Source organism: Felis catus, chromosome B2 (assembly GCF_018350175.1).
Source record: "Felis catus isolate Fca126 chromosome B2, F.catus_Fca126_mat1.0, whole genome shotgun sequence".
NCBI classification, from domain to species: Eukaryota; Metazoa; Chordata; class Mammalia; order Carnivora; family Felidae; genus Felis; species Felis catus.
In genome coordinates, this window is record NC_058372.1 from 149,496,964 (window position 1) to 149,557,443 (window position 60,480).

Genomic DNA, 60,480 nt, shown 5'->3' on the forward strand with positions numbered 1-60,480 from the left:
CCTCCTCCCGCACGCTCCTGGAGGCACGGCCCGTCCCGTGGGGGCGGTCTGCACAGCTCCCCTGCTTGGCCATCCCGCAGGACACGGCCCCTGTCCCTCATCCTGCAGGAGCGCCCCTCAGGGGTCTCCCCGCAGAGAAACACTCTGTCAGCCCCGTGCGGTCCACTCATTGTCCCTTTGTAGCTGAGACTCTCATGGCCCAGCTGTGCCCAAGGGTCCCAGGGACCAGGGACCGCGTCTCGGTCTGCCCTCGGCCCTCAGTGACCTGCTCAGCACCGGGCCCGTGACATTGCCGATCCGTTCATATGCAAGGAGTTAGAACATAAAGGACATAAGAGAAACATACTGTGTTTTTCTTTCATTGATCACTCAGAGTAACCATGGTTTTCAGTATCTTAAGACCAACGCTAGGTCTTTTTTTGTGTTTTTTTTGCAACTAGTTAGAAAGTTCTGGTTAACAGAGCTCAGATTAGGTAATCACCAGGTGATGGAATGTTTACTGTGACTTCACACAATGCAACAAACCTCTGTGTCTTACATGAAGATTTTTAGCTAAAGCAACGATTAGATTTTGCTGGAAAGTGTCGTAAAATGCACTTTTAGCTACTTGTCCTTAATGGGATATTTCGTATTGGATTCTACCTGGGGATCCCCTGGTGCTGGTCAGCGGATGAGTCCTGGGACCACGGCCGGCTGATGTGTCGAACTATAACGGGTGTTGGACTATGTCTCGCCACGGACCCCACCATTGTGTCACAGATTGGTGCCATGTCTGAGGATTTAGTCCTTAAAAGAGGTGATAAAAACTGAGTTCAAATCCTACATCATGTGACTCGCTCCAGGTCAAATAATTCTTTGGTGGAGGAGGGCATCTCTGCTAGGGATTTCTTTGTCTGGGCCACACTGTCTCCACTGTGGCTGAATCCAGGCCTCGTATCAAGGAGACAGGAACCAGAGAACACGAATGCAGACACAAGGTCACCATCGATGACGCGCCCCTGTTTTGCTATCGGGACAAGTATGACCCTTCTGTTCGTTGTAGGAATATTTTTGAACGCATGTATCGCTTTTGCATGCACATGGTAGGTGAAGTAATTACATTTTATTTAAAAATGTTATGGTTCAAAACCTCATAGGAAAAAACTGACATTGTAGGCTATTTCGTAATAGGCTCCGTGCGGTCCAAGTGAACGTACGGATACCCTTCGTGCTGACATTTTTCTAGTTCTTTCTTTCGGACCATAATAAAGGAATCTGAAGTCTGATCTACTGTAGTTTTTTTAAAGTTTTCTTTTTATCAAATTATAACTGCACGCAACTGTGGGATTCGTAATACAAATCAGCAGTGCTCTCCCCTTTTTTAAAAGATCTTAGTTGTTGCTCTTTGGGTGTTTACAAAGCTGGTGTCGATGCTTTTTTCCCCTTCAACCTTTTATTTTGAAAAATTTCAAACCCACAGAGTAGATCAGGGATAAGAAAGCAGCCAGTACCCACGGACCCTCGCCCGGATTCCACCCCCGTTCACGCCTGGGCTGCTTGCTGTCTGCACGCGTGTGTGCGCACAGGTCCGTGTGGCACGTGTGAGTCGCCGTATGGAGGATTCCAGACGCCGTGGCGCCTCAGCCCCGGTGCCCGCTAAGGACGAGAACCTTCTCTACGTGACCCACACGAGTCTTGCGGGCGGGAAGCTGAACAGACACACTTCAGTGGTTGAAGACGCAGAAGGTGTTCCTCGCCCAGGGCCCGGCAACGTCTTCTTTGCTGGTTTTCTTTCTCTCCCTCTTCCTCCACGTGTAATTGGGGACCAGGGTCCATCAACTCCCGGCACTTCTCTGCTGTCTCTCTCCCTTTTACTTTAGGAGTGCTCCTAAAGACGCCAGCTCCTCCCTTGTCCTGTCTCTCCTCCACCCACCTGTCTGCGGGACTCAGGGCGTCGTTTTGCAGAAAGGTCCTCTCTTTCGGTTCGTCTTATCGTTTCCTCACGACAAGCACAAAATTTTGGATCCTGATTTCTATTAAGTTGGGAAATCCTGTCCCTATCCCCTGTTCCCGTCCCCATCCCCATCCCTGTCCCCTGTCCCTGTCCCCATCCCCTGTCCTCGTCCCCATCCCTGTCCCCTGTCCCTGTCCCCATCCCCATCCCTGTCCCCTGTCCCTGTCCCCTGTCCCCATCCCCTGTCCCTGTCCCCATCCTCATCTCTATCCCCTGTCCCCCATCCCCATCCCTGTCCCCTGTCCCCATCCCCATCCCTGTCCCCTGTCCCTGTCCCCTGTCCCCATCCCCTGTCCCTGTCCCCATCCTCATCTCTATCCCCTGTCCCCCATCCCTGTCCCCTGTCCCTGTCCCCATCCCCATCCCTGTCCCCTGTCCCTGTCCCCTGTCCTTGTCCCCTGTCCCCGTCCCCATCTCTGTCCCCTGTCCTTGTCCCCTGTCCCCACCCCCTGTCCCTGTCCCCTGTCCCTGTCCCCTGTCCCCATCCCTTATCCCTGTCCCCATCCCATCTCTGTCCCCTCTCCCCATCCCCTGTCCTTGTCCCCATCCCCATCTCTGTCCCCTGTCCCCCATCCCTGTCCCCTGTCCCCATCCCCATCTCTGTCCCCTGTCCCTGTCCCCTGTCCCTGTCCCCTGTCCCCATCCCATCCCCATCTCTGTCCCCTGTCCATGTCCCCTGTCACCATCCCCTGTCCCCATCCCCATCCCCGTCCCCTGTCCCCGCCCCCTGTCCCCATCCCCTGTCCTTGTCCCCATCCCCATCTCTGTCCCTTGTCCCCATCCCCTGTCCCTGTCCCCTGTTTCTGTCCCCGTCCCCTGCTCCCTGCCCCTTGTCCCTCCCTGTGATGCCTCTGCTCCTCTACAGCATGTCTGTTCCACATCGGACCCCTCACTTCCCCACGGGCTGTGGGACTTGGAACCAGGAGTAACACTCCTGCTGACTATGGGCCACTTTGGACGTGAAAGACTGAGTTGTGCATTAAAAGGCTATACGATTTCACAAACCAATAACAGTCCAACAAAAATAGGAATCCGTCACTGTGGCTTGGAGGTGGCAGAAACCCACAGGCGGCTGCATCTATAGGATGCGGGACTGAAAAGGAACAAGATTCCGCCTCAGAGTGGGGTGGCCTGCTCCCGAGCCCCCGCTCAGTCCTGGCCTCACGTTGTCCCCGGGAGCTTGTGTTTCTCTCCATTCAGGAAGCTTCAGGTCTGAGGAGCCCCCTCTGGGCCCCTGTGGGAAGTCGCGGGGCTGCCGCTCACCTAAGCGGGGCATCTGGCCAAGTGCGGCCAGCCCCCACCCCCGCTCGGCCGCGCGCTCGGGACACGGAAGCACGCAGGCTTCCTCCGAATCCCACGAATCTTCTGCAAAAGCAGAGCCTCACAAACTAGGATAGAGCATTGCGGTGGCTAACGGTCATTGGACGCTTCTCTCTGGAAAAAAGCAAAGCTGCCGAGAAAGATGCATTTGTTCCCCCGGCTCCTCTCCGGCAACCGAATCTCTGCGGCACGGCGGACGCGCTCCCCACCCTGGGTCTGACCCGTGTTTCCGCGTCATTGCTTCACCGCTGAGCCCGGAGGCCGTGCCTTCCGAGCTCACCTTTCACAAAGCCCCGCGCAGAGGGCCTCTCAGGGCCTTGGTCTCTGCTCCTAAAACCAAAGGGCGCCTGTGGTGTCGAGCGCACAAAAATGAGCCGTGTCAGTTCGACGCCACCGGCCCGGCTGAGCGAACACCGGGAAAACTGGCGGAAGTGAGTGTTGGCCTTTGTGTGTTGTCGTGTCACGGCACAGGGATGGGAACCCTATTAAGAAATGGTTTAAAATCTGTCTGGGGCTCAATCCTGGGACTCGTATTCCCTACTCCGCACAAATCGCAACGTTTACACGACGGTTCTGGGGTGGTTCCGGAACTCAGGTGGTCGTAAGTATCTCACTGGAACCTCCCGGCATCTGTGGAAACGGAGGAGGAAAGCGGCCGACAGCCCCGCACAGGGGCCCGTGCCCTTCCTGGTGACGCTCTGACGGTCAAACGGTCGGCCCCTCGCTCTGGCTTAGCTACCTCGGGCAAGGTGTGGATGTAAACTGCGGTGGACGGGATCACGGTCTGGATTTCCCTTTGGCAATTCACACACCACGTTTCCCATCTGCGAGAGAAGGACCGGGGTCCTGACGCCCAGGAGGGCCGGCCTCGATCAGTGGCCTCAGCGGCGTTTGCCCCAGGACGCGAATCCAGGGCAGTTTCAGGGAAGACAGCGGCCTGGCCGGCCCGGAGAGAGCAGCTGAGACCCGCCCCCCCCCGCCCCCCGCCCCCCCAGGAAGACACCTCTGCAGCTGAGCAGAGAATCAGAGGAGCTGGGGTACCACCATGAGGAGGGGTCCCAGGTCACCTTCCTGGGCGGATGGGCGGGTCCGAGCGCACGCTGCCTCAGGATGTGAATAGAACCCGGGGCACAGGAGACTGTGACGCGGGGTCCTCTCCCACCCCAGCAGGTGCAGACAATGGGGGAAGAACCCCAAAGACCCTTAAAGTACAGGAAAACCTCAAGGTGGCTCACACGGCACCGGCTGAGGTCAGGTCCTCGTGGACACGCCAGGGGATGGTCCTGTCTCCGGTGGTGTCAGGTGGACAGAAACAGCTCTCCTCGTGCAGGGAGTGGAGAGCTCAGCCCAGGCTCATCTCCCAAACCAATCATCATGCCCCACCAAGAACCCTTCGGGGGGTACTCATCATCTCACTCAGCACCTCAGTGTATCTTGGGGAGACCCAGGGTATGGGGTCCAGTAGGAGAAACTTCACGAAACACTGACAACTGCCCGTTGTCTGACCCGTGCACCGAGGGGGGTCAGTGCTTACTGAGGCGGGTCAGTTGCAACACTTACAACAACCTGAGTTCCGGAACCACCACTGAGGGGTAAGTACATCCTGACCATCAGAAAAAGCCACAGAAGAGGAACAAGGCAGCCGCTGGGTGGGGCACGTGGTCTCCTGGCCCCAGGTCTGGGGGTTCCTGGCCAAGGAGGCTGGAGTTAACTTAACTCTGTAGTTAAGAGTCTGATTCCCCGGAAGTGAGCCAGGCTGACCCCGGCAGTGCGGACGAGAGGTCGGGAGGAGGCCCAGGTGCCCACCGGGGTGGTGGAGGCCGGCAGAGCCGCTGGCCAGCAGAGTCACCCCACAGAGGCAGCAGTGGGGCAAGGGTGACAGAGTGCCCCGCCCCGTCAGCCGGGAACCCCGATCCCCATAAACGACACTGAGCAGGCCTGGAAGGGACAGGGACCCTCACGGAAATCCCCTTAGTATCAGCCTGCCACCAACACGGGGCTTCACGACTGGGTCGGGCCCTGATTGGGGCCCCAGAAAACCCTTCTGAGCAGGAAAAGGAAGCCTCTAGAATGTTCCATGAAGTCTCAGGTGGTGAAGTTTGACCTAAGAGATGCCCTTTGGATGGGGTCAGAGCGGGAGGTCAGAGGGTACTTACAATGGAACAGTTTTATAAATGTCCCTTTAAGAAAAAGAGCATTGTCCTTTTTTTTAAAAAAAAAATCCATACTTTAAAAAATTATTTTATTTTAGTTTAATTTATTTCATCACAACTAGTCCCCTCCTTAATCCCCACCCCCTATTTCCCTCTAGTAACCAGTACTGTGTTCTCTGTAGTTAAGAGTCTGATTCTTGGTTTCTCTCTCTCTCTCTCTCCCTTTTTCCCCCTTTGCTCATCTGTTTTGTCTCTTAAATTCCACACATGAGTAAAATCATACGATATCTGTCTTTCTCTGACTTATCTCACTCCGCATAATACCCTCTGGCTCCATCCACGTTGCTGCAAATGGTGAGATCTCATCTTTTTTTTTTTTTAATGTTCATGTATTATTTTTGAGACAGAGGGAAACAGAGCGCGAGCGGGGAAGGGGCAGAGAGAGAGGGAGACACAGAATCCAAAGCAGGCTCCAGGCTCTGAGCCGTCAGCACAGACCCTGACGCGGGGCTCGAACCCATGAACTGTGAGATCGTGACCTGAGCCGAAGTCAGATGCTTAACTGACTGAGCCACCCACATGCCCCAAGATCGCATTCTTTTTTATGGCCGAGTAATATTCTGCGGTATATGCCCCACATCTTCTTTGCCCATTTACCAGTTGATGGCCACTTGGGCTACTTCCGTATCTTGGCTGTTGTCAACAATGCTGCTATAAACATCGGGGTTCCTGTATCCTTTTGAACTAGTGTTCTTGTATTCTTTGGGTAAATTCCTCACCGTGCTATTGCTGGGTCGTAGGGTAGATCTATTTTTGAGGACCCTCCACGCTGTTCTCCGGAGCGGCCGCACCAGTTTGCTTTCCCACTGACAGTGCAAGAGGGTCCCCCTTTCTCCCCGTCCTCGCCAACACCTGTTGTTTGTGTTGTTGATGTTGGCCAGTTGTTTGTGTTGTTGATGTTGGCCAGTCTGACAGGTGTGAGGTGGTATCTCGTTGTGGTTTTGATTTGCGTTTCCCTGGTGATGAGTGATGGTAATAAATACATTTTATCAGTAATTACCTTGAAAGTAAATGGAGTCAAGGCTCCAATCAAAAGACACAGGGTGACAGAGTGGATAGAAAAACAAGACCCGTCTATCAGCTACCTCAAGAGACTCGCTTCAGACTGAAAGACACCCGCGGATTGAAAGTGGGGGAGGGGACATCGATCACACAGATGGATGCCAAAACGGAGCCAGACGACAAAACAGGCTTTAAAACGAGCAAAAATCCACCTGTTATGTTTCGTACTCTTTGGGCTTTTTCAGGCTAACGCGCCTAAGAGCGCGTCCAATGCAGTCTTGGTGGTTTGACTCTGTAAGAATGGGCTCTGTCTTGTTTTACAATTTAATTATGGGAAAGCAAAAATACACAGAAGTAGAGAAACCGCTTCCCCAGCTTCAGCAAGTGTCAGCGAGAGCCAGTCTTAACCCAGCGCTAAGTGTCTGAAACTTTGGTCTCTCATCGGTCAAGGTGACATTTACAGAAACAGATCCGACGAAGTGCAAAATCATAAGGCAGCATAGGAAGTAACAGTTTATTTGCAGCATTGGTCTGCGGTGTTTTCCCATCGCATTTCAGTGTTTGAAACTGGTGACGCACCCGTGTGCATGTGTGTGCGTGCCTGTGCGTGTGTGCGTGACATCATGCGGAGATGATCGCGAACGTTCGGTCCGCACGCTGCGCCCCGTGCTTTCCGGGGATGGTTGGGAAAGGCAGCTTGCGTCGTGAAGCAGAGCCTGGCTGCCCCCTCAGCTTGTCCATGCCAGAGGCACCGGGGCAGAGCCCACAGCACGGCCCCGAGCGTGGCAGGACACGCTCCTGGGCGGGGGTCACACGGCAGGTGGCTGTTTGGCTCCAGGCGGAGACAGGGCAGCCTGGTCTGGAGCGAGTCACCCTGGGCCCCGGACGGAGGCCCCAACCTCCCAACACGACCCGATAATGTTGGCACAAGTCCCTTCTCTGTTAGTTTGTGCTCTCACTTCGGAAGTGTGCTTGGAAAAACAAGAAGCACTTAGACAATTCTTGTACATTCGGGGTTGGGGCTGTTGGGGTGAATACCGACATGCTGACCCTCTCACTTCACCCCAGGGTGCAGAGCTCACCCTACTGAGCCCAGGGATTTGGGGCAAGCACCCCAGGTCTGAGGGTGAAGGGCAAGCAATACATTGATCTCTATTTAATTTAGATTCTGTAGCACTTTTTTTGTTGTTACCATAAACCATCATACTGGTTTTTATTAATTGTGTTTTTTGATAGAAGAAACTGATAAAGTAGAGATTGTCGGCTTTAAGGATTATGGGCCCTGCCTACTTTAACATTCAGCCAGGTCAGAGTGACTGGACCGCACTTCGAAGTTTGGGCTGTGTTTCTGCCCCGGGCGCACGCTGTTTAGTTGACCAATGACCTTACAAAAACCATTCCACACACAAAGATAAGCGTAAAACCTAGTTACGTCCCCATGAGACCAGAGCCACGCAGCCTGGCACGTACGAAGAGTGTAAGACAGGGTTTGTAACGTTCTGGAACGTCCTTCATCAGGACGATTTGTAGCTCCTCACGCGGACAGAGCGTTGACGGGCCTGCACGGCGTGTCCCCTCTGCGGACCATGCTCTTCTTTGTGAAGGTGGCCTGCCGGGCTGCTGCCCCCACGTGGGCTCGAATAAAACTCCCTCCCTTCTTTGGGAAATTCGAACAGGCTCCTTCAATTTGCGTCGACAAAACTAAAACGATGCTTCACTGAGAAACTTCAGGGACTGGAAGGAGACTACGCTGTGGCCCAAGAAGGCTTTTGACTCTCCCAGGGGAAAAGGGAGGGAGCTGCGACAGCACACGCGTGAGCCTCGTTATGTTGGGCCTAGAAAATGAAAAGTCACATAGTGACTTTTCCCACGGATGGGTCTCTGCGTCCAGCAGCTCCCACCTGTATAACCCCCGGGCCCTACCGGAATCTCGCACGCACACTTGGGCTTGCTGAGGATGTGTCACGGGTGTGGGCACAGGACAGGATCATTTTGTGTCTTCAGTTCACTATTTTATTGGAGAACAAGCACATATAGGATCTCCTGCTGTTAACGTTGGTGGGGAGCTAAATACAGTCATTGTTCAGGGACCAACAATTCTTCTGTCTTTTTTTTAATGTTTATTTATTATTTTTGAGAGAAAGGGAGAGACAGAGTGCAAGTGGGGGAGGGGCAGAGAGAAAGGGGGACACAGAATCCGCAGCAGGCTCCAGGCTCCGAGCTGTCGGCACAGAGCCGGACGTGGGGCTCCAACCCACGAACCGTGAGATCATGACCTGAGCCAAAGTCAGACACTTAACCGACTGAGCCCCCCGGGCGCCCCAACGATTCTAATTTCAAAGCCACATATCCTTAAGCTGAGATCAGAAAATAAAGAAAGGCTGTCAGGGACTCTGCCTCTGACCTGGGGGAAATGTGAGGCGACCGCAGCCTCGAGGGCATCACGAAGTCAGGTTTCCAGTGGGAAGGGGCCTCCCACCGCCTCGTGTTCGCATAACGCGGAACCACCTGCAAGGTTCGCTCCATTCATTCAAGGTATCGATGTTTCCCACCTCTCACGTGCACGTCGTGGGCTGAGCTAGTGACCTGACCGGTGTCGCAGCAGATTCAGGCGCTTCGGCACCAAATCGGACACCTCAAGGTACCGCGAGGGCCTCTGTGCGCGAGAAGGATGTGGACTCAGTTTGGACAGCGCACCGTCGAGTTCTGGGCTCTTCCAGTTTGGACGGAGCGCCCGCACGTACTGGGCTGTGGCATCCAGAACACGGTGAGGGGCTCCTCTGCACGCGCAGCTTCACGTGGCCAGAGCTGTTCCGCAGGGGACGCCTGGCCGGGCCGGGGTCCCAGCGACCACGGGGCTGCTCCACGGGCAGCGTGAATACTGAGCAGAGCCCCGGGCGCCCGGCCACCCCGGCCGACAAGGGCCGGGGCCAGGAGAACAGGGCTGGGCAGCAGCAGCGTCGGGCCCCAGGGGGCCCCGGGGCACGTCTGTGCGGCACCTGCACACTCTGGAAATGTGCGATTGCTCCGGACGCCGGGCCGTCGGTGAGAGAGGATGGTGAACATTTAACACTGAGCGTTGATTCTCCGGCTTCCTGGCCATCTGCACTGTCACTAAGTCATGCGGACAATTTAGATGCAGGGGCATTTTGTGAAGCAATGGCATTTTGAGTCCTTTCTCCTCCAGGTTGCCATCTTTTCTCCTCACGAATCTCTCTTCCAGCAGATGCTCTGTTCTGACATCAGATGGCAGCTGATATGTCTTCCTGCATATGTGCTGGGAGAAGTGAGGTCTTACTGTATATTGTCTATAGAGAACTTGATATTAAATGCGCTTTTCTGGGGGCTCCGGGGGAGCTCAGTCGATTGAGCGTCTGACTCTTGATTTTGGCTCAGGTTGTGATCTCACAGTTCATGGGATCAAGCCCCTCGTTGGGCTCTGTGCTGACAGCGTGGAGACTGCTTGGGATTCTCTCTCTCTCTCTCTCTCTCTCTCTCTCTCAAAATAAGTAAATAAACATCTGAAAAATAAATAAGTACGCTTTTTCTGGTCATTTGGGAGGTCAACCTTTACCATTTCCAATTCCCACCAACCAAGAGCCTACTATATTCAGATCACATATTTGTAACTATGGAATTACAACCTAGGCTTATGACGTGGGTTGGGGGCTGTGTGGGGCCCCTTTAAGATAGCGAGTCCGTTTAGAACCAGTCCTGGCTGCTCTGATGGGGCAGGGGGCCCAGGGGCAGCCGTGGGGGCTGCCCTGGAGGGACAGGATCATACCCTGGAACGCCGTGCACTGGCGAGGTGACAAAGTTCAGTTGGGGGACTGAGGGGGTCTTCCTTAGACTGGGGGGCTGAAGGGCTTGGCGTCAAGGACCGTGCGAGTTTCCTCTTTCAAAGAGATGGGAAACCAGTGCCCCCTTCAGGGTCGCAGGAGACAGAAGGAGTCAGGCCAGCTCCCTGGTGAGACCTCGGTCCAATCCACCTGGGGACAGAATGGCAGAGACATCTGTTGGTCCTTGGTCCGTGTGATTGTGTTTCATCCAGAGACGGGGGCTTTCAACCCACGAGTCTTCTGTCGCCGTGGTTATGCTGCCCATCCTTGAGTTCGTGCCATTTGAAGACCGTGACCCAGTACATTTCTGCGCATGCACAGGTGTGTCCCATTATAATCTGAGGTGTCTTTCTAAGTCCCCCCCCCACCCGAACCCCTGCCCAAGTTGTCTGTGTGCCAGAAAGGCTTTGACCTTCTCAAGTTATTCTGGGGGGGCCTCCTCGTCCGCCACAGCGTGGCTGGCCCATGTTCTAGAATTAAAGTGGTTTCTATCAGCCAAGGAGAGGCCACCTGTGGCCCACTGGGCCCCTCTGTCTGTGGCCCTGACACTGAGCGGGTCCTTCCCGGGGGTCGTTTTGTAACTGTGGGGACAGAGGCCCGTGACCAACAGGTGTCTCCCAGCTCACCTCACAGTGGAGGGCGGGGCCCCGGGCCGGCTCCCGAAGCCTCCTTCTTCCCCAGCGGGATGCTGACGTCCCAGGAGCCCTCGGAGCAGCGGGAGACCGGCCACCCCGAGGATGGCGGGGCCGGGCTCTCTGGGGAGGACGGCGGGGCCGAGGACATGCTGGGCATGAATGGGGCTCTTCCTCGGTCTCACCTGCCTGTGTCCCCAGCCTGCCCCTGACACCGGCACTCGGATTTCCCTGCCTCCTCTTGCAAGACCTTTCTGGTGATGCTTTAACCTGGAGGTTGACACGCGTCTTCCCTCTAGGAGGGGCGTATGGCTCTCCTTCCACAGCCTGGCGTCTCCGTAGACGAGAGGTAGAATGGGGAGTTTAAGGAACTTCGGCTTCTCAGCTAAGTTCCTGAATCCCAGGGAAGGCGTGAGGCTGTAAGAACTTGGTCAAACGAACATGAGGAAGTTCCCGAGACTTAAATCTTCCCCCTGGAGTCGCAAACCTTCCGCTTCTCTATCCCCTGCTTCCTTCGAGCCCCCTCTGGGTCCCCTCCCGTGCTCACCCGTCCAGTGGCTGTGACCACACAGCGCAGGGCCGTGTTGTCCTCGGCAACCTCATTTATCTCCGAAACAGCCATCAAAGCAGGACTCCGAGGAGAAGCTGGTAGGCTGGCTTTAAAACGCCATGGCTTCTGCGAATTTCTGCAGAGGTGACGGAATACCTGTTGAATACGACACGGGGTTTTGCTGTGCTCTCCGGAATTCAGAGGTATTGGCCGCGGGAGCTGGGGTGACTGTATTTTGTGCGTGCCAGGCCGGTCCTGGGTGCGTGAGGCGCCCCACCGCCCTGGATCCTCATGGATTGGCGAGAGGTGTTAGCATGCCAAGTGAACAATAGAGACAAGGGGTGTCTTTCTTACGGCCCCCAAGCAGCACCGGGCGGGCGCAGCCCCAAGTCTCGGGCTATCTGACTCCCCATTTGTCAGATGGTGATGAACTGAGAGTCCCGTGGGGACACAGACACGTGGGGACAGAGACACGGGGAGCTGACACTCAACACAGTCTCAGCCGGGCCCCAGGAGGGGTGCCCCAGGCCACCACGTGGTGGGGGACAGAGGACGTCCTCTATCTAGCTGGAAACACTGGCTAAGAGGGTTAGGTGGTATTTCCAAGCTTCTCTTCAAGAAGGATCCAGACCGGGCCGTGCACCAGGGTAGAGCTCTTTCCAAGTCCCAGCCCCCGGCTGCCCGCAAACGGAGGGGTTGGCAGGGGTCCCGTGACCACGGTGAGCAAAGCCGTCTCAGCCAGAGCCGCATGTGGTTCCCCACGGGCAGTGATTGCAGTCTCCGTCAGACCCCAGTGCCGGGCCCGAGGCGGGAGCGAGATGTGCCGCTTTGGCCCCGAGCCGGCTCACTTCTGTGCCCCTGGTGGGCTTCCAGCACCTTCTGTGAGGTCCCTTCTCTGGTTCCCCCCACCCCTCGCCCAAGGCCAGCCGTCCGTCTTCCCAGGTGCGCTAACACTGGGAGAACTGGCGGATACTCACTGACCCCTGCCGGGTGCCGGACGCTGTTGTAGGTTCCTGGGGGTCCCTCCCTGTTCTCGGGCACTTGTCCTGTCGAGGGAACACAGTAAGCAAGCAATTCACAGACCACATTAGAAAGTGATGCGTGCCTTGAAGGGAACGGGGGAGGAATGCCCTCTCGGGACTCCACCTCTCCCTCTGAGTTCAGTGTCCCCGCTGTCGGTCTGTGACCTTCGTCTGGTGACTGGCCTGCGGGAACTCGTCTGCGATTGCTGGGGTGGAGATGACCGCTTCCCTCCAAGGCTAACTTCGGGATTACACAAGACCACTTTGGGAGGCGGGTGATCATCAGGGAGCAGGTGCTAAGTAGGTGGGCAGTGTTTCCGAGGCAGAGGCGATGTGCCCGAGCAGGAGTTGGCAAGACGAGCCTGCTTCTCCCCCGGACAGCATCCGGGCGGAGCTCCTGGCCCCGAAGCCCCACCCCCAGGATGTCCCATAGCAGGGGGTTGGCTCCCCACGACGCAGGGGGCGGGGGGGGGGTGGCTCGTACACATGGTCTGGTCACCACACTTTCTTTCCTCCTCTTTGTGCTGGAGACCGCTCACCGCCCTCCCCCCGCTGGCCTCTCCCCTGCGCCCCCACCGAAACTCTGAGCGCAGATTCCCTATGGGAAAGCCACTGGGCCTCCGATGACCCACACGAGTCCCAGGTCCCTGGCTCCCTGCCAGCCCCACCCCTCTGCCCGGAGCCCTGCCGCGACAATCTTCACAAACTTGGCATTATTAGGATAATTCCAGGGGGAGGGGGAATAATTTAATTTAAAATGGAAACGCAACTACTTTCCTACTGTTTCTAGAACAAACTGAGAGAATAATGCAATCACTAATTTCTTCCCTAATGGTGTTATTTTCTCTTTTAATCATAAACTTGCAGTGTGATTCTGATTACTTTTCAGGGATAATCTCTAGGAGAGGAAAATGCTTTTTTTTTTTTTTTTAATTACCTCCTTTTCTTTATTCTAAGGTTCTCTGCTCACTTGTGTCTAACTTGGGCAGATTGACACCTTCCTTCCTGAGCGCACTTGGATCCTCACACACAAAGATTCCCTTGTTATGCCCAACAGACAGCATCTTGTAAGTCTGTTTTGTAAGCCACTAAAACCTGGGTGACGTTACAGTGGACAGAATGAACCACGTAGGCACAGAAGTATCAGCTGACATTTGTTCTGTTTCCCATTCTCTGTTCCGGGGGCTCCTGTCCAGCACAGGCCTCACCTCTCAGAATAACCATCTGAGGCCATTCTGTCATCATTTTGGAGAAGAGGAAACTGAGGCCCAGAGAGGTGAGGTGCCTTGTCTGAGGTCACACAGCAAGGAAGCGGTGAAGCCAGGATTATAACCTTTTCTGAATCTTTTCAAAACACATCCTTTTTAAAAAAATTTTTTTTAATTATGTTTATTTTGAGAGAGAGACAGAGTGCGAGCTGGGGAGGGGCAGAGAGAGGGAGACGCAGAATCCGAAGCAGGTTCCAGGCTCCGAGCTGTCAGCACAGAGCCCCACCTGGGGCTCGAGTCCACGAACGTGAGATCGCGACCTGAACCGAGGTCGGATGCTCAACCGACTGAGCCACCCAGGCGCCCCCAGAGCACCAGCTCCTAACTCTTGCCTGCTGCCCCCTCAGGTGAGATTAAGAAAGAAACGAAAGCGTCATCTGCCTCTTTCGGCAAAGAACAGCAATTCGCTAACCACCTTTATCCGGTTATATTTTGCGGAATGAGTCACAACAGACACTGCTTAACCAGAAGGGATAAAGGCGTCAGAGTCGTATTCATCTCCTAGCTGTCGGAGGCCCTGACCTCTTTTCTAGAAGGTCTAGGCTAACGCCCGAAAGGGCTGGAGGGTTTTGTAGGAGAGGCCCCCCCCACCTGCGCAAACACCACAGTGAAGCCTGAGCCCTGTTCCCTCCCCTGTCTCTCCCCCCCACCCCCCCCGATGGCACAGCGGCTCCAGCGGTAGGTGGCCTGGCTTCACGAGGAGTTCAGGAGCCAGGAGTCGCGGTCACCGCCAGCCCAGAGCCAGATGGACACCCTCAGGCGACAGAACCTGGAGCTTCGGGACGGCCTGAGGGTGTCGGGGCTGCGGGGACCGCCAGCCGGGGGGCCGTTCGCAGCCGCCGTCTGCACAAGAAGGAAATTGGCCACTCGTACCAGAAGGTTTTTTTGGTTTACTTAGAAGTGATGTCACGGGAAAGGTGGCCGCATTGTCGTTGGCGCTGGTGGTAACGCTCACCCTCCGGGAGGCGAGGGGCTGGCTGTCTGTTAACTCACGTCCGTAAATGAATGACGGACACGGGGACCCAGCCCCTGTCTGGTCTCCAGAGGCATCTCGTGACACCTGGTAGGGCAGCAGCCCGCACTTCCTGGGGACCGTGACCGGACAGTGAGCCTGTGAGATGCATCCCGGTGCTGATGCCCCCCGCGTCGTGTGGCTGCTGAGCCCCAGGGCCTGGGCGTACTTGCTTGTGAATGTGTAAGTCTACAGTTCACGGAGTCAGGATGTTTCAGCTCTGACACAGTAACACACACTCTCTCTCCCTCTCTTATTTGGAGCTCACGTGCTGGGTGAATTTCCACTGTGCGCAGTGCCACCCCCAGAATGGTGCGGTGACGTGTAAGGACAGGACCCGTTCTGCAAAGCACGCCCGACTGAAAGAAAGCAGGACGGATGTGGGACCCTCACTCTGGGTCCGTGCAGGCACCTGCTCGGGCAGGCACGGTTGTGGGGCCAGCGCATCGAGCCGTCAGTGACACTCGTGAGCCCAGGACCGATCAGCTGCCCTGGAAACGGGACAGAAGGCTGTCCAGCCCCGTCCCGTCGGCGTCCTCCCGCCAGAGGGCCGAGCGGTGAATACATAAAGTCACCACGTCCTGCCGGAAGGGCCCCGCTTTTCCAGAGTTTGCTTCAGAGCAGGGAGGCTTGAGAGTCTACGTTTCAAGTCCTCGATCAATTGTCAGTGGCGACGCTAACAACAGGGCCACGTTTTCTTCTTTGCTGAGTACTTTCCCAGTGGAAGACACATCATCCAAGGAGACAGACGTGGGTGGTGGTTATTTTGTTGCTTTTGGGCACCTGGGATACTTTGAAAGAGTGAACAACCGTGAGAGGCGACCACAGTTTGCGATGCGCTGTGTTCTGCGAGAATCTGCAACACGCTGTGGGGAGAAACCAGCTTGAGGCCCCCGCCTGCAGCCTTACTCTTCCCTAGCACACTGCAATTGCTGTTGAGTGGTCGGTTCCACGTGGAATTTACCTTCGAGTTGCTGTGCCTTCCAAGATGTGAACATTTCTCCTGAATCATCCTTGTGATGAATTGCCTTTTAGGTATCGCAATCTGCTCTGGGGAAAATGTTGCCTCCGTCAGCTGATGAAGAAATAATACTGAAGCACGCAGGCCGCAGAAGTCACAGTGCTACTGTCATAGGACAAGGACAGTCCTCTAAACGTGGCCCTTCTTCCCAGGTGACCCTCAATGTTTATGACCTTTAGAAATAGGCAGAAAAAAAAAAAAAAGAAATAAGCAGAGACCCAGCACCCAAACCCATGTATCCCACCAGCATCTCACTGGGAAAACCTGCCTCCCTGAATGAGCAGTCCTTACTAACGTGGGGATCCTCTCCTTGCGAATGCAGGGATCCAGTCCTTGCAAACTCAGAGATCCAGTCTTTATGAACTCAGGGGTTCAGTCCTTACAAACTCAAGGATCCAGTCCTTGTAAACTCAGGGATTCAGTCCTTACAAACTCAAGGATCCAGTCATTGCAAACTCAGAGATCCAGTCTTTACAAACTCAGGGAAGGAAGGGATCCAGTCCCTACAAACTCAGGGATCCAGTCCTTGCAAACTCAGGATCCAGTCTTTACAAACTCAGGGAAGGGATCCAGTCCCTACAAACTCAAGGATCCAGTCCTTGCAAACTCGGGATCCAGTCCTTGCAAACTCAGGGATCCAGTCCCCACAAACTCAGGGATCCAATCTCTGCAAACCCAAGGATCCAGTCCTTGCAAACTCGGGATTCAGTCCTTACAAACTCAAGGATCCAGTCCTTGCAAACTCAGAGATCCAGTCCCTACAAACTCAGGGATCCAGTCCTTGCAAACTCAGGATATAGTCTTTATGAACTCAGGGATTCAGTCCTTACAAACTCAAGGATCCAGTCCTTGTAAACTCAGGGATCCAGTCTTTACAAACTCAGGGATCCAGTCCTTGCAAACTCAGGATCCAGTCTTTACAAACTCAGGGAAGGGATCCAGTCCCTACAAACTCAAGGATCCAGTCCTTGCAAACTCAGGATCCGGTCCTTGCAAACTCAGGGATCCAGTCCTTGCAAACTCAGAGATCCAGTCCCTACAAACTCAGGGATCCAATATCTGCAAACTTGGGATCCAGTCCTTGCAAACTCAAGGATCCAGTCCTTGCAAACTCAAAGATCCAGTCCCTACAAACTCAGGGATCCAGTCCTTGCAAACTCAGGATCCAGTCTTTACAAACTCAGGGAAGGGATCCAGTCCTTGTAAACTCAAGGATCCAGTCCTTGCAAACTCGGGATCCAGTCCTTGCAAACTCAGGGATCCAATCTCTGCAAACTGAGGGATCCAGTCCAGCAGGTGGTCTCCTCAGCACAGTCACCACAGACAGCCTGGCTGGGAGCTGAGCACAGGCATCCAGGGCCGTGTGCTTTCTTTCCTTTTGTGCAGCCGGAGGCAGGGGTTTTAAGTAGCCGCACTTGTCGTGTCTTTTGGTTTTAAAGCCGTGGTGTTTCCTGGGGTCACTGCTGTGGCTTGTGGTGCTGCTTTCCACATGGGCTTTGTTTTGGGGCCTCAGTACAGGACATTATTGGATCTCCGTTGCATTTTCTTTGTTCAGGTGAGCTCCTCCTTAGAATATTCTGGCGCCCAGAGTCTTGGCGACCACCCCAGCTTTGTGTCTTCCTCATGCTTGGGAAGCCCCTCTGCGTCCTCAGCCGGCATTGGGTAACAGGGCTCATTTGGTCCGAGAAGAGCCCCAACTCAAGACGACCTAACGTCCCAACACTCTTTCCCAATGCGAGTGCTGAGCAGACAGTATCTCACTCCCGGAGGGAAGGTCTGGAGTCCCTGCTAACCCAGGCACTCCCTGTAGGTAGGGAGAACCCCTTTTTGGGTCATGTGAGCAGACAGGATCGGAAGTCCCAGGTGACTCTCTGGTGTCCTTTGAGATGCAGCCTTGTCCTCTGTTCCCATGTTAGTGACATGCGTGTAATGTAATTGCTTCCCAAAGGATTGTGTGAGCGAATGCGTTCTTGGCTGAGCCAATGTTTGAATAATGCAAAGGGTAGAAAAAATTATTATCCATTGTTCAATTCAGTTGTGAGCTATTTATTTTGCTGTGATGGCCAAGCTTTTCTGTAGGCTCAATCATAACTTTCTGGAATCCCACAAGACCGTGGGCTATGGAACGAGAAATGAGGCACACCTATAGTTCTCCTTCGTAGGATGTAAGGACAGAGTCGCAGCGATCCAGCTCCTGTGACAGTCAACGTGATGTATTGGTGGATGCTTCTGGGTGAAACGATTGTGACTAATGAGAAAGTACCCCCGCATTTATTTTCAGCCAGTAGGTATGAAGACGGAAGGAACCGAGTCAAGGAAAACAATGTCGTGTGAGACAAAACTCTTTCCAGAAGGTCTTCAAGACGGAAGTGCCTTGTCTCCCGCGATGGGGGTGCCCTCTGAGGAAAACCCAACCTCATTCGTGGGTGAAAAGGGGACACTTAGCAAACAGTGCGAATTTATACCATTTATATTTAAAATTTAGATTTCAGTAACATTCCACTTAGATCTAACGAGAATACTCCATTTATGTTCAAAATGGTCACATTTATTACTTTTTAAATTTTTTTAACGTTTTATTTATTTATTATTAAAAAAATTTTTTTTACATTTTATTTATTTTTGATACACAGAGAGAGACAGAGCACAAGTGGGGGACGGGCAGAGAGAGATAGAGACACAGAATCCGAAGCAGGCTCTGAGCCATCAGCACAGAGCCCAAGGCGGGGCTTGAACCCATGAACTGTGAGACCACGACCTGAGACAAAGTCGGACACTCACCTGACTGAGCCACCCAGGCGCCCCTAAACAGTTACATTTATTTACAATCATTCTATTGCCATAGACTGGAAAACGGGATCTCTTCAGGTTGGTCTTAGTGCTAGAGAAGTAGCTGGTTGGATGGATGGTCATTGGCTCTGCCGCGCTCGGGATGTTGCTGCATTTTAAAAAATGACTTATCTCGCGGCGCTGAGGGCGGTGCTTATGGTCGAGTCCTGCGACGCTGCTGGGAAACACTGGGGGTTGAAAATGGCTTTCTGCAGCACGCAGCCTTTGATCTGAAGCGACAGGGTCGGGTTTTGTGACTGCCAGGCCACACGGCGGTCCTCCCGAAGTCTGCAGAAACTGAGCGGCCGAGACCCCCCGTGGTAGCTGTGGATGTCATCAGGCTCCAGGACTGCCCGGCCGCTGATGGAAACGGTGAGCACGTCATGAGCGGTTCTCCGTCCTATTTTGCCGCTTGCCCTAAGATGAGGGCTTGCAGCAGGTGCAACTGCGCGAACTCTCACACGGACGCGCACATCCACGCACGGACGCGCACATCCACGCACGTTCTCACTCCTGAGCGTCTTTCCCGGTTCCCTCGCTGGGCCCTCCGTGTGTCTTGCCAACACTCCCCAACCCCGACCATGACGCACACCTGGTCCCCTGGGGGCCGGCGTCAGCCTTTGCCTTTTCCCTCTGGCGGGCTCTCCTGCCGGCCGCTTCCACGCCCACTTCGGTAAGCACCCCCTGATCTCGCCCCCACCTCTCCTCCTGGACTCCAGGGCTGTCCACGCAGCCGGGCCCACCAGCAGGAGCCCAGAGCGCCGTCGGGCCACCTGGGAAGAAGCCCCCTTCCGCAAGTTGCCGTTGGAAGATTATCACGGCACCCTCCCCCTCCGTGGCACCTGCCGGAACCCGCTGTTGGAAGCGCCCCGTGCCCGTGATGTGGGCGCGTCCACAAGGTGCCTTGTGTAGAGCACAGCCCTCGAGGCCATGGGCAACCCCACCCTCCACAGGCTGAGGCATGACTTCTTACCTTCCTCAGGCCTGCACTCCTTACTGAGCTCTGTCCCCAGCACAGTCCTGTATCCCCCTGGGCCTGTGGCTCAGGAACCATTCCAGGTCCGTGGGCCCCGCTCCCTCTGTCTGACTCAGGCGCTCCCCTCTCAGGCCCCCACTTGGCCACGCACATCACGTCTTCACCGCCTCGAGGGTCCCTCCGTGGGCGTGAGGCTGGTGCCTGTCACCCCGGGGCTCCAGACCCTTGGGAAATTCGCGTTTTCCGTGTGGCAGGCCAGACCTGTCCCCTGCAGCCACACCTGCCCACCCGCGTGCTCTGCTCTCCCCTGACCCTCCTCACTGAGTTTCCAGCCCCCTCCCTTTCTGCCTCCACCCTTTCTGCCGCCTTTGCGCAGAATAGAATCCCTCCTCCCGCCTCGGCCTCCACCTCCGAGGATTGTCTCAGCCGATGGCCGGTACCTTCTTGGGGACCCCGTCCCCGACTCCCGGACACGGCTGGGGCTCCCCCACAGCCTCCGCTGCCCAGCAAACCCCTTATCACCGGATAACCGTCTCTTCTTGTGTTTGCTTCCCGTTCGTCATCTCTGGGCCAGAAGCGGCTTGAACATAGAGACAGAGTCCTCCGGCCTTCACCTCCCGAACTGAACGCCTGAAGAAGACTGAGGTCCTGCCGACATTTATGGAATACATCCATGAAACAGTGCATGTTTCTTACAAGATCAAACGTCCCTTGTTGACTGACCCTCGATTTGTAAAGTAATCTCATGAAAAAAAGAGAACGTACTCTCCGTTGGCTTAAATGGGACCCAGAAACCGTGTTAGGATGATAACATTTTTAAGATGCGTACGCACTGTCCTTTAAAACCCAATTTCTTTGCTTTTTGAGCCTCATGCTGCTCACCGCCTTGCCAGGGTCCCGAGGACGGGTTTCTCACCCCAGAGCAGACTGGTGCACCCGCCCGTCCCCGGCCGAGCACTGCCGAGCCACGGGTGGGTGGGGGTGAGGCCAGCGCCTGGCCCCCCCCCGGGCTGAGGCTGTCACGCCTGCCCATCTCCTTGGGGAGAACAGAAAACTAACCTGGTTCCAAACTCCCCTACCTGCTAGGGCCCATCAGCCTTTTCAATACAGAGAACACTCTTTTTCCCCCTAGATTTTGAAGTCGGTTGCATTTAGCACATGGTCAGAACGAGGCTGATATTTTTGCATCACCTACGAACTCCCAAATCCAACTTTTATACCATTTTTATTTACACTTTTTAATCAAAATTAGTAGAATCAAAGGAAAATAAATCAAAAATATTTTCAAGCCCTGGTTAGCGGCCTGCTTATTATTCAACGACACATGTCAATGAAATGGAACAATTTTCTCCACGGGAGGAAATTTGGGATGTGAACTTGTGTTGTAACAGCAGGCGACCGGTGGGAAAATATGAAAACCTGGGTCCCCCTGATCTCCCGTCCTCCCCAGAAAAGTCCACATTCTGCTTCGCCCTTTCCAACATCATACGTGAGGTTCCTCTGGGTTTTGTTTTATTTTGAGTTGGGCTATTCTGGCTGCGAAGCACATCCCCTCACCTCCACACCTCAGGTCACACGTGCACAAGCTGAGGGCACCTTCCCTATCGGTGCGTTATTTCTTTACGTGCACTGCCGTCCCCTGATCATCCGGGCCCAGATCACACAAACGAGGGGGCTGGAGATATAAACCTTCACAGAAGCACCCAACGCGGCCCAAGGTCCGTCCATCGCCCGGGTGCACGGAGCCCTCGTGTTCTCTTTCCACAGAATCTTCCCGTAGAATCAGGAGCTTTCCATGTGGACACCAAGATAGAGCAGGAGGAAGAGGAGGAAGAAAGGCTGTACCCAGATGTTGAGGAAGGCCACTGCAGATGTCCCCTGTTCCCTAAGTTCCTGTGCGACCTGTACCCATGCTTGCAGACCGCCCCAGGGGCTTGGACCTGGAGGCCAGGCAAGCCTCTCTCCGAGGGCACCATTCGAGCCTCCTTGGCAGCCAGATTATTTCTAGGAAATAAAGCAACACACTTTCCAACAGGAAAAACATTTTTAATGTTCGTTTAAGCTGATTTACTTATTTTGAGGGAGAGTGAGAACAGAGGAGGGGCTGAGAGAGAGGGAGACAGTGTGTTAACTCTGGTCTATATGAAGGTGGAGCTGTGCTCTTATAAGCAGATAGAACGTTCCAGTAAATGAACAACAGGTAATGCAACTTGCAGGGACAACTTGAATTCACGTCAGTGTGTTTTTCTTACTGGAGTTGTTACCTGGGGCTTTCAGGGAGGAAAAAAACCCATGTCATTTAAATCCCTTCTCTCCCCATCTCAGCAGGTAGGTCTATGAGAAGAATATTTTCTTGAATAGGTATGTGGATGCATCAGTCACTCAATCTTAGGACACCTCAAAGGCTGTGGGCACAAGACGAGGCAGCTGGCTTTCTCCTCCTCGAAGCCTCGTGCACCTGTTTGTCCCCAGGTGCCCCCAGGCACCCCGTTCTCCCAAGTAGCCACCACCCCCTTGTCCCTCTTGCCTTGGGTCTATCCCTTGGGTCTATCCCTTCATCAGTGGATGTGCTGAAGTCCCTTCCTTGCTTATTTGCTCTGGAGTGAAATTTTGAGAGAGTGGAGAGTAGGTCGGATTCCCAGCGTTCTCCCCGTCCGCTGTGGTCACCACTGCTGTTTCTGTCTTCCGGAGCTCCTGCCCTCTTGGTTGAAACAGAGCCCTGATCCTGGGCTTCGGTGTCTTCCGGAAGACTGTGCACTTGGGATGGCCTACCGCAGTGAGCAGGCTGCTTCCTGATGACGGGGCTGGTGTCACCCCAAGCTGCTGTGGGCCGAGCCAGGTGGACCCAACAAAGGTTGGGGGTTGGATCGGAAAATTGGACCTTTTCACGGGTGTCTCCCTGAGACATGGCTGTAGGGCACCTCCTTACGTTACATTACATTACATGGCTGCTCTTCTGTGGGTGTGATTAGTACCAAGAATGCTCGCCCTGCAGAAGGACATAAGTTTTTAAATTTTTTAAACATGTTGTGTTCAGCAAATGCAGTCAGTTAGCTTAACTACACAGTGGTTATAGTTTCTATACAAGTCTTATTTCTAAAGTAGCCTGAAAGAATGTTCTAGAAAATGAGTATTTTTCCTCTGGATTCCATTCCTTGGTTTTCTTTTTCTATTTTTTTAAAATGTTTATTTATGTTGAGAGAGAGAGAGGGAGAGAGAGAGAGCGAGCACATGAGTGGGAGAGGGGAAGAGAGAGAGAATCCCAAACAGGCTCTGCCAGTGCAGAGCCTGACGCGGGGCTCTATCTCACCAACCGTGAGACCAGGACCTGAGCCGACATCAGGAGTTGGACGCTCAACTGACTGAGCCACCCGGGTGCCCCTTCTTCTATTTTAAGGAGTCTAACCAAAATTGTGAAATAAAACAAAATGGCAGAACATACACCATGAGGGTGTTGCTGTTCTCTTCGCGGGAGTGACGTCGGTGGGGTGGGCGTTTAGTTAACCCAACAGGGGCACCGTTGGGTAGGGGGTCATTTCAGAGAGATGCTGACCAGGGGACCACGGTCAGCCCACCTTGGACTCCTCACTGAGTGGCCCTGGCAGGCTGACCTCCCTGTTGATGTGATAACATCGGTATCACGTGGGAGAACGCCGACCCACGGACTGGTCAGGGAGCGGCGGGCCAGCGGGCGACAAATGCCAAGAATGGTGGCCGAACCACACTGGCTCGGGGTGCCCAGGGCCCCCTGGGAGGCGCCGCGGCTTGTGACGACCAGCCCTGTTGGAGCTCACAGTGCGGGGGGCGCTGCGTGTCTGGTTTCCTTCCCCCGCCCCCCAGATCTCGACCCTAGCTGCTGGGGGGTTTGGTGATCCGGCTCTGGAAGCCACAAGATTTCCCAAACTGTTCTCGGAACGCTTGGCAGCAACAGCGGTGTTCTGTGGGTCTGCAAACAGATCTGGAACACGCTGGATTGTCTTTCATATTCTGTCACCCAGTGGGGCTCCTTGGAGGGGACTGGAGGCAAGCATGTTCACCGTGTCACCAATGTAGGTCACCACAGAATGCTTTTGTCGTGGACTAAGTATTGCCATGTTCCTTCTTTTTGGGAAAATACCTAGGATCTGAATAACCAGGCGATTTTGTTGCTGACTTTTTACTTGAGTCTTTAAAGACAAAGGGCTTCCGTGGACGTCCATCGAGTCCCCGCGATGGAATGTGATTTATATACATGTCACAATGTACTTGTATGAGCACTGACTATGGGATTTGTGTGTGAAACCAATTTCTGGGTCCTCCTCGGTGAGGGGTGGGTGACAATGCTTGGTGCTACGCGTGGCAAAGACCGGAAGTCTTTGGGTCACTCTGGTCCCCGAGTTAATCCCGAGCCACTTCCGGGGCCCCCCGCTCCTCCTGTCCTATGCTCGCTCCACAGAGCCCCACCCTGACTAAGCCTTCACTCCAAATGCACCTTTTCTTCCAGCCTCTGCAGTGGCTGAGGGTTTACATTTTAAATGAGTTATTTGTATATATGTGAATATTCATGTTTGTTTATTTTTGAGAGAGAGTGTGCAGGGAGGGTCAGAGAGGGAGACTGTACAGAATCCGAAGCAGGCTCCAAGCTCCAAGCTGTCGGCACAGACCCTGTCGCGGGGCTTGAACCCACAATCCGCAAGATCGTGACCTGAGCCAAAGTCAGATGCTCAACCCACTGAGCCGCCCAGGCACCCCTAAATGAATTGTTATATTAATTCTAACGCCAAGGAGATCTGCTAACTCCAACATGTGAGAATCCCTTGCAGCTAGTTTCCTGTGAACTTGGGGGCGGCCTTCTGCCTTTATGTCTTCACAGCTTTGTCTCTACTCTCAGCCTCTGACATTCTCTGCCTGGCCATCTGCATTTGTGAACAATGTTCTGCCCTTTGGGTTTTGTACTTTTGTGTTGTTTCCTGCCTGGCCTCTAGCAGCAGGAATGGTTAAATCTGGCTTCTTAGCACAGGAAAAATACCACTTCCTGATCTGGGGCCAACTTGGAAATGGATCCCATGCTGGGCTGAACACTTGGAGACATTGCTAAATATCCTCCCTGACCCCTGCAAATAGTTTTGAAACTGCCTTCGGCTCGATTGGCAAGTCCGGAGAGAGGGTGAAATGCTAGAAACGCCCTCAGCAGAGGCTGCGACAAGGGTCGAGTTTGTGAATAGCCACCAGCCGTCTCTGTTGAAAGATCAGGCTCCTTGTCCAATGTGCGAGACGTGGGTTATTTAATTCCAGAGGCTCAATACTTTGCTTTCATGACTTTAAACCACACACGTGTTTCACCGGTTCCGATGCTTCAGTTTTATTGTTCTTTGAGATCGGTTCTAGATGGGTTAGCTCTGTCCTCTACTTTTCAAACCAACCACACTGAAATTTTACAAAAACCAAGACTTCCCCACGTGGTGTGTGTGGTGGTTCCATTTCTCCAAGTCTGTAATTCCCAGAATCAAAACCACCTGCAGGGTCAGCCCTCCTGTTAACCAAGTAGCACACGAATGACCTGAGTTCACACTCAAGTGTACTTTTCTCACATCCAGGCAGTTGCCCTTTCTCTCTGCAGGAAATGTGATGAATGCACCCAGGTTGGGCATGTCAGGTACAGTCTGTGGCTCGTGAGTCCCCAGCTGGGGCAGGGAAAGCTCCCGGGGCCAAAGGAGCACCGCGTTTCGTGGGGGAGATATGAGAAGGGGCCCCCAGGCACGACAGAAACAACACATAGTTATGTGCTGTTTGAGTGACAGCAGAAATCAATCCCAGGGCGATCCTTTCCCCTTCTGGTTAAGTGGTGTTGATTTAATTTCCCCACATCACTGACAGGCGTCTGCATCACATTCGGAACAGGACACTCAACCGACACTCAACTTCTGTTACTACTTAATAACTTGAGCTGATTTTAAAACCAGGAAGAGAACAAAATATTTGAAATATTTGAAAACACTAGAAACCTTCATCTGAAGGCGTTTGTGCATTTATGCACCATACGTGGTGTTCTCAAGCGCATACGGAAGGTTGTGGGGGAGAAGGACTCCATCGCGGGCCATCAAGCAAGACAACAGATCTCAAAGAAAAGGTAGGGATACGAGCTATGGTTCGATAACAACTTAGCTAAATTAAAATGAATGGCGATAAGGAAACTAAAACACACCATACATCTGGAAATTATTTCAAGGCACTTTCAAACATAACTCGTGAACACAAAAACAAAAACAAACTACAGTAAAAAATAAGTATCCCTTAGAACTGCATTGGAAGAATAAATGCTAACAAAATTGGAAGGACGTAACCAAAAAGTTGCGTGGAGGGAATTTATAGGCTCGTGTGTTTATATTAGGGAAGAAAGACCAAAAATTCATGAGCACTTATCTCTACCTCAAGCAGTTAAAGAGGAAAGTCAAGTCAAACATGAAATGTAGGGGCGCCTGGGTGGCGCAGTCGGTGAAGCGTCCGACTTCAGCCAGGTCACGATCTCGCGGTCCGTGAGTTTGAGCCCCGCGTCGGGCTCTGGGCTGATGGTTCAGAGCCTGGAGCCTGTTTCTGATTCTGTGTCTCCCTCTCTCTCTGCCCCTCCCCCGTTCATGCTCTGTCTCTCTCTGTCCCCAAAACAAATAAAAAACGTTGAAAAAAAATTAAAAAAAACATGAAACGTAATAAATATAATTAATGAAAACAAAATACATATAAAGCCTTAAATCTGTGAAAGGGAAAAAACAAAGCTATCGTACAAAGCATCAACGAAGGCAAACATCAGTAATTTGAAATAAATACTAAACACAAAGAAGCTGGTTACACTGGTCAAGGAAGAAGCATGAGGAAGGAGAGAGGGGCTCCGGCCCCAGAGGAAGCAGAGCCCTAAGAGCATCAACACAAGGCTCGAGGGAGAACGGGGTCGTGCGCAACTCCTGGGATCAGACAACAGAGAGGTGGAAATAAGTAAATAAAAACCAACACGTATTAAAAGCTACAGAGAAAAGTAAGCAGATAGGCAACGGAGGGGGTACACAGGGAGGGGGTGTTGTTACTCTGCACCTTGTGTGTGGAGACACGGTGAGAACCTGGACGTTCGTGCGGAGAGAAATCACTGGAGAATTTTGAGCAAAAGGACAAAGACGAATTTTTCTCAGCATGCTGAAGCTTCCTTTCTGCCTCCTGTAGCATCTGTTGGAAGGTCTGGCCTCCACCTAACTTCTTCCCTTGAAGGCGATTCTTTTCTTTCTTGCCGCTTTCAGGAAATGTTGTGTCTCCTGGCTCGTTACGACCGGTCTGGTTGCAGATGGTCTTGCATTCAGTGCGTGGGGGACGGCGTGCATCTCTGTTTGAACGACTCCCGTCTTCCGTGAGCAGCGCTGCTGACGTAGCAGGCGGCCCCGTTAAATCTGAATTTCAGGAAAGCGATGAATGGCTGGTGTATGTTCTGTGCAATACGCATGTGGGCACACTTACTCTAGAAATCATCAGTAGTCATCTGAAACTCAAACGTCACGGGGTGCCGTCCATCTGATCCGGCAGCCCTGTTACACGTTCAGGGAAGTTCTCAGCTCTTGTCCTCACCAGCATGACCTTCCTCCCCTGTTTCTCTCCCTCCAGTTGCGGGTGTATGAGCCCGCCTCCTCCTACACTCCTTGTCGCTCGTCACATTATATTTTTCCTATCTTTGTTACATTCCTTTAAAATTATCTCCTAGCTCATCGATTTTCTCTTTAGCTGAATATTACACCAACTTACTGCACCTTTTGGCTCTAATTTTTTCTCAGCTTATTTATTTATTTTGAGAGAGAGTGAGCACAAGCAGGGGAGGGTCAGAGAGGGAGAGAGAGAGAAAGAGAGAGAGAGAGAATCCCAAGCAGGCTTCACGCTGTCAGCACAGAGCCCGACTCCGGGCTTGATCTCACGAACGGTGAGATCAAGACCTGAGCTGAAATCAAGTTCAAGTTGGATGCTTAACTGACTGAGCCACCCAGGCGCCGTATTTTTCACTTTAGTTTTAAAGATTATCTTTTTCACTTCATTTAGGTATTTTTCAAATTAACCTAGTCTTTTTTGGCTAATATCACTTCTCTCCTGTTTTCAACTTCTTCTGGTAATTCTTCAACCACTCCGCACACCTCCGCTTTATGGTCCAATTCTGGTAACATCACGCTGGTGGCCTCGGAGCCCCCGTGGTGCCGCTGTGCTGGCTCTTGCTCCCCACGGCGGCTCCCTGGCCGGTTCCATGGTTGTGGTTCCACGTGTCCGCTTGCCTTGGGCGGCCATCCCCAGGCGGGGCCCGGCTTGGGGCTGCCAATCCAGAAAGCTCCGTGCCTGCTCCTGCCAGAGGTTCCAGGGGCTCCTCCAGGCTGGTGTCTAGTCTGGGGGCGATCTGGACTCAGATTCTTTGGGAAGCTCAGAAGAGGGGCAGTTTCCCTGGTGTGCTCCCCTTGCCCGGGGTGGGTGTTTCCTAGTTCATCCTTGTGTCCGGGGAGCGACCTCTGTGTGTGTCGTCTGTAAGCAGGGATGAGTTCCGATCACCAGCAGAGCCACCGGGAGCCGAGCCCGGGATGCGGAGACCACGTGCTCAGGCTCCCCTTCCGTCTGCTTCTCGGCGGCCGCTGCCGTGCGTGCGTGGCCTTTGCCTGGAGTGTGGGAGCTCGTTTACGTGGGTTTCCGTGTTATTTTATTTAGCATTACTGGATACGTGGCAGTGTTTCCAGAGCGTCTGACCTGCCGGGTGCTGAGAGAGTCAAGGTCATCGTTAAACAGATCCTCACGGACGGTCCAGGGGCATTCATGTTCTCCTCGACGTGCTTTCCAGCGACGCTCACGTGTATCTCATTGGGTCACGTTGGGTCTTTACTGTCACGACCTGTCCTTTAGGCTCTGACTCGACAAGTGAGCGGAGAGGTGGACCCCAAAGCAATTGCTGTCCTCAGGGACCTTCAGCAAGGTTTTGAGAAGGGAACATTACACCTGCTAGTTCACACGTGCCGTCTCAGGTGACTGATGGAGGTTAATTCAGGTCTCCCAAAAGAGAAAGGTATTTTGACGATCCGTATTTCATTCTCTCTCCGTGGGAATTCTAGGCCCTATTATTGTCCTCGGAGGCACATCCCGTACCTTCAAAACTGCTACCCATGATCGGCATTTCGGGAGCAGAGCCGAAGGCCTCGTTTTCCTGCCATTTTATAGATGTGCTTGTGCGTTACACACGCGTTCTTGTAAATCCGTACAAATCAGCAGACTTGTCCATTGAGTAGTACCGGGAAGTCCGTGAATTCGGTGTTCAAAAGTCTTGTTCCAAAGAGCCCCCCAAATTTCTTCTGGGCGGTCCATCAATTACCAAACGAAAACAAGCTTTTGTAGTTTTTTGCTAAAAACTATTTTAATGGTAGAATTCTTCTTTGGTTGTCAGATTTGTCACCACATTTATTTTTCTCACATATATTTGGGCTGCCTCTTGTCTGCCAGCAACTGCCAACATTTGACAAAACAAAAAGGAGCAAATGAATATTTTAAGAACGCAAATAGAAATGGGTCAATTAAATTTGATTCAACATCTTTTCTTTTTTTTTAAATGTTTATTTATTTTTGAGAGAGAGACAGAGCATGAGTGGGGGAGGGGCAGAGCGAGAGGGAGACACAGAATCCGAAGCATCTCCAGGCTCTGAGCTGTTGGCACAGAGCCCAACACAGGGCTTGATCTCGTGGACCCTGAGATCATGACCTGAGCCGAAGTCGGAAGCTTAACCGACTGAGCCACCCAGGCGCCCCTCTTTTTTGGCTTCATGCCCAAAGTGGGGCTTGAACTCATGACCCTGAGATCGAGAGTTGCATGCTCTACGGACTGAGCCCACCAGACATCCCTAAGTGTTCTACCTCTTGCATCAGGTTGTAAGTCAGCGTTGTCCATGGAGGCCACTATGGAGGGAGTCAGGATCTTTACCACATTTCCTGGTCTGACACCCCGAGTCACTGTAGAAAACCCAGAAGTGAAGGTTGACAACAGTTAAGGGTCAAAGGCGTTCAGAAGCCCAAGCTGCTCTGGGATCGATGACGACTTTGTACCTTGAAGGAGCCAGAGAACACATGGAAGGAAAGGAAAAATGTAGCTGGGGGGATAATCTGAGCAAAGCTGGGAGAATACAGATTTCACGTTCTAATGAGACCCAAGACGGTCAATCTGTCTGGAACAAGATATTCAAATAAAAATAGTAGAGCAGGATACAAAATCGAGTCTTGAATACTAATCCTTTATGGGATGGGTCGCCGTAAAACATGTTCGAGCAGCTGAGAGATACAGCAGGGAGACTAGGGAAAGCCATTTTTAAAACATGTTTCCCACAGAAAAATACCACCCTGATGGCTCAAAGGAAGCCGTGTTTCCGGATGGGACAGTGAAACGTCTGAGTGACGGACACGAAGAGACTGTGCTTCCTGACGGGACAGCTGTCAGTGTGGAAAGGCCAGTTTCACGACAGGTGCGCACGGTCAAGCACTTCTTCAGATTAATTCAACTTTTTGTAGAAGTCTAAGTATTTGTGTAAGGGTAATAATCGAAAATAATGTCACTGACCCTGAGGTTTTGTCTATGACCTTGATCTGTTTCCCTCTATGGAGAACATGAATGAAAACACTGGTTTTTGTTCTCTTCCCTGACCTTGGTCATCTTGAGTTGCAACCGAAAAAATACTTTGAGTCTTCAGTGAATGCCCCCGTCTAGAAACCCGAGTCGATAGCAGGACAACTTCTCGGAGACACACTGAGAAAGTGCTCCGAGGGCACGCTCCTCCCTGACGCCCGATGTGCAGAGGGTAAAACGCGAGGCCGTCGGCACCCGGTCGGCTCCCCGTGGCCCGACGTCATGATGGACTTTTCCCAGCTTCCTCATAGGGCAGTCTACGTGGGCTCTGGGTCACTCTTCTTGAACGATTATCCATCATGGTCCCTCAGTCCCCGCCTCTCTCCTTCAAGGTAAAACTTCCAGCCCAGGACCTCAGACTGCGTGAGCAGGCCCACCACCCTGTCATTCGCCAGCTCACCTGCCCTCAGCCCGACCGAGTTTCTGTCAACACCTTGAACCCGCTGTGCATCTCCCCTGCTCTGGCTGTTCACGCTCTCCGCCCTCGCTCACTAAGGTCTGGAATGAGGATTCCGGACCTCGCTCGTGCCCACGCAGCCCCGACGTGCTGCACAGGGGCAGCTCCGGCCGCCAAGGGGGCTGACTTACCAGGCTACTCTTCCCCGTCAGGAACGGCGACAGAACCATTGTGTTCAGCAACGGGCAGAGGGAGATTCAAACGTCCTGCTTCAAGAGGAGGGAATACCCCGATGGCACCATCAAGATTGTGTACTCCATGGGCTACCAGGAAACCCAGTGTGCGTCCGGGCGGCTGAAGCTCAGATATGAGGCTGGAAACATGGTCCTGGACAGAAGCAGATCGTCCCTCAACACCCAACGCTCTGTGTGACTTCCCAATTATAGCTTTCTTTGCTAAAAAGACATAAAAAACTGATAGTATATTCACTGACCGAGATGATGGGGAACACATAAAACTTTAGGACAACCGAAGTCATCCAGAAATTGTCAAGGAAGAGACCCCCTTGTTCCCAGGCTTCCTGGTCGGGACAGGTGGTTAGATCAACACTGGTTGGAGAACAGGGGGCTCGTGAATGCATGAGTTCCAGGACCCAAGCAAGACCACCCCCCTTCGCTCATCTCAAGAGCCAGCTCTACCCTATGACAGGCCCGGGAGGACAGAGATAAAGCCGGGTGCTCAGCAGGCAGCCCCCTCGGGCCCACTGATGAAGAGATACCGGCTTCTTTTCGTCCGCAGGTGGTTTCAACTTGTGCCTGCACCAGGGTTCCCCTTCCTCCGGGATTACAGCGGCTCAGCCTGACCCTCCGTGACCTCTAACACCCATGACCTTGCCAGGTCAGATAGGAAGACGGTTCTAGTCACTACAAAGCGAACCCATGAGGAGACCGACCCAAGGACAGCGAGCCACCTCCTGAGACTTACGATCGTTTAATCTCAAAGTCAAAACGATGCCCCATTTCTTGTTTATTTTGCTGTCTCGTAGGCTGCCTTGAACATGAGCAGGACATTGGCAGTTAGCTGGTTTTTATACTAATGGGGAGAGTCCCCCTGTCACAGGGGAGAAATACCTTCTTGAAAAATCTGATCGCAAGATGTGGGTTTATGTACACGGTTTCAATATGTACTTGTGTCTTCATTTGATCGACATGAAAAATCATGTTTTGGTACCCGTAATTATTTCAGTCCTAAAGTCTGTCGTGCACGCATTGCTGAGGCCCTCAATATTTTGGTAATGCTGTTTAAAGTGACCCGGGGACAGTGCCTGGGTGGCTCAGTCGGTTAAGCGTCTGACTTCAGCTTGGCTCATGATCTCATGGTTTGTAGGTTCAAGCCCCACGCTGGGCTCTGTGCTGACAGCTCAGAGCCTGGTTGGGATTTTCTCTCCCTCTCTCTCTGCCCCTCCTCTGCTCGTGCTCTCTCTCTCCAAATAAATAAATAAACATTAAAAAAAATAATAAAGTGACCCAGGGACAATGTGCTGTCTCAGCTCTGAAGGAAAATAAAAGCACTCTAGTTCAGCTGTGTGGGACAGAGGACTTTCCTTTCTGATCATGGTCACTTGCAGATTAACAGGTAAAAGTAACCCGTTATGGAAAAGCTGCTTTAGGTTTGGCTAAAAAAAAAAAAAAAAATGAACTTGCTGATTGTTTTTTTTTTTCAACGTTTATTTATTTTTGGGACAGAGAGAGAGACAGAGCATGAACGGGGGAGGGGCAGAGAGAGAGGGAGACACAGAATCGGAAACAGGCTCCAGGCTCCGAGCTGTCAGCCCAGAGCCCGACGCGGGGCTCGAACTCCCGGACCGCGAGATCGTGACCTGGCTGAAGTCGGACGCTTAACCGACTGCGCCACCCAGGCGCCCCAAACTTGCTGATTGTTTTATTTTGAATCAGCTTACCCTGAGAATTTTCACTAAAGCAGACAAACGAAACACCGCTGTACCAAGTAGAAGGAATGAAACTTCTGTTCCTGGCGAGCGAGGAGAAACTAACGAAATTTTTGTGGGTAAACTGTGTTCAGGAGCCAGAAGACCGGCCTGGCTGGCGGTTTTCAGGACACGTACCTGCCGAACTCCTGGGCAGTCTCGCGTGTGAGGTCTGGAATCAGAACAGGATGGGGTGTGGGGCTGGTGTGTGTGCATCCGGGCACACTGGTCATCAGGACTCAGTGCAATGCATTTCACACTTTCTTCCAAAAAGGTGGAATTTACTCCAGTTGGGCTCGTAGCACCTCCTCAAGGTTCCTTAGCACCTCCTCGAGGCTCCTTAGCACCTCCTCGAGGCTACTTAGCACTTCCTCAAGGCTCCTTAGCACCTCCCCAAGACTCCTTAGCACCTCCTCGAGGCTCCTTAGCACCTCCACAAGACTCCTTAGCACCTCCACAAGACTCCTTAGCACCTCCTCAAGGCTCTTAGCACTCCCCCAAGACTTCTTAGCGCCTCCTCAAGGCTCTTAGCACCTCCTCAAGACTCTTAGCACATCCTCAAGGCTCCTTAGCACCTCCTCAAGGTTCCTTAGTGCCTCCTCAAGGCTCCTTAGTGCCTCCTCAAGGCTTTTAGCACCTCCTCAAAGCTCCTTTGCACCTCCTCAAGGCTCCTTAGCACCTCCTCAAAGCTCCTTTGCACCTCCTCAAGGCTCCTTAGCACCTCCTCACGGCTCCTTAGCACCTCCTCAAAGCTCCTTACCACTTCCTCAAGGCTCCTTAGCACCTCCTCAAGGCTCCTTAGCGCCACCTCAAGGCTCCTTAGCGCCACCTCAAGGCTCTTAGCACTCCCCCAAGAGTTCTTAGCACCTGCTCAAGGCTTTTAGCACCTGCTCAAGGCTCTTAGCACCTCCTCAAGGCTCTTAGCACCTCCTCAAGGCTCTTAGCACTTTCTCAAGGCTCCTTAGTACCTCCTCAAGGCTCCTTAGTGCCTCCTCACGGCTCTAAGCACTCCCAAAGACTTCTTAGCACCTGCTCAAGGCTCCTTAGCACCTCCTCAAGGTTCCTTAGCGCCTCCTCGAGGCTCCTTAGTGCCTCCTCAAGGCTTTTAGCACCTCCTCAAAGCTCCTTTGCACCTCCTCAAGGCTCCTTAGCACCTCCTCAAGGCTCCTTAGCACTTCCTCAAGGCTCCTTAGTACCTCCTCAAGGCTCCTTAGCACCTCCTCAAGGCTCTTAGCACTCCCCAAAGACTTCTTAGCACCTGCTCAAGGCTCTTAGCACCTCCTCAAGGCTCTTAACCCTCCTCAAGGTTCCTTAGCACCACCTCAAGGCTACTTAGCACCTCAAGTCTCCTTAGCACCTCCTCAAGGCTCTTAGCACCTCCACAAGACTCCTTAGCACCTCCCCAAGACTCCTTAGCACCTCCTCAAGGCTCCTTAGCACCTCCACAAGACTCCTTAGCACCTCCTCAAAGCTCCTTAGTGCCTCCTCAAGGCTCTTAGCACTCCCCCAAGACTTCTTAGCACCTGCTCAAGGCTCTTAGCACCTCCTCAAGACTCTTAGCACATCCTCAAGGCTCCTTAGCACCTCCTCAAGGTTCCTTAGCACCTCCTCAAAGCTCCTTAGTGCCTCCTCAAGGCTTTTAGCACCTCCTCAAAGCTCCTTTGCACCTCCTCAAGGCTCCTTAGCACCTCCTCAAGGCTCTTAGCACCTCCTCAAAGCTCCTTAGCACCTCCTCAAGGCTCCTTAGCACCTCCTCACGGCTCCTTAGCACTTCCTCAAAGCTCCTTACCACTTCCTCAAGGCTCTTAGCACTCCCCCAAGAGTTCTTAGCACCTCCTCAAGGCTACTTAGCACCTCCCCAAGACTCCTTAGCACCTCCTCAAGGCTTCTTAGCTCCTCCTCAAGGCTCTTAGCACTCCCCCAAGACTCCTTAGCACCCCCTCAAGGCTGTTAGCACTTCTTCAAAGCTCCTTAGCACTCCCTCAAGGCTCTTAGCACCTCTTCAAGGCTCCTTAGCGCCACCTCAAGGCTCTTAGCACCTGAAGTCTCCTTAGCACCTCCTCAAGGCTACTTAGCACCTCCCCAAGACTCGTTAGCACCTCCTCAAGGCTTCTTAGCTCTTCCTCAAGGCTCTTAGCACTCCCCCAAGACTCCTTAGCACCTCCTCAAGGCTGTTAGCACTTCCTCAAAGCTCCTTAGCACTTTCTCAAAACTCTTAGCACCTCTTCAAGGCTACTTAGCACCTCCTCAAGGCTTCCTAGCACCTTCTCAAGTCTCTTATTGGATGTGGAGTCTGGCGATACGCAGTACATTATTTTGTGAATATACAGGCATTTGTAAGCAGCATATAAAAGGATGCAGTTGGTCACAAAGGCAGCATGAAAAACGCCTAGAAAAAGCACAGTGAGCGTTCAGGCTCGAGACGGGGGCCAGCTTGGCTCGGGTTCTGAATGAGGACCCGAAGACCTCCAGGCAGATTGGAGGCTCCCTACTTCAGCCTGTCTGTGCGTGTGACACATAGATTTCCCGGGAATGCTGTGGGGGTGGGTGGGAGAAGATCCATGATGGAGTCATCCCCTTTTTCACCGGAAGTGCTCTGTGTGTTCCCGAAGAAAAATATCTGTGTTCAGAGCATGGCATCCCAGCTCATCCCGCTCTGGCCCCACCTGCCCTGCTTGCCTCTCCCTCCCACTCTCCAGAGCCTTCTCCAAGCCCCCCTCCCTGGGACGAGCCCCTGCCCCATCTTATACGAGCCGCCACCGCTGTCCTCCGGAGGCTGGTGCGGCCACTTTGCCTCTGGAAAGCCTTCCGTGATCCACCCTCCTGGCAGTGGGAAGCCCTCCAGTCCGCTGGTCCCCTCCCCCCTCAGCCCATCCCAAACTGCGTTCCCACCACCTACTTACCCGTGTCCCCCCCCTCCCCCTGCCAGGGGCCGGGAGCAAATCAGGGTGGACCCCAGGCCTCCTGCATCTTTGCCCCGCCTCCCAACTGTGACACTAGTGCCCCGGATGTTTTGGAAATTAGTTCTGGCACAAGCGAGCGAGTCCGTCACGTGACGGGGTCGCCATAACCCTGATTATTGCTGGTTCTTTCTGCAAACTCAGAGGCTCTGTGAACACAGAGGCTGTGGTCACGAACATGAGGACTTTGTTTAGTAACGCTCAGCCGAGTCAGTGTGACTTTGAAACCACTTTTTCTTGAGCACTTAAAGGTGGGTTGTAGGGGCGCCCGGGTGGCTCAGTTGGTTAAGCGTCTGATTTCAGCTTGGGTCATGATCTCGCAGTTTGCAGGTTCGAGCCCCACGTCGGGCTCTGTGCTGACAGCTCGGAGCCTGGAGCCTGCTTCGGATTCTGTGTCTCCCTCTCTCTCTGCCTCTCCCCCACTGTTCTCTGTCTCTATCAAAAATAAATAAGTCTAAAAATTTTTTTAAAACAATGAAGGTGGGTTCTAATTAGATTAGATCTTCCCAAAGAAGTAAAAATTGATTCACAGATTCAGTATGTGATGCTCACGGGAACAGCGTGTGGCGGCCTGTCCCCGCTCCCTGTGGCTGCCGTAACAAACGTGACAAACCACGGCAGCCCGCTGCAGGAACACCGTGGCAGTCTGCCCCCCACGGTCCCGGAAGGCCAGGAGTCCCGACTGAGGTCGCAGCAGGGCCACACCCCCTCTGGAGGCCCACGGGGAGGCTGTCCCTGGCCTCACCGCTTCTGGGGCTGCGGGCGATTCCTGGCGCTCTCCGCCTGTGACAGCACAGGGGCTGGGGCTCTGCGTCCGTGTCCTCGTGGCCGTTCCGCTGTTTGTGCCTGTGCCCCGATTTACCTCCTCTTCCAGGGACACCGGCCATCAGATTTAGGGCCTGTGCTACTCCACAATGACTTCATCCTAAGCCTCTGCAAAGACCACATGCGACCCTAAACGAGGTCACATTCGCGGGTCCCAGGTGGACGTGAACTCTGGGGGGACACTATTCGACCCAGTGCACAGACCCCTCCTGACTTCTCCTGCCTCAAGGGATGGCATCAGCTACTGTCCAGGAACCTTGGTTCCTTTTAGGGCAGACGGGTTTTGAGGAAAAAATCCGGAAGGTCAGCGGTGCACGGAGCGTCGAATCTGGGGGGAGGGCCCGTGCCGCTGGTTTTGCAGCTGTGTTCATCTTCACAGGTCCCGGGATGAGGACGCGACGTCCTGGGGCCTTTGTTGCCTCCTGGGGGGGGCTCCCGAAGGGATGCACTCAACAGGGCTCTCCCCGCAGCCCGCGTTCCCGCACAAGTTTCCGATCAGGGGTGGTGGACGTATGAGACCAGGAGGGTCCTCGGCTCCGTCCCCACTCCGGTCGCCTGCCTCTAGCGAGCAGCTCTGTGGCTTCTCTGTCCTCTAGTGGCCAGGTTTCTGCCTGATGGCACCGTGCGCTCAGGGACAGGACTTACTGCCCTGGCCGCTGAACTTCCTACCCAGATCCCCGTGTCTCTTCTTGAGAGACCCCCAGGCCAGCTGCAGCAGCCCTCAGCCCACCGTGGAATGTGTGCTCTTTCCCACGGCAGGAGCTAACCCTCCTCACCCCCGTCTGCCCTCGGAAAGCACCGGTGTCCCTCGTGTGTCCAGCATTGGTGCCGTCTGGTGGTTCAGGCTTGTTTAGGTGGTTTCTGCGTTTCCGCGAGGAGGCAGAGCCAGGAGCCGGGAGACCCCCCGCGGGGGTGTCCAGAGGCAGGTGCCCTGGGACCCTCGCCGCCAGACTCCATCCCAGTTTCCCAGCTCAGAAGAGACAAGTGACGTGACTATGAGGGTCTCAGGGATGCTCATCCGCCCAGTTTAAGGCACTGATGTGGTCTGCACGGCCCTGCTGGATTGATGGGCACCCCCACCCCCTTCACAATATGCCAACGGCCAGGGAGGCCCAGCCCCGAGCTGGGCTCCTGAGTCTGCTGGGCTCCTCCTCTTCTGAGGGGACAAAGATCCCGAAACCCAGGGCCCGTCCTCTGGGAGCAGCTGTGGGTGAACATTGGGGGGGGGCACATGAGGCGGAGGGTCCAGGAAGTTCCAGGAGGCCAGTGACCACTTTGGCAGCCCTCACTGGTGCCGAGAGCCGCTGCTCGGCTGTGTTCTTCATTCTGGTCCTGACCGCGGAGGGATCCGAGGCCCCGTGGGTGTCTGGGACCCTTCCCTAACTTTCTCCTGAAGCAGATTCCACCCAACATCTGCTGTCCACCTGACCTCAGGTGGCGTCGAGGCCTCAGGGGCCACTCCCGGCCTCAGTCTCCCTGCATCTCCCCATCTGACCGCCCTTCCGTTTTCACAAGCGATCTGCTCTGCAGGCAACCCCCGTGTCTGCCAGGTCCCCTTCTGAGCACCGCACCCCGTGCTTGCCTCCAGGAAAGTCTCCCCCTGCTCCCCGGGGGCGCCCCTGACCCCCTCACCCCCCGGGATGATGACACCCACGCGACCTAGGCCTGTCCTGTCATCGACGGTCGGGGTAGGCCAGGGTCTTCCTTGGGTTTTCCACACAGAGGGCGAGCGAGAGAGAAGGAATTTCTTTCTGATGAAAGGAAGTGAGAGATTGAACCCGGAAGAGCCACACAGGGGGGCGAGGGCGGTTGGGGGAGGAGCGAGCCCAGCCGGGCGCGGGCCGAGTCCGGCAGGAACAACCCGGCAGCCCGTCCCCCCGGCCTGAGGCCATCTCCCCGCAGTGCAAGCCGGGAACCCTCCCTCATCCCTCGGCTACCCCGCCTGGTGTCTTACTGCAAGGCCGTGACCGCTCACGGGGAGGTCACGGGGTACCCCGCCTGGGGACGTGAGCATCTCACCGGGGGTCGTGGGGACACAGCTTACCTCGCACTGTCCCTTCCTCGTGGGATCCGCCTGCAGGGCAGCCAAGAGGCCCCACACGAGCTCCTCCACAGTCTGCACAGTGCGCACGGGCGAACATGGGGAGTCTACGCAGCAGACAAGAAGAGTCTGGAAGGTCAGGTTTTGAAGAGACCGCCGCGGGGGGCTCTGCCCTCTGTCTGCCCGTGTCCGCAAGGCTCCCCGCACGCCCACCAGGGCAGCCGGCCGGAGCTGAGTCTGCCCGGCCTGCCCCCGGGGTCTGCCTCGCCCTGCCGGCCACCATGCCTCTGCGACCCGCTCGCACGTTACCCAGCAGCTTCCGGCTCAGGGGCCACTCCGCCCTGGGAGGGCTGGGCAGGTGGGGGCCGCACTCCAGCCCAGTGTGACCGCTGTGTCCCGGGAGCACACTTCTCTCCTACTTCCCCCTTCCTTCCGGGAGGTTCTCATGACTTCCTGCGTCCCCTGCTGCTGGCTGCTTCTAACCTCGAGTCAAAGGGAGGTGGGATCCAGTTTTGAAATGGAGTAAGAACCTTCACCTCCAGCTGCGGGGTGTTTCTAGCTCCCTAGAGATTTCCTGGAGTCAAAGAGCCCAGCGTCCCGCAGGCTCCTTTGGTTAAATTCCCCTTCAGCTGCTCGTCCTCTGGTCCTTCGCTCGCAGAGACTCTTGGGTCTTTGTGTCCATTGGCATTGTCAGCTCCTATAGTGCCCAGTTTGGAGTATGAGACCCCCCACCCCCCAAGCCCCAAACCCAACACCCTGTTTGGCTTGGGGTCCCTAGTGGGACTGCCTTCTTTCCCCTCCATGACCCCTGCGTTTGCCCCGGTGCCCTGGTGCGGTCTAGCTTCTTCGATTGTACTTTGCGAAGGAATAAGGAAAGGTACACATATCCCATTTCCCCGGAGGTGGAAACCCAAGGATTCTTTTAAGGGACTACCTCCTATCTCCTGGAGACGTCTCTGGACTTTGGGGCTTTGGCTCTCGTCCCCCAGAATACCGCGTCTCTGTCTTCCTTCCGTGTCCCTTACACAAGCGTGCACCTGATACAAACTCTACACACATAGGCTTCCTGTCGCCTTTGCAAGTCTAACGTTAGCCCACTATTATTTCAGTTTAATTGGCCCGCATTTTGCCTCGACGAACATACTGCCCGGATCGTGCGTGTTTTCCGGGCAGCGGACCCGGGGCTGCAGAGGTTCACATGCTCAAGTGAAATCGTCGTTCCTTAACGTTATGTGCTGTGCACGTCTCTGGGACGTTCATCCTCACGTCTGAGTTGTTGCTCAAGATGAAAGGGGGTATGAGATCTAATCTCTGGCTTTCGGGTGATGGTGGCCACATGGCTTGGTCTCGTTAGAGCGCGTCTCCATATGTGCGGAAGAGGCCCTTTCTACTATAAAGTAGAAAGCTGAGATAGAAGACCAGGGCAATCTGGATGTGCTTACAGTCTTACGTGACTCCTTCAAATCTCTTCTGGAATAAGGCTGGGAGTAAATAAATGTGCTTATGCCTGAAACCAAGCAATGAGCAACACACACAGTCCAGCGTCCGGGCTAACTGCTGGAACTTTCTTCTCCCCCTCTTTTCTGAACCATTCAGATGGAACAGTAGGATTCTCTTAGGTGTTCAGAGACCGCTGCGAGTGCCAACACCATAAGGAATCATATGTGGGCGCTGAGAGCAGTCACTTCCTTCCTTTGTCCCTCGGTGGCTGTATCACCCACTCTGTGTCCCCGGCCTCAGTAGTTAATCCTTGCTTACCTTAAGTATGGTTTGCTGTAACTTTTTTTTATTGCGGTGAAATAAACATAACATAAAATTGACCATCAGTGACATCTAGCACATGATGTTGTGCAACCACCACCAGAACATTTTTGTCTTCCAGAAGGAACCCCACTCCCACTCGCGGTCAGCATCCCCGCGCCCCCACCCTGGGCCCTGCAACCACCAATCACGTTGTGTGTCTGGATTTGCCAACTCCAGACGCTTCCTGTAAATCGTATCTTACTACGTGTGGCCCTTTGTGTCTGGCTTTTTTCTCACTCAGCATGATGTTTTCAAGTAAATGCTGCGGCTTTTGTGTCTTAGGACTCTTCAGTGCTTTCTGATGTGGCAGGAGTGACAAGGCTAGATCTGGAAGGTTCTGAAGTCGCGTGCTGGGATGGTAATCTATCAGTGACGGGGCCAACCACGAGGGGACACTCTCCAAATACGGTTGATGGATGACCCCAGTGGAGAGCAATGTGGTGCAATGTCTGATTTAGGACCCAGGACCTATACATAACAGTCACGTGGGTACCCTGGGGGAAGGTTTCCTGTATTTCGCCTTATACCGATGACTGATTAAGTTGACAAAAATAATTTTGAACATAAAATGGTGTATTAAGAAACAAAAAGTTAACCCTTAGCCTTTTTTGTACCGTTTTCACCTCAGAGTCCTTAAAAGATATTCTAATTATCTTTTATTTTCGTGTTTCGGTAAATGCACAGTGTAATTGTGATAAAGCATTTCCGAGGACAGGGAAGAGGCTGTGTGGCATTTTCCCAAGCAATCGGAGCAGATACACCAGTTAGGTCATGTAATTTAATCATCATTTGCACACGCTCTACTTCGTCAGGGTTGCTATATTTCTATTTACGCCCACATCGGTGGCCCCAGCGACGTGGTCAACGTGCTGAATGCAGAGGGGCAGGGGCTGAGCCATTGCTGTCCCCGGCAAGGGAATCCTTGGTTTTCCAAAAGCCGTGTCACCTTCTCTTTGTTTCCTTTTCTGCCACTTGGGAGTGTTGTTTGTTCATTCGTTTCTGGAACTCTTGGATTATTCTCCTGACGTTTAATCTATTCCTGGAAGCTCCAAAAGTTGCTTTGTTGAAAGGAAAAATGAGAACAAAGTTCCCCTCTTGGAGGTCTGGAACTTTGCTGGTGTCCGAGGCGACGCACAGGGCGATGCTTGTCCGGTGGGCGCACGCTTGGATGAGGGACACGAACGGAATGAGCGCTTTGTGGGGTGTGTGTCTGCCCTTTAACTTTGGCTTGGTTTGGGGGCTTCTCTTGTTGAAAGGAGAAGGTCTTTCTTCCTACTCGTCATTTCCCTAGGCTGGGAGGCACGTTTACTCTCGGGACATATCTTTACGGCTTCTTCACTGCAGATTCCTCCTTAAACGGTCTGCCCATGACCGGAAAGAGGGACTCACGAGGAAGGGTTCTGCCCACGCGGTTGAGCCCACCAGCATCCAGCTCCGCGAGGGGGACCCCGCCGCTCCCCCCGGGACCGTCACTACCCTCTGCCCTCCCGTGTCTCAGACCCCGCAAGTAAATCAGCTCAGCAGTGTCGTGGATGAGTTTTCTCTTCAGACACGTCCGCCGAACAATCCACGGACAGGGCAGGGCTGAAGTTGACCTCTAGCGGCCACGGTTTCAAGTTGTCATCAATCAAAATATCAAACCCAAAGAGCTCCAAGCAGTTGGCCGTAAAGGGGACCGAGGGAGCGATGGCGAGCCCCGTGAGAAGAGCCACGCGGTGGATTTTCTGCCACAGAAGCAGGCCGTCCACGTCCCAGCTGCGAAGGTGAGAGAAGGACCGGCTGAGGGTCTACTTGTTGCCGCGACCGATCACTTCTTTGATTTTCTCATGAGAGGCCCCAACTTACTGATGCTGAGGTTGGTCAAGGGGGCATAACTGTTCTGCAGATTACTCAGGTCGAACTTCTCCGTGGCAAAGCGCGCTAACCCTTCCTGATAAACGTAAATGGTCAAAGGCTTAAAGCCCGTGATACAGACGCAGATGCGGAGGTCAGGTTTACCTCTGCCCGCGAGGAAAGGGTGGCAGGTATATTTCCGTACTATGTATGTATCATCAAAGACTAAGTCTTTAATGTCACTGGAAATGATGATCCCCGTCCCGCGGGACGGCTCCACAGGCTTGCAGATCCAGGAGCTGCGCTTTGCGCCCGTCACGTGCTTCTCCCGCGAGTATTCGGCCATGAACTTGTCGTCGTCGGGCATGACGAACGTCAGCGGGATGAACTCGTGCAGGGGGCCGCCGGACGTCCTCTTCCATGCGCTTCAGGTGCCTGGCCAGGCGGTCCTTCTGGTCCGCCTGGTGGTGCCCGGGGGGTGGTTCAGCCGTTGCCCCGGCTTCACGCGGACGCGCTCAGTCATCCGGCAGGAGGAAGTCCCGCAATACAGGTTCCAGTCGTCGCTGTTCTGCCCTCCTTCGTCAAATTTGTCCCACCCTCGCTCCAGCAGGACGCTCTGCACCACTTCCGCCCTTCTGTCGTCCACAGGGAACACCGGTGGCTTCGGGATGGCCCCCGAAGGTCTGCCTTCTGCCATCAAATAAGGTTTTCTTTTCTAAAAACCGGGGATCAGAAAAGCGTTAGAGGGTGGGCAGGGAGGTCGTATCCTAGAGGAGCTTTTCCGTAAAGGAGCCCGCATCCTACGGTCAGCTGTCCGGTCTGCCTTCCCTGACATCATTCACCAGATAACCTGCCCCCTGCACAGGTCCGCCCATCTCTGCTGCCCCTGCAGAAGCTGACGGGCCCCTCCCTGTGCGTTCTGTCGCTCCAGAGTTACCTGCCTACTGCCTCCTCTTAGCGACATGTTAAAACGTTGGCAGTCACAACAGTGACCTGAGGGTTACTCTGCCGTAGGCCTGTACCTTCAGTGAATCCTGTTGACCTGAAAAGTGGGCATTCTTTAGAAAAAGCAAATATGTCAGGTTCTCTCCAGTTAGATGAATCTGAACATGCCAAAGAAAGGTGATGCGTGGGTGTTACGTGATTAGCAAGGGTCTTATCAGCCCGAGAAGCTTTGGGAGCTTAGGCCAGACCCCTGTGGTGGCCACCAGCACCTGCCTCATATGCCCAGGGGTCAGAGGCCGTGTTCCTTCAAGTTCATGGTAACTTGCAAGGAAAATAGGAAAAATTTGAGTTTTAGAAATTCATTCTGCACAAACAATGATTATGTGAAGATTGCGCCTCCCATTTTGCAAGACGCCCAGAAAGTGCATATTCGACATTTTCCTGAAATTTCAAAGACAGAAAATCAGATTGTTTTGGAGAAAATCAAAGCTGATGATGAGGCATGATGTTGTATTATGATCCAGGGTGGGTGGGGGCGGGGAGTAAAAAAGCCAACGCCTCTTGGGGGAGATGTCGCTATTCCAAAATCTTAAAACAAGGATTTAGTGCTCATCAAAACTGCCACATTCAGGCAATTCTGACTTATTTCTTTGATGATGTTAGCATCGTTCGTGCATAACTTACCCTATAGCGTGACATAACTTATTTGGTGGAAATCCTGTGGCGTTTGAGAGGCTCTGATTGATGCCCAAGGAGTAACTCTGACAGGCGAAGCCAGCCTGGACGGAGGGAAAGTGGGCGGGAAGGAGGGAGGAGGTCGAACTTGTCACCCACCTGCTTCTCCAGATTTGAAGTTGGGAAGAGTCGGGGAGCGGCGAAGGAGTCTCCTTGTTTTCTGAGGCCAGCTGCTGAATATGGTAGGCTCTGATCCGAGGCTGCTGAGGGCTGGGACAGTGGCTCCGAAAAAGGTCCAGAAGCACTGTGAACACAAGCCGTGTCAACACATGACCTCGCGTTTGTCGGTGTTGTTACTGCTTTGGCGAGGAGGGGCCCCCGGGAGCTACAGCCCCAGCGCGGCTGTTGAGAAATTCAATCTTTGCAATTTACAGCACTGTTTTCAAGCTATGTTCAATGATATTAACATGTTATAGTAGTGTGTGTGTGTATGTGCGTGTGTGTGTGTGTAAGGGGGAAGATCAAAAATAATTATGGAAGCTGGATCAAACGCAGTTAAAAATGTTCCTTCTCTTGGGGCACCTGGGTGGCTCAGTTAGTTGAGTGTCTGACTCTTGAATCAGCTCAGGTCACGATCCCAGGTCGTGGGATCGAGCCCCGTGCTGGTCTCTGTGCAGAGCGTGGAGCCTGCTTAAGATTCTGTCTTGGGGCACCTGGGGGGCTCAGTCAGTTAAGCATCCGACTTTGGCTCAGGTCGTGATCTCAGAGTTCATGAGATCGTGCCTTATGCCGTCAGCATGGAGCCCACTTGGACTCCCTCTCTCCCCCCTACCCTGCCTGTGCCTGTGCTCTCCCCCTCTCCCTCTCTCTCAAAATAAATTAAAAAAAAAGTTTAGTCTCTTCCTAGCTCCAAGACACATGCCATCTTTCCCAAACTTAGTTGATCACGGAACCCTCCTAAAATTTGTGTCACATTAGTTACCATTTCACAAAAGCAGCGTGGGAAATATTGAGTCAGGCAAACCTGATGGGATATTGTCCCATTCCTGGCAACCTCCACCTTCCCAGCCTGGGAATAAACCTCTCAGGAAAGGACAGTGTGGCCTTCTGGGGGGCGCCTGGCTCCGTCGGGAACCAGCACGCGGTGGCTCGGGACCGGCCTTCTCCGGCTCCGCAGGTCAGCGGACGAGAACAGACCCAGGAAATGCCATCTTGAGGCCGGCCGGCAAACCTGGGCTTCCTGGAACCAAGAAAGCCGAGACGTGAAGCGTATGGTCTGATGGGACTCTGGCTGTTCACTGGGACGCTTGTGCAACACCCACTGGGCCCGTGTCAGCTGAGTGTCCACTTGCCTGTGAAAATTCGTTGAGAAACCAAATGCGTAATTAAGAGTTTTCTCTGCTCAACACAAGGTCTGGAGCCACTGAAGTGTCTTTCATCCAGCCTCTTTCAGACGGACGGACAGACGCTGGGGACAGCACACGGTTCCCGTCTGACGAAGAAACGCACGTGGGAGGGGGCAGGCGTCGTGATTAAAAACTGGTTGGGGACAAATTCGGAAGCCCTCCGTAGGACGAGGGAGGCGATGCGGGCGGTGAGGACCGGGGTGGGGGTGCCTGCAGAGGCCCCTTCCCGTGCCAGGCACGCCGTCCGGCCCGGGGGGGGTCATGGGGCACGTCCCTAGTCGCTCGGCTCTCGCCTCCCACGCCTGTAGAGGACGAAGTGCTCATCTTAAGGTGAGCACGGCCGTTCCCGTGAGTGTAGATGTGGGCCAAAGGCCACCTGCTGGAGGGGACCAGGATACAACCTCTTTGTGTGCTCACGGGCCCTGGAGCCACATGCCCCCCCCCCACCCCTTCTGGAGCAGGGTGGCCCAGCCATCGGTCACACCATCCTCTCATCTCAGAGGTGGTGTCCTTGTGGCTGAGAGTGAAGCTGTCCACGGAGATTTTCATAATAGCCTAGTTTCTCCCTTGGTCTGAGCCTCATCTCTAGGAGGGAGGACGGTGAGGAGGTCACACCGTTCATGGCCACGGCAGGATGAGCCACGGGTGGGCTCCAGCTCCAGGTGTGGCCATGTGGTCCGTGGACATAAGAAGAGAACCCATGAAATGCACATGTGGTTCCCCTCTGTATGGTGTCCAAAGGTTGACCTCCTGCTGATGAAGGAGGAGGTGAGGGGGGAACCGAGAGGGGAGGTGGAGGGAGAGGTGAGGGAGGAGGTGAGGGAGGAGTGGAGGGAGGAGAGGAAGGGAGGAGGGGAAGGGAGGAGGGGAGGGAGGAGGGGAAGGGAGAGGGGAGGGGAGAGGTGAGGGAGGAAGGAGGGAGGAGGGGAAGGGAGAGGTGAGGGAGGAGGGGAGGGAGGAGGGGAAGGGAGGAGGGGAGGGAGGAGGAGAAGGGAGAAAGGGAAGGGAGGAGGGGAGGGAGGAGGGGAGGAAGGAGGGGGAGGGAGGAGGGGAGGGGGCATCAAAGTCCCGCAGAGGGTTAGCGGTGCCCCCTCCTCCCTGTGATCTGTGTAAACTGGGTGGTGGGTCCCAGGTGTCACTGTTCCTTCAGAGGTTTTTGAAGGGTCGCATATTCTGTGACCTTGTTAAGAGGAGGCTCGGACGGTCCGAGAGGGCTCAGGGCCCGGGGGGTTCTGGACGGAGGTGGAGAGACCCTGCAGAGGAGAGGGGGAGCGAGGGCCCCTGGAGGGGGGGGGGCTGCGCGTCACGCGGGGGTCAGACTGTTTACTGCCGAGGCAGCCTCGCCTGCGTCCGTGTGGTGAGGAGCCGATGCGGGTTATTTGACCACAGTCCGCGCGCTCCCGTGGCTGTCCTGGCCGCGAACACAGGGCGGGCTCACACCGCGAGCCGAGCCGGGCCGACGCCCACTGTGCGCGGGGTCCCCCACCTGCGTGCTGCACCGGGAGCGGATCTGCTGGGGCTGCAGGCGACCCCGTCCGCTCCAGTCGGCGTGGGCTCTGCGCGTCTGCGCTCCAGGTCTGCCGCGGTGGCTGTCCCCGCCCCCGGGGTCCCTGCTGCCTGCACTTCCCGGGCGCTGCGGGCCAGCACGGCTGTGCAAATGGCCATTCGCCCGCCTCACCCAGCGAAATAGGAGTTTTTGAGGTCAGGGCTGTCTTTCTAATCCCGGTTCCTGCATTGGGTGCCCTGTATGTTTGTGGAACAAATGAATGAACCAGCAGCCCAGCGTGGGGTCGGGACAGGGGAGGAGCAGGGGGGGTATAGTTTTTCTTGTAATGAGGGGAATACAGATTTCATACATTTTCTGTCCACGTCAGCCGTGATTCCTACTCTGTTGCTCATTTCTGCCCCAAATTTCCTCTCTTTTTATTTATTTATTTAAAAAAAATTTTTTTTTCCAATGTTTTTATTTATTTTTGGGACAGAGAGAGACAGAGCGTGAACGGGGGAGGGGCAGAGAGAGAGGGAGACACAGAATCGGAAACAGGCTCCAGGCTCTGAGCCGTCAGCCCAGAGCCCGACGCGGGGCTCGAACCCACGGACTGCGAGATCGTGACCTGGCTGAAGTCGGCTGCTTAACCGACTGCGCCACCCAGGTGCCCCCTTCTCTCTTTTTATAAACTCCCATTTATCTGGGTCAGGATCCAAGAGATTTGTGGCTAACTTCAGCTTCTCAGTCTTGAGCCCAAACTTTAGTGGCAAATTCTATTCACAATTAAAATAGACATCACCATTCCTGACCTTTTACCAGATACACACTAGGCCTTTCTACCTTTACGACGAGTGCTTAAATCAGCGACTGATTGGTTTAAATCATATAAAACATGTAATACGCTGTATGTTTATTTGGACGTTTGCTCTCGGAACTGTGACAGTAAGCGGTCCTCGTGGGAACTGATATGATCGCCATTACAATGAAATTAATGAAAGACACAAATAACTTCTATGATCAGAGCAGCCCGCACAGGCAGCGAGCCCTGGCTATTTCCCGAAGGCATCACTTTATATTCATTGATGCTCATAATACATAATTGCGATACTAAGACTTAAGAGGCAAGCAGAGTATCGTGTCATGCGATAAAAATATCGTACGCAAATACACGTGCACATTATAACATGAAACCATGACATGAAATTGTCAATTATTTAAGGGCATTTGCCATTCGGCCAGGGCAGGAGCCGAGACACCGGTCAACTTAACCCTGGCAGTTCTGAACTGAGCAATAGCCCGGGCGAAGAGCTCTCAGGGTCCACGGGCTTTATTCTGAAAAGAAGGCGGTAAACATTCTCGCTGAACTTGAAAACACTTTATTGGGAACCATGGTTCTCAGCATCCCTGGGCAGTCACACTGATTGGCCCAGGAACGTATCAAGGTAGCAGTAATTACTAATAACGCGCGAACTCCACAAGGTCACTGCAGGGAAATTATGACATATATGTGTATATTGACAGAGTCGCCATCTCCCGCGTGCATTTCCGCATGCCCTGTCGCGTGGGAGGCTACGCTTTTCAGGTGCGGCCCGTGGGAGGGGCTCTGTGAGGCAGGCACGTCCTTGACCGGGGGACGGCCACAGATCTACAGACCCTGCAGGTGAGTGAGGCTTGGTGGATAGAGCCCTCTCGGGCCCTCCAAGACGGAGGTCGGCCTCCACATAAAAACTTCCAGAAGGAAACTAGAGCACGCAGGGCTACTCCCCAAGCCGCTATCCGAAGGGAGAGGGGCACCTGCCCAGAAGGTGAAGGCCACGTGCTTGTATCTCTGTTAGGAGAGCCCGAGTCCGTTACCGTGAACGTGGCTGGAACGCTCGTAGGGGCAGAGTGAGCCCGCGTGTGCACGGAAAACACCAACACGCATCAAAACATCATCACCATTGAACCACCGCGTGTGGAGTGGGAACGAGCGAAGGCGGGGCCGACCTGGTCACGTGCAACCAGGGACACACATCGCAGAGCGCGCCCAGGTCTCGCGTCCTTCTCGGCGGAAACCCGGCCGACGTAATCAGGGCAGAGGCCGCGTCTGAGAAGCAGCAGCAACTTGAACTTCAGAAGCCGACTTCAAGCGTGTGATTAGGTCATTGTTATAATTACGGGGTTTTATGATCTCTTGGAGTCTGGTTCAGCCCTGGCCACGCTCTCTCCTGGCTTCTTTTCCCACACCTTGATGACATTCCTGGGCACACGGGGCCCGCTGGGAGGGAAGCGGGCCAAACACAACTGTCGCCCCCACTGTGGGAACAATGAACCCTCAGAATGGCCCCTGGGATCCCTGCTTCTCCCAGAAGACTCATTCTGGAGCTGGAATTTGTGGGAGGGGACGGGTCCCAGCCTCCGCAGCCCCTCAGACTGCTGAGTCCCACGTTGGTCCTTCCAAAACGGGACCTTGAAAAAGAATCAGGGGGGAGTCCATTGTGTCTATGCACACTGCGTTTGGAGCTCATTCACCGCGTGAGGGACAAACCGCCCCCAGCTACCTTCCGTTGGAACCGGACCCGGCTGTAGTACGAAACCATGTGATTGAATGACATGAATTTCTGTCGTCTTTGAACTGAGAGAGGAAATATTTGGGGGTCGAGGAGAGGGACCCTTCTTGGGTGACCCTGAAATCAGACGCTGCAAAAGCAAACAGATCCCACCGAGGCAGAGAACCGGCTTCTGTCTACGTCCTTTGGTCTCGGCTTTCGGAACCTCAACGATTAATTTCGAAAGCCTCTGCCCCGCCTTCGTTTGGAATTACTGGAGATTTACCACGCGCAGCCTGTGTGCTCATGTGTCCTGGGTGAAAACATGGTTTCATCAACTTTTTTTACTATCCACACGGCCTTGCCTCCGGCCATACTCGGAACAGTAAAAACACACCGCCCTGTCGTGGATCAAAGAGTCGCGCACACGACAGAAACTTCACACTGCCTCGCGCGGCGATTTTCAGATTTAGAGGCGAGTTGTTCAGACATGCAAGGCACTCCGTTTTTATCAACTAGGACCGAACGGCGGCTGTAGACTCCTGTGTGATTCTACGTGGGCGAAGCCACTTGGTGGCTGACCGTCCCCCTCAACCATCCCCCCCCCTTTTTTTTTTAAATAAGTTGTTATTAACTTAAAATCAGAACAGTTTTTAATTATTCTAAATCAGTGCCCGGGCACAACTTTTTATACTGGTGATAGGTTTTGTTTTATCATTAAAGCCTTCAGTTCCCCGGGGGTGAGGCCCCACCCGATTCCGCCCGAGGCTTGCATCCAGTGGACCAGAACTGACTTGACGTGAAAATGTCCAGTGTCCCGGGACCGGGGAGCTACATTTGCCGCTTTGCAAACTGTGTATGGAAAGGCAGTGGGTTTTTTTTCCCCCACTGGAAAGCCTTTGAGATATCACATCTACGTCTGAAGGCCACACTTCTTAGCGTGGCATTCAAGGCCTTCGTATGAGTCTTCAGCCGCTGTTCAGCCCAACGCCACTCCCCGCCCGGACTTCCCAACCCCGCCTGGCAGGGTCAGGAGCCGGGTGTCCGACCCAAGCCCTAGCTGTGGCCTCAGGGCATCCCGACTTGGTGGCCCTGAGCCCCGCCTTCTCTCCTCGCCTGCCCTCCCTTTCTCCCCTCCTCTGGGGCCCACACCCTCCACACCTACCTTGGGGAAAACTGCTCCCTCTGCATCCAGCCGTCTGTGTGCCAGGCGATCCGTGCTCCGCCCCGAAGCCTTAGCATCTGTCCATCAGGTCTCGGAGAGCACGGGCTGCTCGGTGTGTTCCGGGGGGAGCGCCCCCACTCACTATGGGGTGCCGTTGAGCTCTCCCTCTGCCCACGTGTCCCAGGATGTGCTCCCGCCTCGCGCACGAAAGCGTGTCGTCAAGCGATACAACCCAGGTGGGCGGGATGCTCGTCCTCCTAAGTCCACCAGGTCTGAGCGCGGTGGCCCCGCTGGTCAGAGCGCACGTGGCCCCCTGAGCCGTCGGGGAGGGGTGCGTCCCGGGACAGAGGCACGCGCTGGGGCCCCCTCTGGCTCCCGGGGTGACTTCTGTACACTCGTCCCCGAGCCCGGCCCTGCTTCCAAGTGGGTGTGCGGTCAGCCTTCGGCAGCCGCAGAGCCCAGTCGACGGGGCAGAACTGGAAGCTTCCTTGCTGGTCCCTCCGTGATGCGAGCCTGCTCTCCTCACAAAGCGGGGCACACGTCACCGCAGGGCCTGAGGGGCCAGGCCCCATCCGGATATGGACCTGGGGCTCCTCTGCACGTCCCCCCCCCTCCTCCGGAGGACTGTCTTCTTTTTGTGGGGACCACACTCAGCTCAGAGCCCAGTGGCCCCATCAGCCACACACCTGAGGACACAGAGAGGCTCAGGGCAGCTGAGAGACGGACGAGAAGAGGCAGGCAGGCTCCTCTGGGGGCTGTCCTGGGACCTTCTTATACTTCACCCAGGTGGGACCTCAAAATAGACCATTTCCACATAAGAACAGTTGAGTTTCCAAAATGAATCGTTGTTGTATATATATATATATATATATATGTATATATATATATGAAGGTTTATTCAGTTGGAGAGAGAAACAGAGACAGACTGTGAGCAGGGGAGGTGCAGAGAGAGAGAGGGAGACAGAATCCGAAGCAGCTCCGGGCTCCGAGCTGTCAACACAGAGCCCGATGCGGGGCTCGAACTCACGAACCGTGAGATCATGACCTGAACTGAAGTCGATGCCCAATGGACTGAGCCCCCCTGGCGCCCCTGAATCTTTATCGTTTCTGTAAGTCAAGTTTACACCTGAGACCTCAGTTGGCCCCGTCCTTCCCTGGCTGTGTGCTGCCTCCACACCCTCGTTCTGTCCCCCAGGCCCCGAGCACCACACCTGTGGACTTTGGGACACACCCCGGGCAGAATCCGCCCTGCATTTGTATATGAGGTGCCTCCCCATAGGATCTTTGAACTCAGCTCACTCAGGCTTCAGCATCTTATTACTCTGTTGATGAATGTTTAATGTTTCGACACCAACTATTTAATTACAGACATTGTTATACCCTTTCAGGACCAATAAATTGCCTCACATGATATATAAAACTGCACAGCACAACAGAGCCCTGGCTAAGCTGTCCCAGGGGAAGGGAAACACTGCGGATCTCCTAATTAGCAAACCAAGAACAAAAGCAATTCATCGTACGTGGCCCAGAAGGCATTTTTCTTTCTGGGTTTGATGTGTTCATTCGTTGTTAATTATTTATCGTTACCCTGCAGCCGTACGTGCTGGGAAGTGGTGTAGAAACCAAAAGTCATTGAGTCTTTCCCCCGACCGTCCTCCCGAGCACCAGATTAAGGTGGGTTTGGTGATGATTATGAGTCAGGGGCAGAGACAGGGCTGGCTATCCAGACACAAGGAAGGATATCTGGGCCGAAATCGTCTACGCATCCTGAATTTGTTGAATAGTGTACGATTTTCCCCTTCGATTAGAGACGTTTGGGTGAGTTTCCCAGCTGTCTGCTCTCTGGGGACGTTGGCACACAGTCACCTCTCACAAAAGAGACTCTAAGGGCACATGAGCAGAAGAAGGTGGGGTGCACACTTACCAGGTGAAACGTGTTGGCTTCGTCCAAAGTGAGCGCCGAGAGCGAGCGCATTTCCCCCCCGAACTGCTTCTTCGCGGGTTCTTCTCCAGATTTCTCAGTGGGCTCAGTTCTCCCTTGACTTGTGCCCATGGGGTCCTGTCCTCCTCAGACACGGAAAGGCTTAAGGAAGCCTGGGGGCCTCCCAGGAGCCGACCACACGGACTTTGGATCTTGTGGCTAAAGAACTGGCTGGGAGGCAAACGGGCCACCTCTGCGTTGCTCAGGGACCACTAACACCGCTGCCCCAGGCTGACGCCAATGCCCTCGGGGGCCCGCTGGTCACAGCCCTGGGGCCTCCCCGGTCACAGCCCCGGGGCCTCCCTGGTCACAGCCCCGGGGCCTCCCTGGTCACAGCTCCGGGGCCTCCCCATGCGGGAGCCAACACCCTTGGGGCTCGCTGATCACAGCTCCGGGGCCCCCCGGTGTGCGCTGTTCATGACAGTCTCGCCTCACCTTCAAGGGTGAGCGGTCCTCACACTGGGACACACTCACCTGCTCTGACAGGATCCAGAGGAAGTTAGGTTCATTATGGTGCTTAAATCTAGAATTTTGGTGGAGTCCAAGGAAACAGGGAACCAATAAGTAGAATTTTCACTTTTTTTTTACACCTCAATCCCACCTCCCCCAAGTGAGCATCAAACTCACACCCCAGGTGGTTGATGGAAAGAGATTCTTCTCTACCACCTACCAGGCCCAAGGGAGAGACGTGTGAGAAACCGCATGGTCTCTGGGAGCCTAGAAATCTTTCCTGCCTTCGAAACATCTTCCCAACCAACAACCAAGCCCTTGACATTTGCCAGTTAACATTCATTGAAAACTCTACCTAGCACAGCACCCGGTTCATTGGAAGGATGGAGAACAGGCTTTTTCTGGTTACCGTGATCTCCTCAGTACTTCTTGAAGGACGTTTACAAACATGAAACTTCTACAACAAAAACTTAATCAAGAGAGAAATACATGTAATTAAGTACAAGAAAAGAATCCTTGGTGTGACAATTGTTGCCCTTGAAGGAAGTGATAGAATGTTGCAGGTGTCTGTTTCCTGGTCTGGGTGTTGGCCATATGGATGTTTTCAGGTCGTAGAATTTTATCAAGCTGTACTTGTGTAATTGTACATTTCCTTTATTTTACATTGTCTTTGTTTTATAAGTCAGTAAGTAAACGTTCCAAAAAAAATTAAGGGCATATATCTCTGTTGACGAGTAGCATTTGGAGTTACCCTCCTCACTTACCCTTTTAGTAGAAAAACAACCAAGAGTTAAGAAATCAAGTTCTATCCCATTTCTTCAATTAACCAACTCTGTGACCCAAGACAAGTCATCAGAGGCATTAACCTTGCTGATTATTCTTGCTTTTTTTCGTCATTACCACACAAGGGATTCGAACTAGAACAATCTTAATGCCCTGTCCTTCCCAACCCCCCAATATTTCAGTCCTGTAATGATCCTTCACCCCCTCCCATATCGGGCTCTAGCCACCGCCTCGTTTCCCAAGAAACCTTCTGGGAAGGGCTGGGAATCCTTCCTGTCTCCACTTCTCTACTCTTTCTAAGCCACTTGGTTCAAGTCTTCACCCCCAAGACTCCCACTGAGTTGCTCTGCCTTCGCACAGGTGATGTCATTTTGCCAAATCAATGATCTGTCCTCTACTGTATCTGCCCAACACACCCCAGCAGTTGACAAGAGAGCTGAGCGTCTTTGGGACCTGTCACTAACTGGGCTCTGCCATGTCAGTCTCTTGGGGGCACTCATTTGTCCCCACGGTCACTTCCTTTCTGGTTCTTCCTCCTCACCCTGGCCTCTGAAGACGGAAGGTGCAGGGAGTGAGACCGTAGGGCTTTGCTCCGCTCCAGGACCACTCACTCGGCTGGTCTCCTTCCGCGCCATGGCTTTAACGTCCTCTCTCTAGGCTGATGTGCCGGTCTCTCTGCCCCTAGGACACCCCCACCTTCCAGCCCCAGACGTCTCACCGTTGCCCACCAGAGCCACGTGGATGTCTGAGAGCCTCACATGTCACGTGCTCAACACCAGGCTCTTGATTTTCTCCTCTGTGAGGCTCCCCAGTCTGAGTAAGCGGCCATTTGCTTCTCCCACTTATTGGATAAGCCAGACTCCCGAGTTTTCCTTGGCTCTTTCTCTGCCTCAATACATCTTGTGGCCTCTGCCCTTAAAGCACGTCCCCGGTCCCACCAGTTCACCCTCTTTCCATTCCCTGCCACCGAGACCGCCTGGGTGCCTCTTGCTTCTTGCTCCAACAATTCGACAGCTTCCCAAGGCAATGGCCTGTGACTCTTTGTCTCACCTCGGCACCTACTGTGCCTTCCTACCAGCAGCCAGAGTGAGCCTGTTACAATTAAGTCACATGGCCTCGCTTCTATCTTGTGGGTTCTGTATGGGGGTGAAGAGTGTCCCCCCACGTTCATGAGCTTCTCTGGAACCAGGGTCATTGAGACGTGATTAGTTAGGATGAGGTCATGCTGGGGTAGGGTGGGCCCCGGTGTCCTTATCAGAAGAGGAGGAAAGACACAAAGATAGTCACAGGGAGGAGAATGCCACGAGAGGACAGACTCACGGAAGTTGGCCACGTGAGGTCGGAGGCAGAGACCTATGTGATGCATCTACGAGCCCGGGAATAACCTGAGACGACATGAACACCAGGAGCTGGAAGAGGCAGGATGGATTTTCCACTCCGGCCTTCGGAGGAACGTGGCCCCGCCCACACCTTGATTTGGGGCTTCCAGCCTGCAGACCGTGACAGGATGAATTCCCACTGTGTGCGCCACTCAGATGTATTTTTATGGACTTCATTACAGAAGCCACAGGAAACTCTTCAGGTTCCCATGTGGCTCACAATAGAATCCAGTCGAACCTGGTCTGGGGGCCCTACGTGATCTGCTCTGCTTTCTGGCCTCGTGCACGTCCGGCCTTCCCTCCCTGTGCACCTGTCCCAGCCCCAGGCTGCAGTGGGAGGCTGGCTCCCCTTCACCTAACCGGGCTCCAGTCTGCTGAGCGCCTCCCGATGTCCCTCATCACATCACCTCCCCCGGAAGCGGGCACTTGCCCCTCAGTTACACTAGCATCGGTCCTGACCCCGCCCTCGAGTGAGTGCATAGACACGGTCTAATTCGCTGACCTGAGAATTTCCTGGTGTGACGAGAATTGTTCAGGGCCACTTTCCTGCTTGGGACCTGTTGGGGTCACCGATGGAAGCCTCACGGATCCGGTTCAGGGGCAGGAAATACTTGCTGGGACAGCAGAAATCGAGGTTGTCTTCTCTAAAACCGCCGTGGGACAGAGGTCATGGAGGGAGGTCGGCGAGGGACAGGTGGCGGGAAAGACCTTCAAATGCTGGCACCTGGGGCTCCTCGCGTGTTTGGAGCGTTGAATCAGATCCGTGGCCCCTAGCGTGTTGGAAATGTTCCCAAACCTGTTTTTCTTCCAGGGCATCACCGCTCAGGATTTTGTGGGTGGCCCCCAGGGCTCGCCGAGTGGGTGAGCACATCCCAGCATGCGTGCTTGGCTGTCCAGAGATCCCCCATGGGCCTCACGGTCATAGCTTCAATTCTCCACTTGGGTCTCTGAGCACCTGCGGGGGATAGCTGGACCCAGACTGGAAGGAGAGAATCCCTCTGTAATGAGGAATGGTCCGTACTATAGGAAACCATCCCGAGGGGAAACACAGATGCAGGTCTGTTCCACGCTTTGCCTTTGGACTCCCCGATAAAGGCTGGCCCTTCCAAAGCGGCTGGTAGGGAGGCCTTCCGTTGTTTTGTTCTGTTTCTGTAAGGAAGTTGGGGGAAAGGGCAAAGGAGCACCTCGCTGGGAGGCAGGGTTTTGTTCTACACCGAACGAGGCGCGGGGCGTCGGGAAGGTGCCTGGCCACACTTACGGAGAGGGCCGGGGGGAGCCGCAGGGTGGCCTGGTGAGCACGCGTCAGCACCTTCCAGGGACAGGATGCCCCTCTGCCCGCGCGTGAGGGCGACGGTGGCCGCCCTGCCCGCCAGGGGGCGCTGTGTAAGCGCTGTGGCCTGGGCTCCTGCCGGGGCTCCAGCCGCGGGAAAGCAGGGAGCACACGGGGTCCCACCCACTTGGCTTTCTCGCTTACCGGGCAGTCTGTCCTCATCCGCGCCCTGCAGGCTGATAAGCCCCGCGGGAGGGAGGGAGGGACGGATGGGAGGGATGGGAAATGGCCCGACGGCCAGGTTACCTTCCAGCTGTGCGATCTGCCCACATTCTCACCCCCACACGGGAGGGGACAGATGGTTGCAGGTGCCAGCCGGCGTGAAGGAGAGGACAGAAGGCTCCGGGACGCATTGAAAGGCCACCTGAAGCAGGCAGGTCGCTGCCTGCGGGGAGCAGGCCGGTTTTACAAGGAAGAGGTGACATCTAAGCTGAATCTTGAGCACTGAGATAGTCAGCCAGGCAGAGGAGGATGGGAATTTTCATAAAGCAAGCAATGACCGCAAAGTCACAGAGATGTAAGAGACAGGGATGTTGATACTTGGGGTGAGGCGGGGCGTGGTGGTCAGGTGCAGGTGAGGTGGGACAAGTCATGGGGAGCCCCGCACCCCAGGTGGGGGCATTGGGGTTTTATCCTGAAGAGAACAGCCATTACTGGTGAAGGGGCAGGGACAGTACCGTGTCAGCCTTGCACTTCGAGGGACTGTTGATGGGGTCATCCGCCAACAGAGACCACAGGGAGAGAAGGGGTTTGGAAGAATTCCAGAAAGCAAAATGGACAGGGCTGGTGACTGATGGGGGGTGACAGGTGGGGTGACGGCAGTGTCGGGGAGGAGCCTGCGGCCGGTGACTCTGCGTGGGAGGGGGACCAGAGCACCAGGGTGGTCCCTGGCAGGGGCCGGACCTCGGGATGCCCGCCTGCCTGCGGGTGGCCGAGGAGGAGGGGGAGCCTCCGAGGGGCTCCAGGCCACCTGGGCGGGGGTGCAGGGCCACTGGAGGCTGGCGGGGGGTGGGGGGGAGAGCAAGGGGTGCCGCTGACAGTGAGGGAGTGGCCGAGGCTGGAGGTACCAATGGCCAAGGTGTGTGTGCTCCTGGGGCCTCAGTGCGCCGAGGTGTGGCGTTTCCCTAGGCTGGTGGGCTAAATGTGGGTGGAACTGCTCTTATCTTTGTGTTGTTTTACGGCATCCCAGGGGCAACGGAATCCTGCGACGTCAGATGACGCGAACCACGGTAATAACAGTATCTAATGAATATTTGCAATGAACGAATAAATAATGAGTGAATATTTAGTCCCAGAAGTTCTTTAGAAGTTGTCTCCAACTTTAAAAAACGCACTTCACATGCCATGAACTAATTAAGTGAGCACGAAGCATCAAGGACCCAGAAATAATCCGCTTTAGAAGCAATGCTTGGTTACGGGGCGCCTGGGGGCTCGGCCGGTTGAGCGTCTGGCTTTTGATTTCAGCTCAGGTCATGATCTTAGGGTCCTGGGATGGAACCCCCCGTCGGGCTCTGCGCTGGGTGTGGAGCCTGCTTGGGATTCTCTCTCTCTCGCTGCCCCTTCCCCGCACGCTCTCTCTCTCTCTAAAATAATATTAAATAAATAAACAAAATAAAAGCAATGCTCAGTTCGACTCATACATCAACCACAGAGTCAAACCACAGGGGAGATTTTATTTATTTAATTTTGTCTGTTTGTTTATTTATTTTTGGGAGAGAGAGAGAGAGAGAGACAGAGCACGAGCAGGGGAGGGGCAGAGAGAGGGGGAGACACAGAATCGGAAGCAGACTCCGGGCTCCGGGCTGTCAGCACAGAGACGGACGCGGGGCTCGAACCCAGGTACTGCGAGATCATGACCGGAGCCGAGGTCGGTGGCTTAGCCTACTGAGCCCCCCAAGCGCCCCGTCACAGGTGGAGCCTTTAAAACTGCTGGTACCCGGGCTCCACCCCAGACTGCCCAAAGTCAGGCCCCCGTGCTGGGGCCCCGGGCACCTGAGAAGGACTTAGTGCCTTTGGGTCAGAGGTCAGGAAAGACCAAGCCGGATGCCCACGAGTCAGGAGGTCGCGAAATGAGGTCACGCACGTGGAAGGCTTGCGGGGGGTCAGGCGCTCGGGGCGCTGGTAGTGCTGATCCTGAGGCTGGGGGCCTGCCCTGCCACTCACGGGACACCCGTGCTGCATGGTGCTCTCCCACTGCGCTGGGTTCCGGGGGTGCCTGGTGGGGGTCTGGAGGCCAGCAGACTCGGGAGAGTGAGGCGCCTCCCTCTCTGGTCATCTCACCAGAGCACGCGTGCACGGAGACTCCTGGTTTAGCTGGGGTGAGGCGATTGGGACACACTCCGTGACGAGGCCCACATCGCATATATTTTATGCCGACGTTGGAAAGAGAAGGCCAGACCTCGTGGGTCTGTGAGCTGGAGAGGAAGTGATTCAGCAAGGCAGCGGTGAGCGCCCAGGGACGCAGGGCTTGGGGACATTAGCACACTGTGGGCCAGGGGCGGGGGGAGGGGGACAAACGGTCACGTGGTCGGGAAGGGGGCACAGGGGCTTCTGGGAGGACTCGAGTTGGGGCCAGTGGCCAGAAGTGGGCCTGGAAAGAGGCCCCGGAGGAAGGAGACTCTCTGGGTTTGATTTCGACGTGAGGCCGGAAGTGGTGAAGTCCCTTGGTACTTCCTCTCTGACTCGGTCACTTGCTGACCAGTGAAATGGCTTCTGTGTGGTGACTCCCTGAATAACCCAGGTTGGAGTGGACCCCGATCCAGCCCCCGTCGGGGGTAGGGTAGGATCTCCGAAGGCCCTGGGCCCTGGCTCTGGAGGAGAAGGCTCTAGGCTCCCGCAGCAGAAAGTGACCCAGCCGTCCCCGAAGCCCGCGCCCTGGGCGTGCTGGCTCCCCGAGCCACCTGGGCACAGGACCCCCTTCGACTGCAGGCCCTCTGCTCTGTCAAGGGTCGCGGCGATCAAACCGCCATAAAACACACGCAGAGGTCTGTCAGACCGCGTCTGCCGTGCCTGCCCCCGGTCTCCACTGGGGGACCCGCATGAACACCCCTTTACATTTTAGGACCTGGAAAATGATTCTCTGTGAAAACACTGACAAGGCCCCTTTTATCAAGTAACGATGATTATATAATGTTTTTTTTTTTTTTTTTTTAATTGCCTTGGCTGCCAGGACGCTTGGGCTCATTTTTGTAAATTGCAGGAACTCCCTACCGGCTGCAAGCCTAGATTTTTTAAGACATTTACTTTCTCTTTATTAGGTGCTTTTAAGTTTCCTGTTTCTCCCTTTGCCACTTTATTTTAGATTTATCTCTGGTTTCAGGAAGGTTTTTAATCATACATTGTGACATATATACATTCATACGTTCTACAGTTGTTGAACCTCACCCCCTTCAGTTACTCTGAGCAAGCAGTAAAATTAGGTATTTGTTGCTGAGCCCCGGGAGTCGGGCCAAGCGATTTATGGTTGTTGGATCAGATCAGTCGAGGTTTGTAATAACGCCACGGAGTCTAGGGACGCACGGGCTGGGCTGTCTTTTAACCTCAGTCCGGGGAAGAGGCGGGGACACCCCGTTGTCCACGGAGTTTCGCAACAACACCTTGTCCGGATTCCGGGGAAGCAGGGAGGTCTTTACCGTACAAATGGAAGACTGAGAGCGAGACTCAATCACTTCCCTTCGGCCACAATCCAGGCTTCCCGCTGGCACAGGCGAGGCAGGAAGTGCTCGTCTGACCGAGGCCACTGGCCACCCATCCTTCACCCGCCGGCCAGGCCCCGCAGCTGGGCACAGGGGCACGCTCACCAACTCTTCTCATCAGACGGTTCGGAGCGGGGAGAGAGAAGAGAAGGCGGTGATGGTGTAGGAGGCGATGTTCGGGGAGACCCGATGTCCAGCCAGGCGGCTCGTTTGGCGGATGGGAGAGTGCCGCTTGCCCAGAGCCTCCGGGAGCACTGGCCGGCCGCCCCGGACCACAGCCCGTGTCCGCGGCAGCGCTGACCTGTGGGCCTCTGTCACCGCATCCACTAAGGCAAACGAGGTCAGGACCCATGGGACCCCTCAGCCTCTTTCAAGGCCAGCGAGACCCCTGCTGTGGGGATGCCAGGGGACACCGTGCCCTCAGCCCTTACTGAGAGAGCCTTTGCTCCCCGCGTTGGGACCAGGCTGGCCTTGGGGCCC

The 60,480-nt window shown here is 54.3% G+C and overlaps 2 protein-coding genes and 2 long non-coding RNA genes across 9 annotated transcripts; 2 read left to right on the forward strand and 2 right to left on the reverse strand.

Moving 5' to 3' along the window:
- Positions 1-10,225: 10,225 nt before the first annotated feature.
- LOC123385615 lies at positions 10,226-18,510 on the forward strand. 6 transcript variants are annotated; one of them, XM_045058361.1, is made up of 3 exons: positions 10,226-10,688; positions 13,529-13,638; positions 13,768-18,510. In XM_045058361.1, exon 3 carries the CDS (start codon positions 16,189-16,191, stop codon positions 17,149-17,151), a length of 963 nt encoding a protein of 320 aa, XP_044914296.1. In that variant the 5' UTR covers positions 10,226-10,688; positions 13,529-13,638; positions 13,768-16,188; the 3' UTR covers positions 17,152-18,510. The 6 variants fall into 6 exon arrangements, with proteins under 6 accessions (XP_044914296.1, XP_044914298.1, XP_044914294.1 ...); XM_045058363.1 differs by having other exon boundaries at positions 13,773-18,510; XM_045058359.1 differs by lacking the exon at positions 10,226-10,688 and adding an exon at positions 10,735-11,752.
- Positions 18,511-18,558: 48 nt separating this feature from the next.
- LOC123385616 lies at positions 18,559-20,441 on the forward strand. The gene is made up of 2 exons (XR_006598495.1): positions 18,559-19,600; positions 20,252-20,441. It is a non-coding gene; the product is annotated as an uncharacterized LOC123385616 (long non-coding RNA).
- Positions 20,442-27,948: 7,507 nt separating this feature from the next.
- Positions 27,949-39,248, reverse strand: LOC102899376. The gene is made up of 4 exons (XR_006598494.1): positions 38,542-39,248; positions 30,917-31,180; positions 29,566-29,754; positions 27,949-29,160 (listed from the first exon to the last, which is right to left on the reverse strand). It is a non-coding gene; the product is annotated as an uncharacterized LOC102899376 (long non-coding RNA).
- A 1,322-nt stretch (positions 39,249-40,570) lies between these two features.
- On the reverse strand, positions 40,571-54,231 carry TTLL2 (tubulin tyrosine ligase like 2). Its single transcript, XM_023253561.2, is given in 7 exon segments — positions 40,571-41,582; positions 41,585-41,680; positions 41,683-41,891; positions 41,893-42,181; positions 42,184-42,889; positions 52,307-52,446; positions 54,138-54,231. Coding segments are annotated over 7 exon segments (1,833 nt in total). The 3' UTR covers positions 40,571-41,283.
- Between the last annotated feature and the right edge of the window lie 6,249 nt (positions 54,232-60,480).

Coding starts and splice junctions, on each gene's coding strand:
- LOC123385615 (XM_045058361.1), top strand. CDS start 16,189: ATGCAGGGATCCAGTCCTTGCAAACTCAGAGATCCAGTCTTTATGAAC.